We start from the raw sequence: 72,089 nt of genomic DNA, 5'->3' as shown, positions 1-72,089 counted from the left end.
ATGGATCATTGTCCCTTAAATTTGAATGGTTAAAAAAGTCATTAGTTCTAAGCAATTCCGTCTCTATATTTTAATTAAACTACACACGGAAAATTTCCATTCATCATTGTTTTATTGTTCTATTGGTATAATTCGACAATAACTCATAACTATGTCTGTAAAAATGTTATGTCATATGCTTGAAAAGAAGCGATAGATTGATAATTGTCTTTATAATACTTCAATAGTTCACCTTTTATCACATTGTCAACAAGACTTTTAGTAAGGAAGTCCTAGAAAGAGTTTCCTGCAAGTTAGACAGCTACCTGACAGAAATCTTATACAAACTATTGTACAGATTCACTCTTAGTTACTCCATAATAATATACGTTGGTAATTATCTGTAATTTTCTAATTATAATTTTTATACTGTACACTTCCGGTTTATGTTCTACCATATTAAAACAGTATATAAATAATTGGCAAAAATCACGTCTTGTTGGCAGTTTCAACTTGGTTATATCCAATAAAAACATATGTCGAAAAGTAGGAAGTAAAACTCCATTTCACTTCAATTCGATTCAATAAATAATTATCATCAACGCCTCACAGTTCTTTCAAAGCCAATCCTAGTTTCTAGTTTCCTTTGTGTTTCTGAGCACAATAAAGACCTTGTCGGTTGCATTTACTAATCAATAAAATATTTCACCTTACCACAGGTAATCGGTTGATATTCCTCCAGACAAAATGCCAGTTTCTACAACAGACTCTAAACTTTATCTCAAATTATCCACTTTTATCTAATTTTTGATTTGATTAAACAGTGATCTGTCTTACTTAATTCACCATTCTATGATTACAGGTAAAATAACAGGTACAGTCTGGAGATCTCTCAAGCGAGTAATTCTTCCTATATTTTATTATAAGTACTTAAATATACTATTTTAAAGTTCCGGTAGGTTTTTTAGTCAATAAAATGAACAAAGTACTATGTCCTGTCTTCAATTGTCTTTATAAAACAATTTGAATTGTCTACCAGTAACCAAACCACTAAAAAAAAATAACTTCGTATATCCTTTTTTATAAAACCATTATATTATAATTTGTCTAGTCCATGATGTCATCTTTAACCTACATTATATCTGTCGTATAACACATCATATTCATTATATTGTTAATTAAGTGAACAATTTAATTTAGAGAGATCAAAGAGACAACTGTATACATCTGTTGTTATTGTATGTTGAACTAGTTTTCAAACACCAGAGAGATTCACAAACACAATCACTTGCATGTACACACACTTTCACCTGAATTTTCACCCTGATTAAACGGCTTTGATGGAATTGGATGATAACAAACTTACAACAAAGAAACTAGCATCTCTTATAAACAGTGAAAAGTTCACATCTGTACATTTTATAGCATCCACAAACTTTTATACAAAACAAGAATTCCACGAAGTTAAAAGAAAATTATATATAAAATGATGACTATTTGAAATATGTTCAATGTAAAATAGTAAAAAGTTTCATCTCGCCTTATTACAAATCTTGACTTAAGAGTAAATTTATGTTCGAAACCAATAAAATCCATGCTATATGAAGAATAATATATGGCTATAGGTTAGAATCAATGTCTAAGATTTGAACCAATGAAGTGAAAACATCGTTGGAACATCTGATTGACTGATGTGTCAACTAGAGAAAGAATGTTTAATAAAATATGGTTGGAATGGTACTATAAGTTTATTAGATCTTGTAAATCTATTGTGAATGACAAATACTGACATGTGGAATGGTTGTTTAAGACAATATCTAGCTGTCATGTCGACAGCTTCCTTAGTCCGAATCATTCTTTTCAACTACAATCGTCTTTATTACTTTATTAGTATTATGCATCTTGTTTTACCATTCAAGCGACCATATATCAAATGATAAATGCAAACCTATAGTCGATTGAATTTTATGATATCAATGTATATGGATGTGAAACACGAGCTTAAAAGCGCCAAGTGGGGGCCATAGCCGATAGCACCATCTGCTGCCGGCTGTTCAGAACTAACTACTATCCTTGCGAAGGTTGCCATCAACACAATGAGATGCAATTAGCAGGACATTAAAATTCCTTTCCATTTTAGAACAATAATCTCGCAGAAGAACTGGTAACAGTGAATCAGAACGACTTGGATTAAGTTTATGATTGTCAGTTAAGTCGTGGTTATCAAGTAAATGGTGATTTATCATGTGAATGTCTTCATAAAGCCAGGAGTTATTAGTACTGGTTAATAGAGTAACAACATAAGATAACGGGATTATTCTTATCAGTCTTTACCCACACAATTTAATACCAATTATACCAAATATTGTCATTTCTTTTGTCAATAAACAAACAAGACACAATCCCTCTCAGTAGTTGCTACGATTCTTATACCGTGTAGTGAAAATATGGCAATTGTGCAGGTAGTTCTAGTACCATTTAGTGTGATTTATATCGTCCTGTTTAAACTTACTAAATTATTGTTACTCGACTTCTCTATTAGAAGTGGGAAAATATGAAAAGCTAATGATGCATTTTTACAAAACGCTCTTATTTCGACAAGTCCCTATGTACATGATTGCGACTTTCCTGCCACAATATTGAGCGATCAAACATATTTTAGATGTTCAATGGAAGGTAGCCTTCTTCCAGAATATATTTACCGGCTCTACACTAAAGTACATTATATTTTCATGACAGGTTACCTACTAATCTACCTTGTCACCAACCACCTACAGAATTGAGTGGCACCATTTGTCGAAATGACAGTTACTATTTTAATGCTTCAGCCACAAAAGCACCACCAGGGAACGCACTATTTAACTAATCTTCTCCTTTAGAGCTTCCATCCTCCAAAGAGTGGGACGACACACGTGTGTAAGAGCACTAGAATATTTGTAGAACCTCCAAGTGATACAATTTTAATCTAACAGTTATTCATATTTCAAAATACAGCTAATATATTGTTTAATGAGTTATCGGTTGTTCTTAAACAATCGATCTAGAAAAATATACGGTCAAGATATTGTGTTATTACTGTCCATAAAATAAAAGTCAATTTGTCCAGTAGAATTAGATCTATAAACGAATAACTTTACTGATAGGATTTGATTTAAAGAATAATAGAAGAAATAAGTCAGTCTAATCAAATCAAGAGAAAATAGGTCGAGTTATTGTGTATTAATTTGTTAGGCAACATAAATAGATTGTGAAAATTAACACTTTAAATAATTTCTGACGAGTTCCATTTCGTTCTTGTATGTCTAGTTATTTTATCAATGTACAAAACTGGCAAAGGTAAGTCTTTCGCATGCACATAAATGCAAGATGCAGTATTGAATTTCATGCACACCATTGTACACCAAACTGATAGTACATTTTGTTAAAACGATCCAAAATTACATTCCTTCATCTTTATGATCAGGACAAATTAAGTTTTCAATTATAAAAATATTTCGTTAGCAACTATGTTTCAATATTTCATACGGTATGTACCTACATCGGTTTCAGTAATCTAAAGTAAATGCAGCGATTAGAAATTGCCCTTAAATCGTGTCGAATCTGTACTTACCTGCCTCTTCCCATCATGGTTTAAGCCCCCGACCGATTAAATCTCATCATACAGGGGTTATCAAGCTCCTAAAACAACAATTTGCATTTTTTCACTATTGCCAGATGGTTGATACCATCATGACTTACGGCAAAACTGGTTAGAAGAAATGCAAGGCTGTCCTGAAAGTGACGAGTTACAATAGTTACTATTTAATACCAGGAGTATAATATAATGGGGCTTAGTTAATGGAGGTGGCAGGGAATTGTTGAATGATGCTTTTAGAACCAGTTTCTCAATACCTACTTGAATTCTTGAAACCTTTGTAAATAATGTTAAGTGATACTTGTGACTACACCAACCAAAGGTAGTATTTGCTATACCATTTTCATCGCACCTTATTATCTAATGAAATTCGGCTTTTGTTATTTGCTTTGCTGATGGTTTCTGTGGATTTTCTATAAAATTTCAATGTTAAAATCTTAATCTATTCTAGGGCTGACATGTTTTCATCAATTCCAAATCAATTTGAAGGCATTTACTTAGTGGACAATGCAACATACAAGAGGTAATAAAGACAAAGACAATGAGAACGATCGAGTTAGATGATAGATTTGTGTAATAATTTTATGATATCTCACTCCAATGAAATACAATTATAAGCTACATCAACCAGCTCGTTCCTTAACCGTGGCCTAATTTGATTGATTCCAAGAATAGTTTCTGGAATGGTGAGAGGGGAGATAACAACGAAATAAACCTAAATTCAAATTGGAACTTTTCGAATGAAAAGCAGAGATGGATATGTATGTTGTTTCTGTTCCTGAGAGATTGGTGATCTATTTCAGCTTGAGTGGTAGTTTCTGAATAATGGCACAAATATTTTCAGTATACGTAGAAATAGCAAATACAAAAACCGCAAATATTAAGTTTCTCCACATCGGGACATTTAAAAGGCGTATAAAAACTAAACATTGCATATCATTTACCACTCAAAATTCAGTTTTCAGCTCGTTATGATAAGGTTATAGCTAATAGTGCTTCGAAATAAATGATATTTTACCATAAGGCTGTGAAAATTGGCCGATTTCCTGTAGTCTAGACGACTCTTTCTCCACAATCAATATGATCCAAATCATTATTATTTCTCAATATTATTGGAATCACTGATTGGTAGTTATTGTCGAAATTTTGAATATCTGGTAAATTATAAAATTTTACAAATGTTATAAATTAGACTTCGCGCACTCGAAGTTTGAAGTAATGAGTGTCAGGTCTAATAATTTATTAAAGCTTAGCTAACCGTCTTCTAGTTCTTTCACCATATCATTTTTTACTAATGCCGTTCGATCTCGTACAGACATGATGACAGCAATAACTTCCAAAAATTGTCTTCTAACCAATAAAACTTCGTTTATCAACAATTCAAATTGACCAACGTTAACATAAATTCAAACCGAAAACAGAGCCATGTAGAATATTCACAGTTCTACAGGTAGCTATCTTAACTGACATTATTACCAATTTTAAATGAAACTAGTTCCTGGTTATATTTTAAGTATAAAAGTACATCAGTTTCAGTCATGTCGGTGTGTATCTTGGGACAAAAAAAAAACAATCTTTAACCTGGTGGACATTCATTTACAGAGTAGAAGGTAACTCGATTTACTTGAATTTAAATGTGCTGTAATGGAATATTGCGTTTCATGATCAGAAAGATAATATTTTTTTCGTTTTGCTTTAAGGTTGTGGACATTATTTCAGTCTTGATGAGTAATGATAAAAATTTGCCCTCTTCATAGATCAGGATATGAAACTAGTTGTTATTTATGTTTTACAGCGAAATATTTTGTAAGAAGTAAAGTCTATTAATTTATTAAATCATTCCACATCCTATTCCGTTCAGCGAACGCATCTCCTATACAATATTTTAAAGTTACATTATTAAAAGTAATGTACTCTCAATTTCACTACAATATTAATGGACTTTGAATGAGCATCAAAAGTACATGAAGCATGTAAGTGCAACATTTCTATGCATCAGGTATCCATAGTAGTCTATCTTGGTAATTACTCGGTGGTATGAATCTTAACTCTACAATAAAACTCTTTTCTGTATAATAACAATGGTTCCAATGCACATGAGGAATATCAAGACAAAATCAGAATACATTGATTGACGCCATTCCAGCTAACTACGGTAAATTTTACTGTGGACCGAATCCTGACAAAGAATATTAAATTAGTCCAGAAAATAAATTCTCTGATAATCTCCAGCAATCTGTTGATATGCAGTAAAAGACAAATCTCTATCATTAAGATTCAATTATTCTTTTGATAACGACTCTATATTGATCAGCTTATTCCCGCTTCTTTTGAAAGTAAAGAAATCAAAATGACATTGTTGATATTGTTGCCTTTTGAATGGTGATTTATTACACGTCGTCAAGTGCACCACAAACAATCAACGGAAATATCCAAATGATAGTGAATCGTGAGGATTGTATTCAACTGTTGGAATAATCCCAATAAGTCTGTACTTGAAATATAATCCGAAACAACTAGATGCGTCGTTCATCTCGTAATTACGTCTAAATTTTGTAATATGGGTGGTCATTCCGTCTACATTAGCCCACATGGTGCAAAAGGTAGGACGTATAACTCCATTCATTTCATTTCATTTTTTCCTGTATCCCGTGGATCTTACTGAACTTTGTGGTGTTTCTTGCGCTTGTACACAACTGTAAAACGCTTTAATCCGCTTTAGTGTTACGTGGAAGATATACAGCAAAATCATTAATGTCATTGCTTATCTGTTTTTTGATGTACTGGAATAATTCTGTTTGCAATAAATGGCTTTTTATTTATGACGTGAATATTCCAAGCTCAAATATTTCCAATTAAGCAATTTCTAACTTATAAAAGATATTATGAATGTTTCGAGTATAACTAAGGATACTTGACTCGATCTGTATGTTGTTTAAGTTGCCCAGTCATTGGAATATTAGATATGAATTATTGTCATTCGAAAAAATGCTATACCTATCAGCCATGACAACATCAATTGTTGTCGTTTAGAACTTAACATAGAAAATTCAATCAGTGGAAATGTAGTTTATGAATAAAAAACATTTTCCATCATCTAAACAAACAAAAAATGAAAAGGAAACGAGACTCGTCCATTAATCACGAGATGCGCCATTTAACTGGCATTAAATTGCCTCGTTCTGGTAAGATTATCAGCCAATAATTAAGGTTGTTACATTGAAAGTTATGATTGAATTAATAATGCGTTACTGAAGTTATTATATTAATAATAAATATTATACACGTCTTGATAGTTTCATTAAAAACAAGTTTACTTTTCAATGGTTAAAATAGTTCCTCGTTAGATTCAATGGGAACAGAGTTGAACATTATCATACATTTTAATACTACCATAGTCAAAACAAAGAAAACTAATGTAAACCCTAATAAGGGTATTGACCAAACCGAGTTACCCTCTGTTATGGGGGTGGTCTTGGGATCGCCACTAAACATTCCTTTAGCACATATCATAAACACTTTTCGGTAGTTTTTGAGAGGTAGTAGTAAAAATTGCTGTCCCTTTTTTAAAAAAAGTATGGTTTAAAAGTCGATCCACAGTCGTAGATGATGGTCATGTGAGCTGAATATAGCGTTTGTCTTACATTAATACCATCACACAGAGTCATTAAGTGGGCTCACATCAAGTCTCAAAAGTATATGGAAAGTGTTCTAGTATTTTCATGGTAAAAAGATTTCTGGACCCTCGAGACAGGATTAGTTTACTTAAAATAATGGTTATATTGATTGAGGTGATATAAAGATCAAGATGATAATAGTATCTACAAATAGAGACGTCTCAACTTACTAACTAGTACCACCTTCAATATTAAGTCATCACCAACAACCGATTTCAGCAGCAACATCATTTCCAAGTCGTGTAAAATGCAACGTTTACAGCCGTCAATATATTATGCTAAACGAGGAAATTCCTGGCTTTAATAGGCTCCACTTGTACTGACAGGGCGCATCTAGAGCTTTGATATTAGACATCACAGATGGAATGATAACAAAAATTACAAGAGGCATGAAGAGTTATGACAGATTTTGATATAAGTCAATTAACTTTTCTATGTTCTCATGATATACATGTATTTCAGATAAAGACTTCAAAATTTCTACACATCCGAAAATATTACATTTCTACCAGGTTTCAATAAAACAAATATTCACATGACGCCTGTGTCACAGCACACAAGGCTAATTTCCTGAAATATAAATAGCAGGACTATCCACTCTGAATAGAAAAGGGAGTTTAGCAAATCCAACGCCTCATGCAAAATTATATTGACTAAGTGAACCACGGACCGGACGGTGCTTTTGATAATATATAGGGATGCACCTGTACTTAAAGTCTAAAAACCTTGTATGCCGATGCTCCTTTTACTCGAAGTCTTCTATATCTCTGTTTTCGCATGGTACAATACTTCTTCCGGCAATGATTAAAGGTTCCCTCCCGACGGTGTTAGACGTTGTTCAATAATACGCCAGCTTGTTATATTTTCTTTTCATAAACCAAACAACATTTTATTTGCAAGCAACGAATTGCGGGACAGAATCACCCTTCTTTGGTTATATTACTGAATAATAAATAATCTTCTAGTTAAACCTCACAGCAATGTAATCTCTCTTCTACCTGTGCTAACAGTGAATTAACTTTGAAAGTCAAGAGCAGAAAACAGACGTATTCAAAGAATATATATGTTTCTGATTAAATTTAACTTAACTTATCTCTTAAACAACAAATCCTGATCTTCATAAAGGTAGAGGAACATGAAACACGAATATTAGCGGGATAGTAATAGTTTAGGTACGCAATTAAAATAATAATAATTAGTTCCACGTGTCATTTTTCGTAATAGTTCATCTCATGTAGTTAATAAGTATTGCTATGAACTTCACTTTTATCATCCAAGTTATCTTTGCCCTCTTTATAAGGTATGGCTTAGAATTCCATTGACTGGAGATTCTTTTTTTCGTGTCAGCCCCCGACTTCTCTAACAGTGTGATGCAAATTACAGATAACCTTTGAAATATTCGTCTTTCATATGTTGATATTTTATATTTTGATTCCGTGAAAATTACTTTGTGAATCAAGTTTCAGAATAAATATCTAAATCAGTCCTGAATTTGTTTGGTGTCTGAACATAACTGTATAAAAGATTTATTTGATTTGTTAAGAAATCTAACTAGTTTATCACCCACGAAATAAAGGTTAATTCTGCTTATCTTGAAGGCATAAAATCTAATTGCGATATCTAAGTAACGTTTAATTTTGTCACGCCCTTTCTTATCATTATATATGCACCAATGATAAAGTAGTCTTTTACTGAACAGGTTATTTTTTTTAAAAAAAAGTCTGCAGGAATGTTAATTTAAAATGTCATCCCATATAATATGTAAATTGCAAAGCTTATTCAAAACATATTCACCCGTAGTGGTCTGCACCATGTGGGCTAATGAAGACCACGCAGTTTCTAATGAGGGTAATTTCGCCAGGACACTTCATTTGCCTGCTCTTTTTCGACTTCCAACTGTCGAGGGTTCTTTAACGTATACAGCGAGGGTCCTCGGTTTACTGTCTAATTCGAACGACTAGACGCTTTTTCCATGTCAGCCCCTCTTACCTGCATCACTGAGGGGGAAACCGGTTGAAAAATCAGAGAGTACTATCGACCTATGTCGGGATTGAAAACTGGACCTCCAGACTAGCGAGTAAGCGTCGAACTCACCGCGGCTCCCATAAACACAGTTTGAGTTAACACAATAAATAGTACAAATTTAAGTACGATAATCTTTATTATGTAAAAGGAACAGAATGATTATGTTATAACGACCCTTCTCAGTCGGTTTTTACCAATAAAAGTTTCAGTATAGATGCTATAAAGATGATGTGTTAATTATGATTGTCTAGAATAACGGGTATGTGAAAGTTAGTAAAAATGTTGGCGAAATTGTTAGAACTATAGAATGTGAATAGAGCTTTAAAGAAAATAGGTCACTAAAAGTCAGACAGTATTTTCAAATCTTCTTTTAAATTCTTTACAAAAATAATTCACAATATTCTTTATTGCTTCCTTACCATTTGTGAATTTCAGAATTAATTCAGCTAGGATATGAATGGTTTTAGCAAGAGTTTGATAACTTTCTAAAGTCCTCTCTCACAGAGCTGTGTATTTCCCGACAGTAACAGTGATGACACCATCCTAACGATCTGATAAGGGAATTGACCGATAACTCACACGACTTTTTCTCTCAAATAAAATTGTCGGACAGGAATCGGCATTGACCTAAAGATCATGGATTCAGACAATTGGTAAATCTGACAAATTGTCTGTATTACATTTTACATTACATTACATTTTTGGGCTTTAGGGACAGAAGTGTTATATTCTTAGTGTAAATTCTATGCTGCTGATTTCAGACAGTCGGGGATACCAGCCAGGTTTAAGAGTTAGTTGACCACTTTAGTACGGACATAATTATATAAAGACATAATGGAGACAATAGTAAAATGGTCACGAACTTATGACATGTGAGTTTATCAAATTCCTTGAATGATTTATAGATGAATACACTATCAGAATAGTGATGTAGTAGAGCTAAAATGGTTTCCAAATATTCTTATAATGCCTATATATAGTATTTCATTCATAACTGCCCACCTGTTGTAAACCCTCAAGAGTGTTTCTTGATATCCAAGTTTGTTATTGAGTAAACTGTTTTAAAATATGTCAACGAGACGTCGTGATGCATCTGTCTTAATTTCTTGACATAAAGGGTGAAATTCAAACCGAAATTAGCACCAAACACCTACTGCACGTCCTTACAGACACATTAATCATTCTTTTACGGTATTTATTGATCCAATATAAACATCAAACAAGCTCAATCATGTGAATAGCAAATAAATATTCTCTAAAAAAAATTGCCCTAAACACAGACACATTTTGCGATTTCTGATCTATTAGGAGTGGAATAAATAATTATGAGGGATTTCTACCTTGAGGGGTATGTTGTCTCGCCTTCAACCGTAGTAAATATAGTAACAAGAAACTGTCGGGTTAATTAAAGTAGGTTAAAGATGGATATGCCGAAAAAGTGAAACATTTATCAGAACTTTTTTCTTAAGTTAATTACATAATGAAGACCATAAAAGCTACATTTTACAGCCTGCTGCTAGCTTCCTATTACGGAAACCATAACGGAAATAATTCCAATGATTTCTAGTCTTTAAGATAAAAAGCAAAAAGAATGTCTTTTTTCAAAACATCGAGTTCGTCTCAAGGAAATGAAATGGCCAAGACCTTTCATGAGTGAACTGAATTTTAGCTTGAAGTATTCTCTCATTTCCATGTAAACCATGTCCACCTATTATGGTAGGCTTTACGTACCTTCTTATCAGAAAGCTGGTAACAACAATTGTATAAATAACCTGATATCCTGTCCATATGACAACAAATGTAAATATGGATTACTTTTCTTAAAAACATGTAAAATTTCAAAACAATTCGTTATTTACTAGGACTTTTATCGCAAAACATTGTAGTTTTCCAGATGACCGGTATTACAGCCATTTGCACCATTTTACAACAATTAAATTCTTCTTCTATTAATCACCGATGTTCACCCTTGAGACTAAATCTTCTCTGGACTTGTAGCAGAATAATTTAGTAGGAAAATACTGACACTGGCAGGAAAGACTAATGCATAATGCAGAAAATGCAGCAAGCTTCATTACAAGCTCTGGTAATTCCCTTTGACATTTAATCAATTTAAGAGAAATTTTCCTACCATCAACTGAAGTTAAGTGTACTTTGAGAAAATAGAAATTGGCAGCATAAAGTCCTTGAAAAGTTTAAACAATGACAGCTATTATAGAAAAAACTGAAATTTCTATTTATTGAAAGAATATTCAGTCAAAGTACGTAATCAGAGAACAACTACTAGAGTTGAGAGGGTTCAAACAAAGTTAGTATGTTAGTTAGTATGTTAATGTAACAAAAAAGATGGTAGAACAACGATTAACCTCTCTTGATCATGCAAAATAGGGACCGTATGGTTAAGAGAAATAAGACAAATGAGAAAAAATAGGTTCTGCTTGATTCAAACAGAACTTTAAATCTATCAATATCAATCTATTAATATACCAAACAATTCTGCACATTTGCAAAATAAATTTAGTTGAAGATATAAAAGTTTTCGTTGACCTTTCTCTGTATTTTTTTTTCTTTAATTTCTCAACATTTCATACAACTAAATCAAATCAAGTCAAATAAAATTACACTTCTTCTGATATTCTCTCAACTTTATTTTGAAATTTCCAAAGAGTCTTTTCCCAATCCTCTTATCTGATCGATAAGTTATCATTTTGTTGAGGGTTGTGATTTAAGATATATAAATTATATTAGTTTATAGGCAGTCTAATGATAAGTAAGATCTGGTATAGTCTGGTACTGGTCCATAAATCATAGAGTCGACATGGTGCTAATATCAGTCCGGATAACAACATTGATAACCTTAACATCCAGTCAATTTCATGCTGGAATGTAGGCCACATAGGACGAACATTTACCACAGAGACCATGTACCGTTAACATAAAATAAACTATCCCCATTCCAGATTCAGTGTGCAAATAACACTATTTTTCTTGACATTTCGTTGTTTCTTTAAAGAGATTATAAATAGGTTTTCTAAAAAGATGTACGTGTATTCACCATTCTAATTTTCAATCTTGCAATTCCACTTAAACTATGCGTTTTTAGAAAACCTCTTTACAACCCCTTTAAGGCAATAAAACAAATTGTTGCAATGGGATTGGCAAGATTTACAATCATTAAAAGATTGATAATATTAATTCAGTTACATACGGGTCATTTTTTTCACCAAGTTTTATGACTGATCATTCGTGACTAGATACACGAACATCTTAGAACAACTAACAAGTTTCTAAAATGAAATGACTAGAACCAATTCTAGAAACTATTAGACACAGACTATTTCACCTTCGAGCAAACTTTGGCGATAGGAGACGTTCATGACAACTGTTCCGTTAAAAGTATCACGAGAACTATACACAATATCAGAAACTGTGATTTGAGTTTGTCTACACCTGTCAGCACTTAACAAAATAGTCATTTTATACTGCAGAATGCATACAATTATGAGTTTTCCGTCCGTTGAAGCACTGTATTTTTACTATATATTATGTAATAGATGATATGATAATTACATTCATCTTTATGTCTTTGAAACACCAGAAGTAAAACTTTAATTTCCAATCTGTTTTTAATGGCATCCAGGACAATGGCATTTTATCACAAGTATTGGAATTTTTAATTCATTGGAATCGATTGTATGCGTTATATTTCTTACTTACAATGAAGAACATAAACTAAAAGACTATCACAGAAGAGCTCATAAAACTAATACTAAAAATAGTGCCAATGTTTAGTTATTGACTTAATCAAAAGAGTAAAAAAATTAAAATCATGACAGAAAATCAAGTCAATACTATTTCTGTCGATAATAAACCTTTATAACAAATCATATAATAAAAGTAGATTGAAAAGTTTTCGTACAAAACATATCATATAAAACTAGATTGAAAAGAGACTAAAAACCAGATTGGAGTAAGAATGTATTCAAACAATTTTTCTAAACAAATCTGAAAACGAACATTTGTATTAATAGCAAAGAGATAATTTTAAGGGTTTTCAATTACGTTCATTTTAGGACCATGACCTAGCTCAAAACACTGAGAACGTTCTTAGAATACCAAATATCAATTTATGTCAGAGCTGATAAATACCAACATTAGATCTATCTGTGATGTAACTTTCAATTATAAGTACAATCTTGTGAGCAACATTCAAACGTAAGCTTAACTTCCTGGTTCCTGAAAGATTTGTAACACAAATAACATGCGAGCTTTGCTAATAGTACCGAGGCGTGGATGGTACCATACATTATTTTTGTTCTTTGGTGAAAGAGTTTTGAACCAGATGGAAACAGTCCAATTAAAGTTTCATGAAAAAGTTTTACGATCTGAAAATTCCATGAAACATTAATAGATAGAATTCTTTTCATAAATTAATAGTAAATGCAATCAATTCTATCAAAACTACCATTCGAATCTGTAGTAAAAAAGATGAATATCTCAGAAAATAAAAAAAGGCATTCGTATGCGATGATGCAATTAAAGTGAATGATGAGTTTTAAGTAAAAAATACAAAAAACTGAATGTGTTACATGAAAAAGGAAATGAAAGATCATGAATATAAAAAACACAAATGGAATACTTGATTTTTACCCTATTGACATCCCTATTTTGGGCTAAATTGAAAGTAAAAGGTAGGTTAATTTGAAAGTAAAATTAGAGTAAACATGATAAATTGAAAGTTAATTGCAAACTGAACTAAAATGTGATAAACTGATAAAAATGTTACTAAAGACACAATAATATCACTATTACTGATAACTAAAAAATTCCCGTTTGTGTAACTAACGTACGTTTGGTCAAACGAATGGCGGGTCTGGCCCTTTGAAGGAATATGATAAATTCCAAGTAGGAAATGATAAATGCTAAGTAAATGATAAATTCAAAGTAAAAATGATAAATTCAAAGTAGAACTTGAAAAATGTAAAGTAAAACATGTCGTTATGTAAGTTGAGTATAAATTGATAAAAAGTTATTACTATTTCTAAAAAGTAAAACAAATAATACAAAATGACGTAAAATTGGTGCATTGAAAATGATAAATTGAATGTACAATATGCTGAAAGTAGAAATATGATAAATTGATTGTATAAAATAAAAGTAAAGAGGTACTTACGGGGTGGAGACATCATCGAAGTCCTCCATCTCCGATAAGGAGATTCTGTTATATCCTCGTAGAGCCAGTTTGACTATTGATGTTAAACGTCAACACAAATATTCAATAATAAGCCCATACAATTAATCTTGGCCACAATTAACCATTATCTTTGCTTTTTCAGGAAGCCATGTCCGGTCTTTCTATGACAATATATAAAATACTTTACATCGTTAACTATTTAATACGGCAGTTTTATCACTGTCAAACACTAATAACAATTTAATGGCATATTGGTATATTGATTCCTATCTTCTGTTGGTCACTTTATCACTTTGGTACCAATCACAGTACTGTGGTCAAGACATTGTAACAGGTGCCAGGCCGGAACACCATAAAACTTTCCTTAACTCATCCAAGATTCCAGATACAATACATCCACCGACTGTCTTCACTTCTATTGTGGTACAAGCATAATTAAAAGAGTCATTATCAGAGTGGTGAAGATTGGTTGCAGGATATCATTGGACGATTCATAGACACTCATATGACTTTTCTCTTTCTTGATGGTCAATATCAGACAGCACTTTATTCACATAACAATAAAATGACGAGATTTTTCTTCTTTCTTATCTCTAAATCATTGGCCAAAACGAAATTCTACAGAATTACATAATCCAATCACTGTTTGAGAAATTCATAATGACATACCATAGGCACTTGGTGAAAAGGTAGCTCAATATTCAATCTTAACACTATTTTGTAGATATTTAAACACATCTGAACTATTTATTACCAGCAACCAACTTTAAACGGCATCATTCCTGAAAGACAGCATCTTGTTTCGAGTTTTCAACGATAGTCCAACAAAGATGAAGTGGATAGAGTATACTGTATCACGGATTCCACCAGGACTTGTTGTGATACTCAATATTGATGATACGATATACAGGCGCTGATTCAAATACCACCATACATAATATCTACCCAACACATATTAATATCTGTAAAAAGAAACAAGAAATTAGAGAAATTTTAGAAAATACTTATTTTTTTATAAATGTCATTAAAAGACAATCTTTCACTATACACCATTTACTTCATTCATTTCTTCTCATTTCCATTCACAAACTCTTGTATCCATTAGCATTGATAAATCACGCAGCCGGATATTTTACGGGAAAACACTTTGTATCATCAAGAAATTGGTGTAAAAAATACTCAAGACTTCATTAGCTCAATGTAAGTTATTTCCATGTTAAAGGGACTTCTATTAAGATTACACTACACCGATTCATAGGTAGCACCAAACATTTCTTGGTGAAAATGAAAATTAAAAGTGGTAATGCTTATTCGATGTTCTTATACCAAAGGTGTATCTAAAGTGTATTCTTCATTTCTGCACATTCAATGCACTATGTAATAATACCGAACATCTATAATTTTCTCAATCTAAACGAAATCATAGTCATCAAGGTAAATTATGATGATAAATGAAGACTATTTCATTAATTGCATAGCATATATTGAGCTTGAATAGTGAATTTAATTGACAGAAGGAGAACCAACGTACAATATTGATTTGAACATTAATTTCTAATTTACACAGAAATTTAACTTAATTGAAATGTCCACGAGTTTATTCATAGAATCTATTCGTATTTGCATGGACTGGATTAATTACATGTTCATCAAAGGTGTTTTGCAGCAAAGCTGTACATTGTTTAAGTTAAAATTCAAGCCGAAAACCCCTAATTTTATTGTCTGCGTGAATCAGTCAGATTTGATGTAGCATCGGTTAGACTATATTGGTGCTATGTTGGTGTTAGTGAATAAGTTTACAATTTATTCACATTATTGAGGATTGTCAATGTAATACGCCCATTCCCCTACACTTATTAAGAGTAAAAGCAAGGTTTGTGAATGAAAGAGGAATACATTGTATATGGTTAAAATTGTCATAATGGTACTGAATTATTAAATTGATCTACATGTCCTAGAATGACAAAAACTATGTGTATATTTAAAGCATTTTAATTGAAGTACATTCCTTAAGTAGATGTTTTTAAAAGCTTTACTGAGCCTCGGGCTAAGTCTTAAAACCATTGAAGAAAACTTGCTACATCCAGTTAATTCCTAGAATAAACATTTGCTTGATGGAAGATTGCATGACTGAGCTAAATTTGGACTGATTCCAAACAATACCTACAGCAGTTTTTTTTTTAAATTTGGTAATTATTTTAATTTTAGAAAATTAATCAATTAACTAACAGTAATCATACATAATGATTGCTGTATGGTAATAATAAATATTTTGTGAACTGATTATTGCCACAATTTATATTTAAACATCAGTGTTTGTTGTATGGCACATTCTGTTACCGAAATTAAATAAATATTTTTACTTTACTTTTATGACCACCATAAAATAACTGAAACTGCGATAATTTGAAGCTAGGTAATGAATAATACACCTTGTGACTTATTGTACATATTAATTGTACAGAATAAATTGTTCACGGGCAATCAATATATTTTCGCCCAGAGCATGTTTTGCTCACCAAAGCCTTATAGATGCATATTGAAGGCGTTGAGTATAATTCAGTACCAATCAATATATACTCAGTGAATAACTTCCGAATGCTATGTACTACCGGAAACAGAGCGTTTACAATTAAAGCCGTAAATGAACAGCTGCCCAGCTGGAAAGATAACATACGACCATGGCAGTATTTATCTAAGCATGTATCCAAGCAGTACACCATAGAACCTTGAAACTACCTGAGATAATTCTATCAAAATAAGATTGAACGCAACGCTCGTGCTAAAAGCTTATTTGAAGCATTTTGAATAAATTGACCAAACCAGTAAACAAATTTTCAGCGGAAAAATTTAACTTCCGTACATGACCTCATCTATCTCTATTGACATAACACAATCGTTAATTAAAATCCAAGTCTGTGATGCTAACGGGCTTAATTTTTATTCGTTTTGACTCGGTCAAGGGCAATAAGAAAGGTAACAATACATCACTCAACATACCCATACAAAGTTTCAAAGAAATACGATGAAAGCTATAGCTCGGGATGATAAGAAATGTTGCCGGGTTGACGAATCGACGGACTGAAATGGTAGCAATATGCAAAGCGAATTGCATCCCATGTGTTATTCTGCACATAAACTAAAATAAATCATCGTGGGTTGTCAAACACCACTAAAACACCATACCGGAAGTACTACTATACTGATAATGCAGTGTCTGTGTTCATATAGAATAATAATTGAGCTATTCCAGTCATTTCATTTAAACAATGTCAGTCATTTTAACACTTCCAACGCAGGGATCTTTGTGTATACTAAACCCAAGCATAGAATGGCTGAGTGAAAGCTTGAGAAGAATGTAATATGATATCATTACTTAATGTTACTTAATTTCTGTGTTGTTTTTTAATGAATAATTTCTAAAGTGTGTAACTTCCGCAAAGTTTCATAGAGTGAAAGTATGTTGATAGTTCTGATTGATTTCTAACATTAGGGTTTTATCCGCATCATATTATAAATATTTGGTACAATTCTTATTGGCGAAGTTGTTCTACTCCAAGTCAAAGCTCAAACTTTTTAAATCAAACTGGTGGACTATTCAAAACGCTGAAAAATATACGAACATAACACAGATATACAAAAATTTACTTCCGCCTTCTGCTGAACATTAAAAAACTGAACGAAATTGCTTAACACGAGAAATCTAAAATAGTTAAGATGAATAAGTATACAAAAAATATTCATTGAAAATATTATTCCGCCAAATGTGATATTCATTTCCGGTTAAGATTACGATTCCACGTTTTTGAGGAAGCCAGTGAAATAAAATGAAATTGGTGAAATGTTTGAAGTATAAATGGAATAATATTAGAGATGAATACAGACAGAGAATGTTTTTGATGTCATTATTGATTCTAAATAAACCGTGTAAGGGAATATTATTTTAATCATTATATTATGACCCGAGATCAGTCAAAAATTAGTTTCAGAGTTTCGTAAAAACAAATTTAGGACATCAACAATATTTATCTATTTATTTATATTTTGACCAAAAAAAAAAACCCATTAAAAATTTGAATTTATTTAGCCTAGCAGTAATCCAAATACAATCATAATAGTTCAGTGATAAAACAAAATATACAGCATTTTCTAGGTTGAGTACTTTTTCTACCGAAGAAAAGCTAAGAAATCATATGGAAATATCTATTAAGAAAAAAACGTTTGGTGTTAAGATTGCAATTTTATAACTTGGAGATGACTTTATAACAAGATAAAATACTGCTTTACAATAGCTTAATATCCAGTTAATAGAAAATAAACGTTGATGTGCAAAAGGAAAATAATCAGAGAGGTTTCATGGCTTGATAAACAGACTCTTTGTCTTGTAGTCAAATTGATTTGGTTTCCAACCAGATACACTAAGAGCTAGAAGCCCACTGATGTTTTGTCAGATCATTCTTTTGAAGGTTTTTATTAAATCTACGAAATTAAATCGAGAAAGACGTAACACTTCTGGCAACTGATGGTGTAAAGCGTAATCTTAATTCCGGTTTAAAATTGACAGATTTTCCTATTGTGGTGAATAAAGGACATGCTGAATAAGAAAGCTTTTTGTCAACTCTGTTTCCCTTTTGGAGGTGTATTTTATAATTATTTGGTGTTAAGTACTGGGTCGCCGGAATACTTGCTAAATACGCGAGAGAAAGTCCAATAAAATTACAAATTATATAACAGTCATACTCAAACTGTTACATTATGCTACCATGTGCGTTCTCTATTAAAATCTGTGGGCTTGATTTATTTTACTTTTATTGCGTTCATGGATGTTACGACGCTTGTCTATAAATATTCTCGTTACGTAAGGCGGTACCTCTGCAATGGTTATATATAGCGGATGATCGCCTAATTGTTGAGAAGATTCTACGGACCTTCGCTAAACATCGCTGAATATTTTCCGATACATCGGCAACAGTCGCCGACCAATCTCAGTCACGGTCAGCAGATGCATCGCAGAAAATCGGCGAACATTGCAGAATTGTCTCCTAATATTAAGCAGAATCATTTCTGTTGCAAATTTGAAGGGACTGCTCCACCTTTTCTAAACTTTGTCTCTATCCATCACAAGACATCGCAAAGCTTTTCAACATTTCCCCATCGCAGACCATCGCCGATTCATAAATTCCCAGTGGGACTGAGGCATTAACAAATTGATGTTACATCCATTGAAAAGTAATACCTTTATTTTGGAAACTCATTTAGACAGAAGTCTAATTTTAAATAGGTGCCACTAAACTACATTATATACAAGATTACATAAAGAATAAAATCATAGAAAATAACATAAAACATATATACATATACAATGCATATACATATACATCACGAATGTGGTGAAACATATATAAAATGTAAACACTGTGTTTCTTATATGATATATATGATAGTATAAGTTTTTTAAGTAAATTGAAATGGTGAGAAAAACAAAAGGAATGGTTATAAATGCTATGGAAATAATTAATCATTATTGTAAGTAAGAACAAACTTCTTCAGTTCTGGTTTAAATGTATATATAGAAGGATTATGTTTAATTCTACAGGCGCACTTGGCTTTCTAAATGTCATACCGGCTGGGTTAGTACCTCCTTCTTGATACAAATGTTGACTTCGTTATAAATATGAATAAATCAAATAATTAAAATCCTAACAATTTTAGGAATGACTGTGTAGTAACAAATGCCAATCATGGCGATATCGTGTGGTATTTCAACAGTAAAACAGCAGTTAGTGATATGTAAAATTTCAGAAGACTGACTCGTAACTTATTAGCGTCTCTAATAATCACCACTGCTGAAAAACAATCCGAACACTATAAAAAGTTGGGTTGAAATCTTGATTTAATTTAGGATAACTCTATCCGATCCAAACCTTTGAAGAGTTTTGGTGATATGAAATATATCTTTATTGCTAAAATATAACTATTAACGATTTTGGGTATTTAGTAATCTAGTTTTACGTGAATGAAAGTCTGAATGCCTGTTCGATAATAAACTTATATTGAATGTCATTTAGTTTAGAAACATTCGTAGTATCATTTTCGAACTACCAGAATACAGCTGGGTGCATTTTATTGTTAGAATCTTCAGATGTGGACTGACCTCGGAAACAGGACTGTATTTTCTCAAAGAAATGATTCCTGAAACCAATATCCGGTAAAGACTGATCTGGTATCATATCTGGTTAAACACTGATCGAAACTTCATTCAGGATATCTTGTAGCTATTAGGAATTTGACAGCCATAATTTGGTCGATGAATGTTTCAAGTTGTAATTATATGGGAATTAATCAGCGCCTGTTTTTCTCTCCACCAATAATAATTAACAGAATCAAATGATCAGAGTTTGATGAAAGACTGTTAAGGTATTGATAGGGGTTAAGGGTCGTATAATAATCACCGATTTCATTATAGTCTATCAGTGTCAGTGATAGCTTCTCCTTTGTTCACTCACCGATATTTTAATACAAGGACATTCGACAATCGGTAATAGTGCACTGGTTCAACTTGATATCGATAACTGACATAACTGTGTACACAGCATCTAAAACTATGCAATGTTTGCTAGTTAATGATCACCTGAGGGTATTGGCAAGGGGGTCGTTGAACATTCCAACAACATTAAAGCAATGTTCGATAGTTACTGATCACTTTACGATATTGTCAAGATAGCCGGTGTTCAGTCCAATAACCTTACCAAAACAAGCGAAATTTTTATACATCGGGCCAATTATTTTTAATTTTGGAGAAATAGTCACTGATGTCTATACTATCTTAATAGGATTATAGTACCATTTCCCACACTTTACTACATTGCCTAATTTCTTGTTTGATTAATTGTGTAAGTCTCTACAAAGAATGAATGAAAGAGGCAAGAGGTCCTTTTTAGCTGTTTATCCGATTTATATCATCGAATTTCTCTATTCATACTCTTAAAGCGCATTTTGTCTTCTGGTAACTAAATTGTATATGTTTTACTGCTGCTTTTGCTTTGGTACGTGAGTATTTCTGACTATCAAAATATCATTCGTAAATTGCAGTTTGTCGGGTAACAGTATTCATAATTCATAGAGGAGTATAAAATATACACTTATAGTAAAAAATTGGAGAGTTTATTGACATAAGGCCATAATTACATGCTATAATTGTTCATTGTGTATTTAGTAGCATAATTTATAGGAAAAACACTCAACATTTAACGTAATGTAAGCAATACCATATGGTTTTGTGTCCTTTCTTTCATTGATATGTTTCAAATGAGAAAGGGGAAGAAGGAAATTGGTTTTTGTTAAAGAAGAACAAGCAAACGATGTTTTGTAGTAATATAACTATCTTTACATGAGACTTATTTGTAATAGAAGGTTTTAAGGGATTTCCAGGACAAAAAAATGTATGTTTCTCTGGCGTTAAAGTCTTTATGATACGTGTTCCTGAATAAAAACGATGATTTACACAAATTAACCACTATTATAATAATCTGCATACTTAACGATTCCTTAGAATGGTTCAAGATTAAACCTAAGCCGATATCTATTAATATTCTTATCAGGAATCTGTAATTTACAACACGATATGGGATAGAACAACAAATCTGCAATTCGTGTAAAAAATCTGATAAATGAACCATTCTTTCTCGGGGTTACATTTGAAGGATGGTAAGGGTCTAAAACTGTCAAATATATCATTATTTCATTTTATAAAAACGTATTTTAAAAGTATCAAGTATATCAAGTATCACAGAGCTGTTAAAATGATTTAAAACATTATTGGGTGATAAAAGCATGGTGTAATTCAGTAGTTGTTTGGCTTATTCTACGACGTCAGACGCAAGACCACAATGCCGATAGAACGATTTTGAATTCTGTTAAGAATTAATTTTCTTTGAATTTGTTCCGTCTAATTTTCAAAATGCTTTACCAGTAGAAATATGTTAACTCTTCTCTCTGATTATGCTCTCTTAGAATTCGAATTCAAGGCTTCAAATTACATTCATGTTTTATATTATTATATATTATCAATGAATGTGCGAAAGGCATTTGAGTCTTTTTTCATAGAGCGGAAGTACTGTTCCCTGTTACCATGAAAACCTGACAACAACTAAGGGTTCCAGATAAAATCTTATCTATAAGATATTATAACTAAGCCGTGTTGGATATTTGCATTTTTATACGCCAACACTAAAAAATGGCCGTGTAGTGTTATATTTACCACAAACCAATCTAGTTGTTAGTTATTTCTAATAATTCGTATCAGTTTTTAGTGCTATTTCCTACATCACCCCATGTCGCTTGCAAGTGATATTTCCTACAACACATACCAATTGTTAGTGTTAAAGTGAAATGATGGTATATCATAAAAACACGAACATAGTGTTATTTCCTACAATTCATACCAGTTGTTAGTGATATTTCCTTAAAAAAACAAACAGTTGTTAGTTGAAAGTGGTTGTAAAAACAATATAATTGAAATTGCGAAAATGCAGGCAGAGGGGAAAACATCAATTACTGTTATATGTAGAAAAAAAGTGGCCAAAAAAGAATCATATTAGGTACTGAAAACAGAACTTAAAAGTAATTAGTGTATTTACTACAACTCATATCAATTGTAAGTGACATTTCCTACAACTTATACCAGTTGTTAATGATATTTCCCACAACTCATGTCACTTGTTAGTGATATTTCTTACAACTTATACCAGTTGTTAATGATATTTCCTACAACTCATATCGATTGTTAGTGATATTTCTTACAACTCATACCAGTTGTTAGTGATATTTCTTACAACTCATACCAGTTGTTAGTGATATTTCTTACAACCCATACCAGTTGTTATTGATATTTCCAACAACTCATATCACATGTTAGTGATATTTCTTACAACCCATACCAGTTGTTATTGATATTTCCTACAACTCATATAACTTGTTAGTGATATTCCCTACAGCTTATACCAGTTGTTAGTGATATTTCCTTCAACTCATATCAGTTGATAGTGATATTTCCGGAAAAACAGCCATTTCCTACAGTTCATAACAGTTGTTAGTGATATTCCCTGTAATCCAAACCGGTTGATATGTATTATTTCCTACAACTCATACCAGTTAATAATATATCCTACAATCAAAACTAGTGGTTAGTGTTATTTCCTACAACCTATATCATATCAGTTGTTAGTGTTATTTTCTACAACTCATACCAGTTGTTAGTGTTATTTTCTACAACTCATACCAGTTAATAATGACTTTTGCTACATTCCATACCAGTTGTTAGTGATATTTCTTACAATCCAAACCAGTTGTTAGTGTTAATTCCTACAACTCATACCAGTTAATAATGATATTTCCTACAAACAATACCAGTTGTTATTATTTCCTACAACCCATATCATATCAGTTGTTAGTATTATTTCCTACAAATCATACCAGTTAATAATGATATTTACTACAACCTAAACCAGTTGTTAGTGATATTTCCTACAATCCAAACCAGTTGTTAGTGTTATTTCCTACAAATCATACAAGTTAATAATGATATTTACTACAACCCAAACCAGTTGTTAGTTTTCGGGGAAGGGAGGGTTTGATTCTCCCAAATTCTACCAGTTGTTGGTGTTATTTCCTACAATCCAAACCAGTTGTTAGTGATATTTCCTATAAATCATACAAGTTAATAATGATATTTACTACAACCCATACCAGTTGTTAGTGATAATTCCTACAACTCATACCAGTTAATAATGATATTTACTACAACTCAAACCAGTTGTTAGTGATATTTCCTACAAATCATACCAGTTAATAATGATATTTACTACAACCTAAACCAGTTGTTAGTGTTATTTCCTACAAATCATACAAGTTAATAATGATATTTACTGCAACCCAAACCAGTTGTTAGTGTTATTTCCTACAATCCATACCAGTTGTTAGTGATATTTCCTACAATCCAAACCAGTTGTTAGTGTTATTTCCTACAAAATCATACAAGTTAATAATGATATTTACTACAACCCAAACCAGTTGTTAGTGATAATTCCTACAATCCAAACCAGTTGTTAGTGTTATTTCCTACAACTCATACCAGTTAATAATGATATTTCTACAACCCATACCAGTTGTTAGTGATAATTCCTACAATCCAAACCAGTTGTTAGTGTTATTTCCTACAATCCAAACCAGTTGTTAGTGTTATTTCCTACAACTCATACCAGTCATTAATGATATTTACCACAATCCATACCAGTTGTTAGTAATATTTCCTACAATCCAAACCAGTTGTTAGTGTTATTTCCTACAATCCAAACCAGTTGCTAGTGTTATTTCCTACAACTCATACCAGTTAATAATGATATTTCCTACAACCCATACTAGTTGTTAGTGATATTTCCTACAATCCATACCAGTTCAAAATGATATTTCCTACAACCCATACCAGTTGTTAGTGATATTTCCTACAACTCATACCAGTTAATAATGATATTTCCTACAACCCATACCAGTTGTTAGTGTTATTTCCTACAATCCAAACCAGTTGGTAGTGTTATTTTCTACAACTCATACCAGTTAATAATGATATTTACTACAACCCATACCAGTTGTTAGTGATATTTCCTACAATATGAAAGACGGGTTATATAGGCGAATGCCTGTTACCTAATCCGATTCATACTTTTTATGAATAAAATATTGTTTACAAAAAAAAAAGATATTTCCTACAATCCAAACCAGTTGTTAGTGTTATTTCCTACAATCCAAACCAGTTGTTAGTGTTATTTCCTACAACCCATATCATATCAGTTGTTAGTTTTATTTCCTACAAATCATACCAGTTAATAATGTTATTTACTACAACCCAAACCAGTTGTTAGTGATATTTCCTACAATCCAAACCAGTTGTTAGTGTTATTTGCTACAATCCAAACCAGTTGTTAGTGTTATTTACTACAATCCAAACCATTTGCTAGTTTTATTTCCTACAAATCATACAAGTTAATAATGATATTTACTACAACCCAAACCAGTTGTTAGTGATATTTCCTACAATCCAAACCAGTTGTTAGTGTTATTTCCTACAACTCATAACAGTTAATAATGATATTTACTACAACCCATACCAGTTGTTAGTGATATTTCCTACAATCCAAACCAGTTGTTAGTGTTATTTCTTACAATCCAAACCAGTTGTTAGTGTTATTTCCTACAACTCATACCAGTTAATAATGATATTTCCTACAACCCATACCAGTTGTTAGTGATATTTCCTACAATCAAAACCAGTTGTTAGTGTTATTTCCTACAACCAATACCAGTTGTTAGTGTTATTTTCTACAACTCATACCAGTTGTTAGTGTTATTTTCTACAACTCATACCAGTTGTTAGTGATATTTCCTACAATCCAAACCAGTTGTTAGTATTATTTCCTACAATCAAAACCAGTTGTTAGTGTTATTTACTACAAACCATATCATATCAGTTGTTAGTATTATTTCCTACAAACCATATCATATCAGTTGTTAGTATTATTTCCTACAAATCATACCAGTTGTTGGTGATATTGTCTACAACCTGTACAAAAGCAGTCGTTTGCACACTTAATAAGTATCTCAACCTGCATAATAAAAAAGACTTTGATAATCCACCTACCAAATCACTACTTCCTGGAATTATTGGAAACGACTTCTTATGAAGAGTCCATCTTTTATTAGACAGAAGTCTCGCAGATAAAAAAAAATCATTCAACGTTTTATTTGGATTCGCACGAAATGTCAATGGACGAAAAAAAACAATGATCGTAGAACATTGACTACATCACACGTTCCTTAATCTCGCTTATCCTTTAATCCTTGGATAACCATAACATAGATTCAATTGCATTGTCAGGTCATGTCCAAAAGAAAAATAATTTCTTAGTTCAAAGTTTATTTTCATCTAAATACTTGGTCACATAAAACATTTGCGATTTGTAAAACAAAAAATTGGAATAAAATGAAATAACAATTTGATTAATTCAAAATGACGGTGACCAAGGATACATATTCTTGACGTAAATTAATGCCATGCACTGCAAAACATGTATTTGAATACATTACAATATTACAATTGAATTATTATATTCGACAATTCTGATCGACTGTCTTACGCAATATCGCTGACTGTCCGCTGAACATGAAACTCAAATATTTCATATAATAATTGTTTTGGTCATCTGATTACTTTAGTCAATATGCACTGAAACTAATTAAGACGGGGTGATAATTGCAGATGGTATTCAAGATAAAAATCATTAAAAAGATGACGATTCTTTCAATTGCATTCTTAATTGTCTCACTATTCACAGTGTCACGCAAGAGATAGTTTTAGTACGATCGGTATCACCAGATCAGTACAAAGTAAAAGATGATTAGGTACAATCTTATTTACTATTTTACTATTACAGTACATTAGTGATTGATAGATGGATTCTGTCTGGTTTATCATCTGGCAAGAAAAGGGTGTGGTTTGGTTTTAGGGGGTACATGTTCTCTCAACTGCTGGAAATTCTTCCTTATGAAGAATCGTTCGACGGATTCTTGATTTACTAGCACACCACAAGATAGTTTCTCTTATAACACTTTATACCATTAGGGTCAGTACATACTGATCTGACATGCCAGCAGATTTCAGCCATAGTTAAAATATGATTGATACAAGTTGTAAACTAGACCAAAGTAAATAAAATATATGATAGATGACTACATGATATTTTATAAAGATTCTATTCTGACTATGATATAGCTATAAGAAATGGAGTGTAAATAAATCTTTGACAATAATATAATATCATGATAACATCAAACAAAGAAAAAAGGTCATTAATGTTAACAATGTATGATTGATTGGTTTTAAGATATTTAATTCGGAAGTTTATCTTAATAGTTCATATAGTTTGCCTTTCCTCTTGGGAAAATGTATGTAATGAACAGGTTCATGTTACTATATGGGGTACTTTTGGTACGAGTATCAAAATGCATTCAACTACAGGTATATTCCGTAAATAAATCTAAAGAATTAAAGGAAAGGTAGATTCAAACAACAAAGTCTTTCCAATCTTCAACTGTACCTCATTCAACGATTTACAGTACCGGTAGCTACAGACAATGTTTTATATACGCTAATATTAGAATCAGTAGCTGTACAAAAAGATAGGAAGTACTAAAACCATTGGTGCTTATTAAGGTAATTATCATTTCAGAGAGGTCTTGCATTATACTTAAAAATCCATTAAAAATAAATCACAACAATAGTTTAATATAACATAGCTTATTATTGCAGCGAGAGTCGAATTCAAATCAGTATCGGCAACTCATTCAAACCATTCCGAATTACATTGCTCAAGTAATAAGAGTGATATGATTGCATTCAAATTGACGTTTAATGAAAAACTCAAGATACTTAGAAACCATTCAAGTAGATTATGCAGTTATCGTTGATGACCAGAAATAACGTGCATTAATATATTTTTAGTAACATTTATCGGGTCATTAATATTACATAGAATCAAAAACCGGCAACGATCATTATCTCCTTGCATGTCATCGACGTTATTTACTGTAGAAACCGGAAGTTATATCAGTTTAGTGAACAAAGCTCGTCTGATATCTCAATTTGTACCATGAACTAGCAGTACTGTGATATGGCATAACAAATTTCAGAAATAGAAAAGTCCGTTAAAAGAAATGGCTAGGCTTAATCTACAGAAAATTTGTGTAGATTCTCGGAGAGGGTTAATTGAGCTTAGACGAAAAGATTCGAAACAGACAGCTTTGTCAACCAGTAGCGCAGTTGACGTTAAAGAATGTCAACTAAACCTGTGGTGTCGTTCACATAACTTTCTTTGTAATTGGAAAATCATATGATGGATCGAACATCTTATCGATCTCAAAACTTATTATTATTTATTATCCCTTCTCCTAATACAAAGCTTGTGCACATTATTATAATAGATCCTGTTGTAATATAGTCGTTTTAGATTAATCTACTCGTCGTTACAGCCAAACAATTTATATGCTAAATAGAAGAACAACAAGGTGGTCTTTTAAATTAGGAATTTTGCATCAGACAATATGGTCTGGAAAACATCCCACAGTAGTCAGAGGTTGATTGATTAAAACGTGCAATACTTCTCAGTTGATATCTCCTCTTGGACCGTACAAGACATTGACTCGCCTACTTCTATTAAAGAGGAGAGGCTTAAAGCCAAGATTATTTTTATGTATCAACTAGTGTTGGCTTTACTGCGTCTTTAACATTACTGAGAAATCGGTCCTTCTTGTGGAATTTTCATCCTGGGAAGGGAAAATGACAACAGGATGATTTTTTAACAATTGAGGTAATTACAGTTGGGCAAATTGTCGTTTACAATATAATCTCAATAATAAGACGAATGTAAAATTTGAAAGAACGTTTGAATTTCGCGACTACATTGGAAAGTCAACGGTTTCAATTTATTTCTTAGTAACTGTGTAATTACAGCGGGTTGATAATGGTTAATTAAAGTATAATTTGAAAAAGCTTTATTCAAAATTCGTTTGAAACAAGCTTATACCAATAAATACCGTAAAATACTTTTGTCATCAGTCTACCAAGTTATTCGATACAGTTGTGGCCAGAAAATACTGTCAATGAACGTTCTCATTGACAGAATGTTCTAGAAGTGATTTACTTTGGAACTATTTATTCTGACAGTTTTCTTTGGAGTGTGAAATCTTCAATTAAACATTCTTTGAGCCGGCATTCTTTTCCTCACATATATTTACCACTAATCTTGAGTTGATCAAAATTCTGCTCAAGTAGACTTCGAAAGCAAGAGAACTGGTATACCCGTAATGAAATGAAATGAAATGAATGGAGTTTTACGTCCTACTTTTATACCCGTAATGAAGGTATATAATATAAGTAATAGAGTGAAGAATATATTCAATCCAACCATGATATAATGTGAAATTAATGAGATATAAAATAATGATTATTACATTATTATTGTATTGAATAGTGAAGGGCCATGTGGTGGCAACAACACCATACTAATCAATAACTAATCATAAATTATCTCCCTTTATCTTAGATTTCATCGCCAAGCAACGTCTTGTTGATCTAATCACCAACGGTATAGGTTTTACTTGGCATAAAGTTTTTTCACTAAACTCAAAGGATTGCGTTTAATTTAGAAAACTGACGCATTTTTTGGCGGAACTGAAACCTAGTCGCTCCATTTGCATATTCCATTTTATTCATAAAAAACACTTCTTGACAGTCATTAATGATAAGAAGCCAATACTGAAGGTTGTGCACAGGGAGTATATAGTTTATTTTTCAGGTACACCAAATTTTGGTTAAGGTACCACAGATATGACAAAAGTAAACAATAAAGGTTTTGTAACTATTTATTAGCTTGTATCGTCGTGAATCTAGTTCGAGGATCCATTTCAAACCATACGAGACCAAATGTTTCCGATAAGATTTTACTAATGACATTTATTGTTCAGTCTATTAACTCAATGATCGAGCCTATCGTAAAATTACTGGGTAACGGATAATCGCAACTAACTCTGTGATAGCTTTATGGTCATTGTGATGTCTAGTGATTTGAAATTCTGATAGCCTTAAATAATAGATAAATGTCTTGCACAATTTAATTACAGACGAATTCGGCCTTTGGTATTTAGACAGCGTTTTTCATATGACCAAAACAATAAAATAAATCACCTCTCAATTTGAGGAAAGAAGAACCGAGGCAAGTTTCTGTACAAAACTTCTATTCATAAGTTACAAGGAGATATCAAGCTAATTTTCCGATCCAAGTATAACTTCTTCAAACTGTCCTCGTACTTTTATTGGTAAATCGGATTTCAATTGTTTTTTATTATATAAATTGGAATATAAGTATCAATAGCAGTCCATATAGCAGTTGACAATTTTAGCTTGTAAACACTCTAGAAGGCACAATTCTTGACGGATTTTGACGAAACTTTGTTTGAGTGTTTGTCATCACCTAAGAATAAACCCTATCGAAAATCCGAAAAATTGAAAAATATTTAGTATGAGTTATTGCCCTTGTTCTTGAAAACGCGTTCAATTTTTAGCCCATAAACACTCCAGATGGCACAAATCTTGACGGATCTTGACGAAATTTGGTATGTGTGTTACTGTTAGTAATCACCAAAGGATGAACCCTACTGAAAATCAGAAAAATATTATTCAGTATCGCCCTGAAGAGTTCAAAAGAAGTGTATGACAGAAGGTTGAATATTTCATACTGGTGATTTTATACTGTACTGCTAAATATTTTTATTCAAAATCAAAGCTGCCAGTGGGTGTATATTACCTTGCCTGGCAAGCTATCTTTAAGTATAATATTGGTCAACTCACGTGTTTCTAACTTGCATGATTCCTTTACGGGTTTTATTTCATTATTGTGTGCGCTAACATGGAAAGCGTCTAGTCGTTCGGATAGGACAATAAACAGAGGCCCTGTGTGCTACAGGTTTTGCACTTTAAAGATCACTGATCAGTTGGAAATCGAAAAAGAGCAGTCTAATGCCACTGTCCTGGCGAAATTCCTCGCATTGTACTCTGCATGGCGCTGTCCGTCTTCATTGGCCCACATGGTGCAGAAATGTAGGACGTAAAACTCCGTTCATTTCATTTCATTTTTATTCATAGAAACGAGAATTTGACTAAATCCTTCTCGTAGTGTTTTCAAATATAAGGCTACTGTTATATTGTGATGTCAAATTGGTTTTGACCATTAGCCTAATGTCAGTATAAAATGTAATGTTTTAGGAGCTTCCCTTGGTTATATCTTTTCAAGGCCAGTCCGTTTTGTATACCAGTGTTTGCTATTTCAAAACAAAATCTGTAAATTCTGTCACTATTAAGTGTTCAAAGGAGCATACCTAAGCCCATACCTCAAACTTCAAACAATATGCACTATCGTTTAATATGCTATTATCATTAATGACATAGTCAATAAATGATGTCAATATTAATTATATATCGTAATTAACAGATGTTAATTAATACCTAATCTGTCAATATCTTTAATGGCTGTATGATTTATAATGATTGATATTGCAGAATATTAGATCTTTTCAATACACACGGAAAAGACCTTGAAATTCTATTTTATTGGCATAGTGGATTATCAATGCATACTTGAAATCAACCACGAACCGCAATATTCGATCAAGTCGCTCCTTTTGTCTTGAAATTTTAAACTTACAATCCTTTGTGGTCGCTGACCTGTTTTCAATCAGACGTACATATCAATGATAAAACCTATCGATATATGCATTGGAATTAAATTCGTTTTGTTCATCTAGTTTAAGCAGCATAAAACTGGGAAGTTTTGTTAGTGAGCCAACTGAATAAATTTCACAAAGATTGCTGCAAACAAGGATGTTAAAGCTAAGGAAAGCCTGAGTTTACAGTGTTCTTGTCGGTTGTTTTATGCTTCTAGATCATTATGTCGGCCGTTTTATGATATCTTTATGGTTATAGATGTGGGTGACTGTGCATTATTTATCAGGTTTATGAGAAATCTAGCCTGAATCATTCCACCTCTATCATATTGAGTTTAATACTTGTTAATAATCTGTCTACACAATTAGTATATTTCACACACGCAATTAACATGACTTTAAAGCCCCGGTTCCCAACCTGTTTTTCTTTACCATCGTGGGTGTGGGACTGAATGTTGCGAAGTGACCAACTGTTGTAGGAGAAGAATTTATCTTTTGGTGTTTATATGGTGTCAGGACTTCTGGTGCGTGTTTTTCAATCGGTGACGTGTAACAACCACTACTACCAGCAAGGAGCCAACCTGGAAACTTTGGGAGCATTATCTGAATGAATTGAATTTGTAAGTGAAAACTATGAACGTTATAGATTCCGATCATATCATTGCCATTTTGATTCCGAAATCTTCTATTTTGAATGGGTGATCACGACCACACTACACCTCTGACACTACATTGAGCCCAATAAATGCTACATCTGACCACAAAATAACATATGGCTCAATTCACGGTTTATGTATTTCAATTTTGATCATAAAATTAATGGATAGACACGGTAAGTATTAGGTACTAGTACTGAATGATACATTAAATTATCCGCTGGATATTATAGGAGTGGATACAACACTTTGTTAGGTACTAGATAGGTAAACTGGTAGATATCCAATCAAGTTAATTAGTACCATGATTTCTGGACTACTGTTCAGATTACTCACTAATTCCTACTTTACATTCAGTCGTGGTTAGTTCGCTTAATAACTTTTGAGAGAATAAAAAAGCTTACCAGGCAAGGTAAACATACGCTCATCCAGCTATATGTAATTTGTTTTTAAACAATTAGAAGAATAACTAATCATGATATTTTTGATTGCAATAACTCATGAATAATGTTCACCGGAAAGAAGACGACTTTTAATTCAATGTCGGAATATTTTCAGTATAATACATCGTTTACTAAGCAAATTTAGTTCTTCAAAAAATCCATGTCAGCACGGGTTGGTAGGAATTGTTTGGTTCTTGGAACGCCTGGAGAATTTGGTCCTGAACCTTTACGCCAATCCCACCCAACCCTCGTTTCTATTTAAGTAAATAACCACTCTAGTTTAAAAACAAGAAACAGTAAGAATTGTGTTTCTGGGGTGTAACTGGTAATGGTAATCACTATACTGATTAAAGAAAAGAACCAGGCTTGTGTTTTTATAATCAACGTTTTCCTTTACCAATAACAAATCACTGTCTGTTCAGTTAGGACCCACGAGACAGGACAACAATATCACATGTTTAGTCTTTACCATTCCAGGACCTTTTCTTATCTATTCACTATAACATACCGTCTGGTTAATAGGATCTTAAAATCTTAAATCAAAACATTATCAATAATTGGAGCGATTGACTCCCTCTCAGGAACCAGGTCAGTTTCATTCTTCTCAAGTTTTAGAAAATAAACTTAGCTGACCGATGAAACTGGTCAGTATGTCGATCACGAAGACACCATTAGGCTGTTTGTGTCGGTGGTCTATTAAACATCAATCTGTATTGTACTCGTTTTAAGTATTTCCCTAAGCAATTATAGTAATGAACCCATCCCAATAGACAATGAATACATCACCATCAATTCAAGAAGATACTCACTGCATGAGCTATACGTGTATCATGAGCAGTGCTTATGACGTGTAGAGTTAAAATCTAGGAAATAAAGAAAGGCAATTCAAGTTCATTTTTAATGGTAGTCATCATCAAATACAACCTAAAGTTTCGTTTGATAAAACGTTCAGTGCGTGAATTATTTCATGTGGAATAGACACACTATACCAAGACGCTCATCCAACTTTAGATATAATTTAGAGAAATGAAAAGGCTTTCATAAGTCTCAAATGCTTTCAGAAGATTAGTCGACCAGGTGATCCCACTGGAAACAGAATGACTGAAAAGAGATAAATACTGCACACAGGTTGCCTTCGTGGAAGAGACTAGAACATTGAACCTAATTCCATGAGTGCCCTATTATATAATTATATCAGAAATAATATCAGGACTTTATTGTTATGTATTTCCTCCAGTTAATCGATGATGTGGACATTTGTATGTCAGATTCATCAATTTATGGGGAGTTTGCTGTTTTCTTTTAGTACCAACGGAAATGGAGTTATCTGAAGTCAGTATACTTCGTCTCCAGCTTATCTACTATCAAGTAAAGTTTTCTAATGTATTTTGGGTTTTATTTCAGTCTCATAATCCTATGGAACTAAAGTAGAGTTGGAATGTAAATAGTGGAATAAATGTGTCCACAGTCCATGATCTCATTCATTTGCAGACAGCTTAACTCGATACAATTCACGCATTTAATTAGGATTCTTTCACTCGGGTTACCCCCCTTTGTGCTCTTCAGACATTGATTTCTGCCAGGTTATACAATAAATCTTACAGCAAGCAAGAGATTATTTGAATTCATTTCAGACATATTCTTTTATCTTTTGTCTGAACTTCTACTTTTATTAGTACTTTCCTCCTCATTTTTTTTTCAGTTGGGCTCCATTTTCGCTCAAGTTGAAGGGTTTTTGCAACTTGTAGTAGACTACTTGACGAAAAATTATGCCTAAACTTCTTGTTCAATATGATACATTATGAATCTATAATTTAACTTTTAACAGTCCTTTCACTAAATATGTGGTTTGGTTCGATGCTTTAAGTGTAACCATCGGGATAAATAATCAAATGTGTTCAAAACAAAGGAAGGTGGTGTAGTGCATCACTGTGATTCATAAAATTGAACCACAATATAAGCAATAAAGGTCAAAGCTGTACTATATAGACTTATTGAAGCACTGAATACATTAGAAACTTATTCCTTTGCATCACTTTAAAGCAAAAGATTTGGTCGGTTATATGCGAGGTGTTCCACTGTAGGGTGAAATGTCATTAATTGTAATGTTTTAGGAGCAAAGTACACACTGGCATTCTTGAATATGAGGATGCGTAAAAACTTGGTAAAAATCTTGTCGTTTTTGAAAGGCAATCGAGTGTACACATGTTGAATGAATATTTATATGGCTGGTGGCTAGTGGTGTGATGTTATCTGCGTCCGACCAAGACGATAGCGGTGTTTATTTCCATGACTATATTTTCGTATCTGTACAGGATAATATAAGAAAAGTAATACACAAGCCCTAACCATTTAAGAAAACGCATGTCACTGGCAAAAAAACAGAAATACAAACGTAGAACAAAGGGCACATCAGGCTGTTGTTGAGTGTATATTTCCTTCTGACAAGGATGATATTTTCGTGTCTGACTTAACCTGACTGGTTTTGGGCATTGCCTTTGATTGTTTGACGAAATAATGATAATTATGAACACATATGTTATACATATAGCCAACCATTCAATTGCACTATTCAATAAAACATTATCCAACTAAATACTAGCAATAAAAATACGATGAATTGTCGAATTTGTTAAACTTTTTGATGACGTATTATCATACATTATAACAAAGATTATATCGAATATGACTGTGGGTGTATATATATATTTTTTTTTTTTGCTTCATATAAATTTTTGTATAAACAATATTTATTCAGGTTACATCCTTTAAGTTTCATTAATGTTATATTTCCAATTTTTATACAGTTAAATACATTGTATTTCTTGAATTATATGGAGATAATTCAGTGAAAATTTTAATGATAAAATCATATTATGACCATTTAAATAGTATCTGTTAAAAGCACGTTTCAAGAAAAATTAAATTAAATCTTACCTTGCATCACTGTCTTCAGATTTTAATGAAATTATCCACTTTTATGAATTCCACTGAATAAACAGAGTTAATCTAAAAGTTTGATAAGAAACTAGTTACAGCCTGACATTAGACTTTCAACTGCACCACAATCTTTTAATGGAAAGTCCTTGGAGAAAATTGTGTGAATTTAGGTAGATTTTCTAGTTTGAAAGATTGTGGAGGCTTAAACTTAACTTTATTCACTAGAATCTGTTGAGACTACTTCAAAAGGAGCCATTATTTCCGTCAATATTGAACGGTGAGATTTACCACATAGATCTTTCCGATTACTTTCAAATTGCTTAATATTCAAAATGAATACGCCAAATGATGATTTTAAAATGAATGCCCAGACATATCAAAGAAAATATTTTTTAAAGTTAAACTTGATGTCTAAATTACAGAGTGATCTTCTGCATATTTTTGTTGTTGATATTCTATTGAAAATAATAAAGATTGTAAATGAGTTTGTGGCAAACGTCTGTTATTTAGCTCCTTCGCGTTCAAACTCTTATATTGACAGGAAAGCCATCTTTAATGCAGTTATTTTAGAAAAAAAACACAACACTGTAACTTTAAAGATTTCTTAATTGATATTTTCATTTCTTGATGAAATCATGCTGGTGCTGGCATAAAAAAAAACAACCATGTTTGCCATCATATAAAATGCCATTTATAATGTACATTAACTTCTCTAAAAGAAATATTCGTCATGTTTAATAAATTTATGATTTTTAATTATCTGAAACATGACAGCAGAATATTTATGGATTTTTATTTTTTGTAGGGATTTTTATGATTTGACAGCAACAGCATGTATATAAGGTTTCCACTTCGAAAACTTGGAGACAATACAGACAAATAGATAGAAGACTTATACTTTTAGAATTAACTTTGAAGGAAAAGATTAGCAATATACTTAAACATTATTTTTATCTGGAAAAAAATCTACACCGCTGAGCAAAAAAGAACATTTGTCATGGCTAACTGGTCTGTCAAATTTTGCATTCACAGTATATACACCTCGATATATGATCCATGATACACTTCTTAGCATAGGAATAGTTGGTTAACCGTTGTTGATTTGTTAGGAACCATGAGTATTCTCTTGATGTTGACTAGATTTTTAGAAATCTACAATGCAAAGAAATGTGGTTGAAGTTAGCTCCACATAGCAAGCAATGGTGTAATAAGCCATATAACATTCCTGCTTCTGGTCCTTTAACCTTGGAATTCATCTTTTAACACCTTCTATAGAAGTCCCTGATTTACTTCGATTACATCCAATTACTCAACTCTTCTCAAAACCATTAAAATGAGAAACTAGTCTTTATTTCTAGGTTAACTGAATCAATAAAGACAATCACAGATATTCAGATGTCTTAATTACTGCCGGGTGGATAGGTCAATGTTACAAACTGTTAGATATAGATCGTTTGTTCTGTCACCTTTAACTAAATTCTGTTGAAACAAGCGACAGCAGCTGAATACATAGAGCTAGCTTACACAGTTATAACCGTTAAAAACACTCAATTTTTTACAAAGACTATTTTAAAGTGAACATTCTGATGGTGTTGATTAAATTGAAATGGAAACTTTCATGTTGAATACGTTTGTAATAGTCTTGTCTCCCAATCGGAGATGCTATCTTGTGCACTTGGAAGAAAGTGCTTACTCTATTTCGATAATAGTATTTCCAGCACGGCTCACTTCATATCTATACATCTTTTGGTCGGGTTGAGGGCTGTGATTTTATAGGTACATCATTTAGTTAACATATTCAGAAAAGAAACATTTTCAACTTGGCAGGTAGATATAATATACTAGTAGACAGTGGGAGCCGAAGACCTGCTATTTTAGGTAAAATGTGGTTATTTTCGGATTTGTTTTTAGTCAAACCCTCTTTTTAACAGGGCCAAACACTACATTTTGATGAATTTTGACATTGTTTTCTTAAATCTGCCGTATACATTTTTTTCTCCAAAATGTGGCAGAATACACAAAATTAATTCATTTTTTCTAAAATTGTCTTGCAAGAACCTTCTAGGCTGCTCTATGATACGACTATGATACCACCACAGAGTAGCCAAAATTTGAATTCAGCCTCAGCAGCTGTCCCCCATTGAGTCAGTCTGCCCCCTATTTGTACACCGAGTCTCGAAAGGCTGGCGCCGCCAACATCCCCTACTACCAATCCTACAACTTCCCCCACTATACAAGATCTTAAACATCCTCTATAATAATAAACAGTACAACAACATCCTCTACTACAAGTCGAACATTATCTCTTACTAGAGTCCAACAACATTTCGTACTATTTCTTGGTTTTAGGATGTTGTCGTAGCTTACATTAGGTAGAATTTTTTGTAGGAGAACTGGCTAGACTTGAAGTATAGGATTCCGAGGGACTGGTAGTAGGGGACTCGTGGTAAGAGACGTTTGTTGTTAAGGGTATTGAAAGTAAGACTGCTTATTATAAGTTGATGTTTAAGGTCTTGTAGTGGGGGAAGTTGTTGAATTTAGTAGTAGGATTGGTAATAGATGTTGTCGGACTGGCAGTTGTCACTGGTAGTAACAGATGTTGAGCTAGCCTCTATCCTATATATAGGCTAACAAGTGGTTGCCTAGCAAGATACGCTCACTTTCCTGATACATTTTCAGTATACATGTATATAGGTCGGTCACTAACCTATGTTAAATCATATCAAAAATCTAATTTGTGCAAGATATTGTTGATTTAATCAAACAAACAAAATTTAATAAAATCCTGACAGAGGCCTAAACTTTCACCTCTATCACCTCTAACAAACTAGCGTTTTTACTAAGTCAAGGGCAATAACTCAAATTCCGTTGATTGAAAAATCGTCAAATTCAGTCTTGACTAAGATCTCATCATTATAAATGATCACATAACATTTCATTTAAATCGGATGAAAACTGTAGTCTCTATTGCGTTCACAAACAAATCTTGACGCTTTTTATACGCCCACATGAATATGTGGTCGTATATTGTCGTCGCCCCTGTCCGTCGGTCCGTCCGTCAACATTTCTTGTGAGCACTATAGAGACTACAGTTTTTATCTGATTTTGATAAAACTTGGTGTGATGCTTTAGATTGATAAGAACTCGGTCAAGTTCGAATTTGACATATTTTCGATGAACGGTTTTTGAGTTATTGCCCTTGACTTAGAACGCCTTGAAATTGTTAAAAATTGTTCGTGAGCAGGATTGAAGCTACAGTTTTCATCCGATTCTGATGAAACTTGGTGTGATCATTGGAATTCATAAGATCTCGGACAAGTCCTAACTTGACGCATTTTCGATGAACGGTTTTTGAGTTATTGCCCTTGACTTTGTTAAAATGCGTCGTAATGTGTTAAAAATAGTTCGTGAGCAGGATTGAAGCTACAGTTTTCATCCGATTCTGATGAAACTTGGTGTGATCAATGGAATTGATAAGATCTCGGAAAAGTTCTAATTTGACGCATTTTCGATGAACGGTTTTTGAGTTATTGCCCTTGACTTTGTTAAAACGCGTCGAAATTTGTTAAAAATAGTTCGTGAGCAGGATTGAAGCTACAGTTTTCAACCGATTCTGATGAAACTTGTTGTGATCATTGGAATTGATAAGATCTTGGACAAGTTCTAACTTGACGCATTTTCAATGAACGGTTTTTGAGTTATTGCCCTTGACTTTGTTAAAACGGGTTGAAATTTGTTAAAAATAGTTCGTGAGCAGGATTGAAGCTACAGTTTTCAACTGATTCTGATGAAACTTGTTGTGATCATTGGAATTGATAAGATCTCGGACAAGTCGAAATTCGAACTTTTCTGAGATCTCATAAATATAAATGATCACACCATATTTCATTAAAAATCAGATAAAACTGTTGTCTATTATGAGTTCACAAGCCAATTCTGGACGGACCGACGGACGTAGCGACGACAATATACGAGCACCTAATCTGGGCGTATAAAAACGGGTCAATGTCTTTTTTTAGATGACTATATACTTAAATCTAGGCCTATACTGATATTTCCCACGAAAAGCAGTGGCTAAGAATTACCTTGAACATTGACATTAGGTGATTTTTGACCTTAATGTACAGCTAAAATCCTTTTTTTCAATCATTTGTAAGATATTTAATGGGAAATAACCAAACTCAAGTTTCGAGTAATTAAATAGTGTCTTATAATTTCTGTGTGATCTCCCCTAAAGATTTCTCATTTTTATGAGGTAAAATATATATAGCCTACATATACATCTATGCCTACTTGTAATGAAAACATTGGTATGATGAAACTAGGGAAGGTCTGACAGACATGTTATTAATGATGTAAATTGTGTCGTGTTGGAAGAAATGGTTGATTCGTAATTTCCTATAAAGACACTTTGTCTTGTGTTTCAGCAATAAAATCCACTGTCTTCAAAATAGCTAGGCAGTCTTGACGAAAAGTGAAGAAGGAGACAGGTATGTCATGTCATTCATCATATTTGAGAGAAGCTCCACATTGAAATGTTTTATAGATGTATTAATAGGTCTTGGTCTGTAACAGGCATGGTTTAATAACTCAGTTGCATGTGATGTTGAGTTTGGTTGTGTTGTCATTGTCAAGGGTTTCTGTCATTTAAAATTATGCTTAAATCTCAGCTTTTTACTATTGAGCTCTAAATATTCAAAATAAAATTTTCAAGTGTATACCATTTGTCTTAAGAATGTTTTCGGGTCCATAGAAATATAAGGTTCAGTTATTTAACTTTGAAATAGTCACACTTTCCTCCCAGAAAATGACCTTCTTTTCGGTTAAATCATGTTTGCTAATAATACCGGTAACTACGGAAGGGCATTAGGGCCATTCATTTTTTTTTTTTTTGAATTTTCAAGTTAGTATGTTGAATTTTCAAGTTAGTTTGTTGAATTTTCAAGTTAGTAACTTGAATTTTCAAGTTAGTATGTTGAATTTTCAAGCTAGTATGTTGAATTTTCAAGTTAGCATGTTGAATTTTCAAGTTACCGTATATTTCCGAATATAATGCGCACCCCTTCCTTTTCCCATTAAAATCTGGAAAAAACAATTTACCCGTGTATAATGCGCACCCCTTGTTTACGAAAAATTTGAAGTCAGACGTCAGATGTTGTTTTAAAAGGCTAAACAAATCGATAAAATATAAAAACAAACTTTCATTGAAGGTATCGCATTATTAGTTAGTAACTTGAATTTTCAAATTGGTATGTTGAATTTCCAAGTTAGTATGTTGAATTTTCAAGTTAGTATGTTCAATTTAGTAACTTGAAAATTCAACATGCTAACTTGAAAATTCAAGTTACTAACTTGAAAATTCAAGTTATTAACTTGAAAATTCAAGTTATTAACTTAAATTCAAGTTATTAACTTGAAAATTCAAGATAATAACTTGAAAATTCAAGTTACTAACTTGAAAATTCAACATACTAACTTGAAAATTCAATATACTAAATTCAACATACTAGCTTGAAAATTGAAGATACTAGCTTGAAAATTGAAGATACTAGCTTGAAAATTCTACATACTTACTTGAAAATTCAACATACTTACTTGAAAATTCAACATACTAACTTGAAAATTAAAAAAAAAAAAATGAATGGCCCTAATACGCTTCCGTAAATAACTTTTCTAGTGGTTAACATTTTTATCAACCTAAAGACAATGTAAGACTCTCAGTAGCATGTTGTAGTTGATATTTCAATTCATTCTGAAATGATTTGCAAAATTCAATTCAGAAATCATTGTAGTAAATGTACTTAAAAGTATGTAGCAATAAGATTAGACATATTGTTATGTGATCCTTATAGTTATTGGCTCATGCACCAAGATTAAGTAATAATCCATAGGCTAAAAATTGATTGACATGTTCCAACAGGAATTTTAACTGAATGATGATTTGATTTATTAATATCTATTTCAGCCCATGAAGAAAATGACAACCTTCAACAAAAATCAACCTTTGGTAACTTTTGCTGCTTTATCAGATCTACAATATGGCAATTTTGATGATGGATACAATTTTCAAAAAACTAAAAAAAGATATTACAGAAATTCTTTGGAAATACAAAAGAAGGCTGTTAAACAATGGAAAGAAATGAGTCCAGAAGTAGAATTTATTGTTCATTTAGGTGATATAATTGATGGATTTAACAAACGTCATGGAATATCACAATCATCTTTGGACTGGGTGATAAAAACATTTGAGAAATTTAGAGTTTATCATTTGATTGGTAATCATGAACTCTATAACTTTACACGTACTGAACTTATCAACACTCCACTGTATTCAGCTGGTTTGAAAGAGTGTCAAGATTTTTCATCTCCTAATACCTCATTTTATTATACCTTTCTACCACATGCATGCTTTCGAATCATTGTTCTGGATTCCTATGATATATCAGTTATTGGCTGGCCAGAGTCCAGTGAAAAACATCAGCTAGGGTTGAGGTATCTAGATAATAATGTTAATGATGATAAAAATTCACCTGGTAATATGACTGGGTTAGATAGAAGATTTGTAAAGTTTAATGGTGGTGTAAGTGACGACCAGTTACAATGGTTAGAGAAGATTTTAAAACATAGTCAAGATAAGAGAGAAAACATACTGGTAATAGGTAAGTTTATTGTTAGGTCACATTACATTACAAACTATCAAAATATAGCTCACAAATTTATTTGACTGTGGATTGGTTTGGTTTTGAATTGAAGACATATTCTTAATATTTCTTGCATTAGAACTCTCTGCAATCATGTAAATTTGAATTGTTATATTGTATTTGAAACAGCCTGTAAAAACAAGTCATATTTCATTTCTTGCAGGTCATCTTCCTATCTTGTCAACACCAATAGATACTATGAATTTACTTTGGAACTATGATGAAGTTTTAAACATTCTTCACCAATATTCCTGTGTTATAGCTTACTTCTCAGGACATGATCATGATGGAGGATTTGGTATAGATGATCATAACATACCACATTTAACATTTCCTGCTATCTTAGAATGTCCACCAGATAGTGTTCCACCACTAGCTACACTTAAACTATATACAGATACATTACAGTTGACAGGACAAGGACAAATAAAAGATATGAATTTCAAATTAACTTTCCCTATAGAATCTTGATTTTAGTACATGTATGCATATAGTTATTGTGATTTATGACATTCCAACCTCATTTGAAAATGATTTTAATTGTCATCCTCTTTCTGTTTAATAAATGACACACTAATTGGGATTTTTTTTCTATGTATGTCATATATGCTTTATAGTTATCCATATATGATTTACTATAAAACTGCAATGCATGGAAAGGATGTTGTTCATAGACCTTCATCTTGAAATAGATTTTTAATTTTTATTACGAATGAATAGAAACTAGTCAATGTCATGTATTATCATCAAAACAAATGAAATTCAAATCTAGGTCATCTTCCATTGTAGAAAGACAATCTTTTACATTTAATTTACTCTCCTGTCTTATTCTATCTTGTTCCTGCTTTAATTCTTTTCTTTTCTGTTTTTTGACATCTTTATGTTGTTGTTTATCTGGTGCTGTGACCATTTCTTTCAAATTCTCATAAAATCTGGAAAAAAAGTTGAATATTTACTGGTATATTTAATTTTGAGATTTTAAGCATTTGTAATTATATTTTGTCCATTTAAATTTTCTAAACAATAAAATGATTTTCATATGGCTTTGCTTACCTTTGTATTCTGCAGAAGTTCTCATGCAATTTTTCATTAGCTAATTGTACCAGATGATATAAATACTAGAATAAGAATGGTAACTATTTGAGGTACAAATTAATGTCATGGTCATTATTTTATTTATAAAGTTTGTGATTATTATACTACAAATCTTACAGATGTTTCCTGAATACATCTTGCTTTTAAAATTCCTTACTTATAAAGAAACATCATGAGGTTATAACACGTAATCAACTACATCAAAACTAAAATAAGTGTGCTTAATATGATTCCACATTACAATATATTTATTTACTTTTTCTGAAACTAACACTTCTCCTTTAATTGATAATGGAACTTCCAAAGAATGTGTACTTCTTACTGCCTAAAATAACAGAAAATGAAGATAATATTAACTTTTTCCAAATGTCAAGAAACCTTGAAAAGGTTCAGCCAACTAAAAGTACCCTCAATTTTGCAAATGTGCTCTTATGATGACACAGATAGTTTCATATTGATAAAGATAGCTTGCCAGGCATGGTAATATATGCCCACTGGCAGCTTTGATTTTTGAATAAAAATATTTAGCAGTACAGTAACAATCACCAGTATGAAATATCCAACCTTCTGTCATACACTTCTTTTGAACTCTTTAGGGTGATACTGAATAATATTGATTATGAGTTATTGTCCTTGTTCTTGAAAACGTGTTCAATTTTTAGCTCGTGAAAACTCCAGAAGGCAAATATTCAATCTTCAGCACAGGACTGAATAATAAAACCAAGTTTTGTCAAAATCCAGCAAGAATCGTGCTTTTTAGTGTTCAAGAGCTTAAAATTGAACACGTTTTCAAGAGCAAGGGCAATAACTCATACTAAATATTTTTCTGATTTTCAATAGGGTTTATCCTTGGTTGATAACAAACACTCATGCCAAGTTTCGTCAAAATCCATCAAGAATTGTGCCTTCTAGAGTGTTTACGAATTAAAAATAGATCGCGTTTTCAAAAACAAGGGCAATAACTCATACTAAATGTTTTTCGATTCTTCTGATTTTCAGACCAAGTTTTGTCAAAATCCGTCAAGAATTGTGTCTTGTAGAGTTTTTACGAGCAATTGTGGACGGACGGACAGTCCGACGGGCAGACGGACGGACATAAGTGACAGCAATATACGCCCCCCATTTCATGTGGGCGTATAAAAAGAACATCTTTGAAAGAGCTCAATAGAAAACTGAGGGTTGACTCACATATAAGTTGCATTGAAAAGGCACCTATCAATTGTCTCAATAGAAGAACTGGATGTTTTTTCCAGGTAGCCTCTGCATCACTGACATGGGGTTGAAAAATACAAATGTATCATCTCAAATTCTCAACCAATCTTCCTCTTCTCTACACACCAAGCTTGCTTATTTCAGTAATATCATGAGATGTTATTGTATCATGCGACCACAAATTTACAGGGTGAAAATTACCGTAAATTCTATTTATGAATTTGTAGTTTGGCTATTACTTATTTGGTCAACTAAAAAAGACATCAATAAAACTATTGAATGTACTTACCATTATTATTTTACCTTTACTACCAATAGTTATTCCAGAATTTCTAAACCCTGATGCTATTGCTACTGTATGCTGAAACACAATCACAGACTTTGATTAAATGTAAGCAACGCTCAGTATCCTAATCAAGCATTTGAAAATAATGTTAGTAAGCTTACAATGACATATTTTATTTTTAACTACAAATGTATGCTTATTCATACATTTCCAAACCTAAGATTAGAATTTTGGATTTATCATGCCTCTAGAATCTAGTAAATTTGAGATTGTACATTAACTTACTAATTTTTGAGCATCCTCTATACATTTACACTGAACATGCAGAACAAATGGTTCAAATTTGAACACTGCATTGCCTGTTATATTCTTTAAACTTTCAACCTAAATAAATAATATATAGCACTGAAACAAAAGCCTTTTTTTGTCAGGAGCCAAATCTAGATATCTCAAATAGATCTCATTTTTTGTAGCCATAATATTTTCTTCAAAATCGTTCACAAGTAAGCTTAAAATATCTCTTTCCAGGACCATCCCTATCTCATCTCATATAACATATTCTAACCATAGGTTTGAGTTGAGCATCTTCATGAGTGGTATACAACCATTGACAGCCTTTCTTCTGTATTATACTGCTATCCTCCTGTAATAAGATAATACTGACAAATTTATATACTTGACAATTGCTCTGAAATTACAACCAAAATTAACAGAAACAAAAAAAGAATATTTTACAAGGATAACAACTTAGGTTCACAGTTAAGGATCCTTTCTACCAGCTGGTCCTTGGCCAAACCTCTTGGCATTGATCTTTCCTGGCTTATCTGCACCCATTTACAGCTAGGTTGACTGGAAAAAGACACCATTAAAGTGCCAACAAGTAAATCTATCCATACCGGTACCGTAATAACAATATGAACAAAAATACTAATCTGAGGCAAGATCTATGAAATACCGGTATCCATTTAATGGTTCCAGAATTGCTTAAAATTTATATTTAGACATTTAGCAAGTAAAATTACTATTGTGCTTACCTGTTGGAAGACCATTATTCTGCCTGAACATGAACTGGTGGTAAAATAGTGATTTAAACTGTTTATATATTGCACTAAATCTCCAATTGGTATATCAACTGAACCTTTTCTACTCCAATCTATACCAGAAAGACATTCACTCTTCTGTTTCTCAAACTTCAAATCACTCATTTTCACTATAACTCACAAAGGCTCCAAAAACTATGTACAGATTTTTTACAAATAAAACGAGTAAGGTGAGTAAAGTCTGTGACGTGGATAAAACACTAAAAATATTTATATAGGGATTCTCAAGATTCAAAACAAGGCTGATAATTTATATTTATGCCAATCCTATAATCCTCAGTCGACTCAACGACCTCCTACATCTGTGGATTGCTTTACTTTTTCATTAAAGACAATCTACTACTAAGAAGAGTTTATTCAGTAGAGAGTCGACTAGTGCCAGTTGTGGATAGTATTATTTTGGATTCTGAAGAAATAATGAACATATAAGACATTTTTTTTTACCAACCATGGGCGGGCATTTTACAAAATATAGGCCATTTCAGGTTTTCTTTATTGAAGATCATTTCACATGTTATTTCCCTTGAATTAAATGATTTTGTTGTTGATAATTTGGAAAGATATATGATTAAATTATTATACTCGAAATAGTTCACCCAGATAAAAAAAAATATATATATATTACACGTTTTAATGTAAGGCATAAAATTGATATTGGTATGTAAACCAACGAGTTATATAACTTATTGATGTAAACCATAATTAATATCTTTCAAGGGACGTAACTCTTTTGTAGACAACACAAAACTAGGTATAGGCTAACCCAGAGCCGTATATAGACGGCGTATATAGACGGCTCTGGGCTAACCTTGGCTTGATGAATCGAGAAAACAAAGAATGCAATCTGATAGCAACAACCTAGTAAACTGGACAGATATTTGGCAGATGAAATATGTAAATCTGTTCACTTTAGACACAGAAATCCTTATCAACAATTAGTGATGTTCTGAATGTCGGCGACAATCGATTATCGGTCGTTGAAAGTCCAACGATGTTAGCTTACTAATCAATTCCCAACTGAAAGGCCGCAAATAATAAAAAAAATTCTAAAAATAAATTTTAACTTATAATAAAGATTGGATGACTGAAACAATGAGATCCTGATAATTTGTCACACCTTTCATTAATTTTTCTCGGAGACTAGCCTAAGAATTGACACAGAAAATAAATACCGGTAGTAGGCCTATCATAGTCACAGATTGTGCTGAATAAGGTATTAAACTGAAGTGGATAGCAGACGACATTTCGGTGAGGCAGAGAACCAATGTATCTTTATTCTTTCAAAATCTGGCTAATGTTATGGACAAACACCAATTCAAAGCTTGCAATATTTGGAATGTTGACGAGAACGGAGTGATAACAGTAGTGAAGCCGAATAAAATAGTGGCTGGTAAAGGCATGAAACAAGTAGGATCGCAGACGTCAGCAGAAAGAGGGCAGTCAGTGACCTTATGTGCAGGAGTATCAGCAAGTGTTCAATGTATTCAATCATTTCTGATCTATCCGCGCGTGAATTTTAAGGACTATTTCTTGCAAGGAGCGCCACTTGGAACGAAAGGAACAACCCACCAATCAGGTTGGATGAATGGTGACAATTTTTAATTGTTTCTAAAACATTTTTATGATCATGTCAAACCGTAAAACGAAACGAAAAGCCAGTGTTGGTCTTACTCGACATTCACGACTCTCACTTAACGATTGAATGCCTCGATTATGCCAAGCAAAATGGCATCACCATGTTTTCGTTTCCACCTCACTGCTCTCATCGATTGCAACCCTTGGATATTTCCGTGTTCGGAAAGTTATCTGGCTACGAAGCAATCCAGGGAAGCCGATTACCATATATGAGATAGCAAGTATTTTTTGCGAACCATGTAAAGAGGCACTGACCATGATCAACATATGCAATGGCTTCAAGAAAACTGGCATATTTCCATTCAACAGCGAAATCTTCGGCGATGACGAATTTGCACCAGTCGAAGTGACCGACCGTCCGAATAAGGCGACGGAAATTTCGGAAGGAAATGTAGAAAGAATCTCAATGTTCACATCTGATGATACCGATCCTGTGAAGATCCGCTTCCTACAGAACAATAATATTGGAATTTTACCTGTAAGAGGTGATGCCATTGCCTGATGTACGCCGTCAGTTCCTCTCTACATGCAGCAGGGGCTGGGACGTTCACTAGTGATGACTTCGGATCGTTGTTAATCAACGAAGTCCGTGATCATGAAGAGTTCTATCAAGATTTGTGTGTGACGGATGACATAGACGTATCAGAGGCCGTACATGGATTCTTAGCTGAAAAACAATACAGACAGCAACAACGCTTGTGACATATTTGTGAGTGCATTCTGCAATGCTATGAATATGAAGGCCGTTGTAGTGAGAAAATCGGACGGAATTGTTAGAAGCTCTTCCAAGCTGACCTGGAGTTGAAATTTCAGAGCACTGCATACCTTACTTTACACGGAACACGGAGAGCATTGTCTGCGGGCCACATCATCCAATAGTTTCCGATCATACCATAGCATCTCAATCTATTGTACCAAACATATGTCAACAATCAAGTTCTTCGATCCAACTCAAGTGAAACATTCTCACCAGAAACAATAAAACCACACCCAAAAGCTCCGAAACGCAACTCTACTAAAAGCAGAAAACGCAGAAAGAAGCCTTAAGATCCGAGCACAAACAACGAAGGGTGAAACAAAATGATTCTATACGAAAACGTGTGAAAAATCGCACAGTTAAAAAGTCTCTTTTTCCGTAGAAGAAGTCAATTCGCAAAGAACCTGTAGACTCTGAGAGTGTTTGATTTGCATGGAATCCTGGTATAAAAGTAAATCAAGAGAAAAGTGGATCCAATTTTCTCAATGCAAAATGTGGTCAAATGTGTGGATACCCACGGCATGGTCCATTACATCTGCCATAACTGTGACTCTGACGACTAAAATGGATGATATTAGGTCATGGTGCAACTGGTGTATTATTATTGTTTGAATACATAAAATTAGGATGGTACAAAGCCTCTTTTTCATTTGACTGTCGAACTTGCCCCCAGATGAACGAACTTGCCCCGGGCACGTTCGGTCACTTTGACCTTACGACTTTTATGATAACTAATTCTTGGACCGCTAATATTAGGCAAAAATGGTTGATTACGTATTGATTGCGACTTCAATTTTTTTCATTCTGGTTAATTTCAGGGAGATTTATTCATTTTTTTTTATATACAACGTATTTTCCAAAAATGGCCGAACAAGCCCCCGGTGTGTCAAAGGGACGCGCATCGCATTGATATAAGAGTACATTATTTTGAGGTTAAAGACAGGCTACTGTTGTTGCATTTTTGTTTGGTACCAGTATTAAAATTACAATTCAAGAATCAAAGTTATTTTTATAACACTACTGTATAACTTTTATTAAAAATACTTAATTAAGAGCAAGACTTCTACATCATTAAAAAGTGCCACAGAATTTTCAACTGCTATGTAATTTATACAGCAAAAAAAATGGTATGCAAATGAAAAAGTAATTTGTTTTCTCAGAGTGTTGAGTGTAATTACCTGCATCAAACCTATCATAATTAACAAAAGAACTATAAATTAATTCATAAAGCCTTAAAACAGGTACATGTTCATTAAATAGGACGTGTTTCTATTATTAATCGATTACATAAGCGATTATGCCTCTCTGATCGATTATTATTTTCGTCCGATTGCCCATCACTATCAACAATGATAATTTTTTCAAAGATCTGGTGGAACACACCCAAATCAAACAAGAAAATGAAAAAAAAAAATAAAATAAAATAAATCTTATAGAGTGACATTCCAGAACGATCTTTTTAGACCAACATGAAGTGGAAAAGTTATGAAATACAAACAGAATGATAAGGATAGGCCTACTGTAAAAAAAAAATTCACATTAATTTTATACAATTAATTCTACCTCACCCGTCACTCCGTCATTTTATATACAGCAGCTTGAAGAACATCGAAACCAACTTTAGACCCTGCTTTAGGCATTTTTATATAAAAATATAATGAACTCTTACTCACTAATTTTATTGACCAAATCTCAAAAGACAATTTATTACATGTTGCATGCGCACTAACACAAGAACAAAGTTATTTTACAACTTCAATTTGGAAGTCTTTTTAGAAATTCAATAAGGTGGTCAAAAAGCCAGAGAACAGGTAACAAAATATTAGCCTATGCCCTCTGAGTGTTACGCCATGATATTTCGCACGAATAAATGTGTCCGAGCATGGATTAACTTTGGGTTGCTGAAAATAACAATCGTTAAAAAAATCGACCATTTGAAATATGATTAGGCCTATACAGAATTTTTTCTCTCGATTCTTTGATTAACAAGAGACATGGAAAAACTCAATCAAATGAGCACTGTAGGCTTAATCTAATTAAAATGAAACCTATAATGGCCTAATGAAGACGGGCAACGGCATGCAGTGTTAGATATATTATTATGTGGTATATTTTGCCAAGACAGCGACATTAGCCTTCGGCCTACTCTTTTTCAATTTCCAACCGCCCAGTGATCTGAAGAATACGGGGCCTCATTTTGTTGTCCCATCCTAACGATTGGTTGTTTTTTTTCCATGCCAGCCCCTCCGACCTGCATCACTGCATAGCAAGAAGAAAACGTGTTGAAAAATCCAGGGTTTTTTAACCTTGTAAAAGCGATCTAAAACGCCTAACTCACTGAGCCATAGCCTTCGGATTTTTTCTTACCGTACAATAGCTGACATCAGGTAGATGTTAGATTTTGAGTTCAGGTGAAGTCTTCTGTGACTAATTTATTTAATAAAGTTAATAGAGTTAATAAAGAAGTTGTGAACTATTGTCGGTCAATCTAAATAGAAATATTAGACTAATTGATAGATGTACTCAAATATCTGACTTTGGTTGTTGATTTATCTTTACACTTTTGTTCTATCATTGATCTATAGTCACAGTCATTGTTAATAGCGATTTACTGGCTTACCCAAGGTTTAGCTACCTCGACTTGTAAGGCTCCAGCGAGACAGTTTAAAATTCATGTTGAATCATGTTGGAATGCAAAGTTTTTAAAACTATTTAAGAACCACTCTAAATTTGAAGATGAAGTTAAACCAAAGTAAACGAAGTTATCTAAAATTTAAGTAAACCTGTATATAAGATAATATAAGAATGTAATATCTTGATACGGGGTATTGTGGACCTGTCATTGTTTCAATGATAAATTCTAATATTGTCTGTACCTTGCTGATAACTCACGCCTATATCACTCTACTGTATTTACCATTCAAGACCTACTCCACCCACAATGGCAACTGTAACCATAAATATTTTTTTCTACTAAATCTGCATGTCTGAAAACAAATTTAGTGGATCAGATTGAAGCTTACTTAATGGGGTCTATTCACTGAAATTCCTGATTTTGGTCAGGCGTATTACAGGTCTCAATCAAATGAACAGGCTTTTCAATAAAGTGGCTTGATTTGAAGAACAACCTTCTTTAGAAGTATAAAGAGCATTTTTTTTAAAAAACAAAGTCTGACAAGAATTACATCATGTTTTTAAATGTTGTTTGTGTTTTATAGATAGTAACTTATCCTTATCACATTTATAACAGAATGTGTCAAAATGTCAACCATTTATAATTCACTAAATAATTATTCTATACATTTAAATCATAATTTATTATCTCCAAATTTATGTGACTGTTGTAATAGTTTAAGTTTATTATTTATTGTAAAAATAAATAGAACGCATATCGGAAACTGAGGCAACCATTACACATTGTGTATCTGAAGAATTATCCATCGTCAAAAAAAGACAGCGTATAGATCGGTAACTGAGAGAACCGCTACCCATTGTGTATATGAAAACTATATCGACAACTAAGGAGTCACTATTCATTGTCAAAAAAAGAAAAAAAATATATAACTGAATAAGCCTACACGTTATGCAAAAAAAAAAACCCCCAACGACATGTATTATCGGTAACTGAAGTTGCATCTACACTAAAAAGCATTTCTGAGGAATCACCTAAACATTATTCCATTACGAATTTAAAGTGTCTTTACGGGTTCAAACGGCAAATATGTACCCGAAAAAGACATTTCGTATGAAAATGTCTTCAGAAAGATTTCCGTTTCGTATATATGATCAATAAACAATTATCATTTAGCATATGTTAGCTACTGGATTCCTCTCTCTTTCATGCTGAATCGATTCTCCAGTATGGCATCGGAATAATAATTTGCTTTCACACACTAGAAACGCTTAAGTTAGAACTGAAGGATTAAATGATTTGCAACACCCCTAAAACCCCCACCCCCAACTCCCAAAAAGATATTTTTATGAAACAAACAATTATTTAATTTAGATCCATATTATTACTCTTACTTTACAATTATCAAGTATTGCTGGCAGTTTTAATTTGGCAAGTTCATAGCGCTGCATATTAAAAACAAATCTCAAAGCCGTCGATGAACAAATGATTCTACTGGCGAGTTGACATCACTGGAAAAGTCTGCATTAAATTCACTATCAGCTGCCATAGTCCAGGTTTCCAGCAAATCACTAAAATCGGGAGGTTTGGGGGAATTTTGAACATGAGTATTTGGAATATACAACGGATAACGTTTTGTAACGTTCGAAGGTGGTCTCCAAAATGAATCTGGAAAACGTCTTTGATGCATTGGAACACTTTCATATTTTGATGCCCTACCCGTTCTTGTTTTTCTTTCAGAGTTTGTTCCATGTAATCCTCTATCAAATAACTCTTTCAATGGTCCTAATCCCAAACGTTCATCCAATCTTCCAGAAAATGTGTGACGATTATCTACGATCTTTTGGTTATATTCAGAATTATCTTTGCCATTTTTACTAAGATCATTGTCTCCTTCTGCGATACGTAATAAATCTCTATAATAACGTTCACGACCAGATTTTATTGTCTTCCATTTATCAGCATAGATATCGCACGTGTCATCCGAACCTTTCTTTGGCCCAAAAAACTTTTTAATATCGTTGTTTACCAGATCAGCAAAGTTTAAAAGTTGCTTAGTCATGTTCGTACCAGACGGGCAGTTCAACAACTGAAACCGGAAGTCGTCTTCCAAATCCTCGGAATAATGAGAGTCATGGTCACTAAAATCGTCATCATCGACGAATTTGTCCATAATTTGGTGATCAAATCTCAAGTCACTGTCGTACACAACTGGTTGAAATGTTTTTCTGAGAAGAGATGGTGGAACTCCATTATAGACGGGATTTCTTGGCAGGTTCTGGAATGTCGTCATGGTGCTTTGAGGCTAATAGTTTTTTAGTGCCTTAATTCCATACGACCATCATACCTGAAATATTGGAAAAAGTGAGTTACATATTATGGACAGTATAGACGTTAAAATGTTGCGCTTCGGTATTTGTTCACCTTGTATAGTTGAATTTGGAATAATTTTAGACTTTTTAGACTCTACTGGGTGCGTGGATGTTACTATATTATGCAACTTATAGATGGCTGCGTTAAAAATCATATGATTTTCATGGATTAAAAAATCACAGAAAATTTCCAGAGACTGTATAATTGGAAATATCTTTTAATTTTAAATGTGTTTGAGAAATATGTTAATCATTATATGTCTGTTTATTTACGAAATAGCTAAACACACAAATTCCACTCGTCATTATTGACCATAATTCATCATTTGAAGTATTTCAAAACACCCACTCTCAACTTGACCTGTGTACAAAGTGATTTAAAGGTTAATTCGTCTGCTTTACATAAAACTTTGCAAATTGTGTTCCATTTAGTGTCACCACTAATAAAAAAGGTGGCTAAAAGGCAGAGCCCCATGCTTATTTACCATCCAGCAGTACATTTGTAATTTTCCAATAACTACTCAAATGGTACTTAACCTATGACCATCAGTTACCATCAAGTCTCAAATTAAAAAATTGCTTATTGCTGGTCGATTATGTTATCTTCAAACTTTACCTTACCTTTGATACGGTCATACTATTCCTCGAAATAAAGATATCATTTTCAAATCCGATTTAATATTTTCCAATTTTGACATTTTAACATTTGCGTTCATTTATCATTCTTATCTTAGTGTAGAATTTAATATTATAAACGTAAACTTAATGTCAACACCCAGATTTACCTTGTCCGTTTATCGACCAATCAACGTTCAGTTTACTAATCCTGGTATGATTTATCGACATTTGATTGGTTTCAATATTAAGTATTGAGCCTCTGTCATCCAGTTTGAGTGATTTAAATGTCCTAGTTGGAACCAGGCAACTTCAAGTTGGTCTGGATGTCAATGACTAAATAATGGCAAGTGTAGGAAAACACGTTTGACGCACTTTTATTAACTTTGCAAGTGCTTAGCAAATAGTTCAAGTAAAGAACATATCAATCAATTCAACATTTGTTTCTTCAATAAACCAAGAACATGTATACATAACATATTGCAAAACTCAATGGAACTTGAATTCTTGCACCAGACATCGATGGTTTCCCGTCGTCAGTGTTGCAGGGAAGAGGGGCTGACATGTGTGCTACATGTGTGCTACAGGCTGTACGTTCAAGATCTCTCGACAGTTGGAAATCGAAAAAGAGCAGGCTGTCCGGGCAAAATTTCCCTGATAGCTCCTTGCGTGGCGTTGCCCGTCTTCATTAGACAACATGGTGCAGAAAAGTGGGACGTAAAACTACATTCATTTCATTTTCATTTCCCAGACATCGATACAATACATTATTGGCCCAACTGCAACAAAACAATTGATACCAACTCTCTATCTTTACATAATGTACATTGTGATTTGTTCAACGTAAATCATTGGTGTCATAGGTGTCGTTAGGAAACTGATGACCTGCATCGCAATGATTTCAATCATATTTATCAGAATGGATCCAATCCAATCTGTTATCATTTAAATTCGACTTCAATACTACAAATAATGTTTGAAGTTACAAAAAGCCCTGTCTTGGAACCATTTTATTATTATGCCTTTGTCTGACTACAGAAGTTTCAGAACAGAGCTCATCGTAACGATCTGAACAAATCTGTTCAAATCTAAAGAAACGCATAGGAAACCATACGTACATTATATACTGACGATTTACTATTCAAGTTACAGATTGTCAACCAAGGCTGTCACAAATTTCGATGAAAGCAAATTAAACCTTATCGCAAGTTAGATAGAAATCCATTAATGAAGTAAAGATTATTAAAAGGTTTTGTGACTGTTATCAGTTACATTATAGAAGTAAATGGAAATTGTATAAGATTTAAATTGATATTACAGATAATACTGTTGTATTTACCTGGTCTGGTCAATACATAGATTGACATGTATCAATACACACAGGTGGACAATTATAAAAGATCTTCAACAGAATTTTTATTGATAACAAATTAAATTTGAAATTTCTTTGATGCTTAATGTACAGTCAAGTAACCTAATTTCGTGGAAACCTATTTTTCGTGCATTTGATTATGATTAATAATTTACATGTGCGACCTCGCGTGACCTCCGCATTTGCTTGTTTTGATAAATATGGGTTTTCTGTACAATATCAGCTAGTAGAATGAATCCAATAGTTTCAAGCAAGGTAAAATGTATTAACGTATACTTTGACAAATACAAAATGGCAGATTTCACTTATTACCAAACGTCACCGAATTTCCTTATAATCCCAAGCGGTAATCAGAATTCCAAGTGTCGTCTGCTAGAATGTAGTCCAACGAATGAAGTCACGTGATCAACTAGCGGATTCCGTGTCAGCAGAAAATTTCTACGGAACACAAAGTGGACCATATTCTTATGTTGTTTCAGTGACTTTTAGCAATAAATCACGCTACGTATCTGATTTTGTCAGACACTATATTTTTTTTTAAATCGTGGTTCTTTGAAGGAATTGTCACTAGTTATAATGAAATTTTGATATTAAAGATAAATACTAAGAGAAGTTAATTCTACCACCCGGTATCCATACAACGTGTTTTTCTAGACTTATTTATAGATCAAACATTGTACACGAAAAAAGGTGACGCATTCTGCCGCCGTTGCCGAGTTGGTTGCTCATGAAATATGGGTCAAAGTGAAGGATTCATAAAGAAAATCGAAATAAACCAATTTTAATTATTTTGTAGAATATCTGAGGAAACATCAAAGACATAAAAAAAATTCGTTTTTTTAACTTTGATGAAATTCGATGTTGAATCCTTATATCCACGAAAATAGTTTACTCTACTATATCATTAAAAGTTTGTCGATAGAGTTGAGACAATGAGTATTTTTTGGGAACATGTTATTACACGAGTAGTGAGTTGCCAATTTTTAACTTTCCGTTCTGATAACTTATAGTAAAAATTGCCCTTCACTTGTCACTAAACCTTCATATTATCTTAAAAATATGACCATTAATACAGTTTCCCAATATTATTAGGTAGCTTATCTGATAAAATGATAAGGAAATCCTCGATGTAAATAGTCAACTCATTAGGGGACGTATCTGACAGATATCAAACCTGCCTTACGAAAGTCTCTTATCAGACCCCGAGACTTTCTGGTGACATCACTATAAAGCTGTCACGTAAAAAGGATCTGTTCTGTCCCCAGTTGTTACTCTTACCGACAGGATTTCCGCAGACAATCCCATGCAACCTCATGGCTGTAATATAGTCCGGTTGAAGTGATCTCGAGCCGTCGAAATTTCGCTCATGTCATGTTTTTTTCTCCAGTAGTTTAGTAATGTGTTTAGAAGTCGGTGTCAATTCCTAGGTTACCTTCCAACTATTACAACGGTCTGACAACTCAAAAGCTTTTCAAATAATTTGTTTTCAGAAAAAAAACTCATCTTAAATGCTTTTGAAGTTAAAACTTAAATTCCTTTGTTTTAAGTTTATAATGATAATATGTTAGCAAGGAGGTGCTCATTCCCCACTGTCTATCAATGTTGAAACAAATCAATTTTTAACATACATTCCTACAACACCACACATTATAATCTCCATAAAAGCTTTTCTCACACATCAAAAGAAAACAGTTGTTGAAATTATTGATATCTTGTGTTTTATTTTAAAGTGTCTGTCATTCATGTATTCTGTTATCAGAACTGAATACTGGCGTCGTAACCAATATGGTGTTTACTGATCAGTTGTATTAAAACATATTAATAGAAAAGAAACGTCATACTTTGAATTAATTGAGATTGTAGGCATTGCTGTTTAATAGCATTTGGTATTTCTGCCACATCTTTCAATTTCAAAGCAGAGATTTACTTATATGGAGCATAAGAAAGTTTGTTAGGTCGATCTCGATACTGGAATTAATGCTCTTTAAGCCCAGGTTCTATTATCTAATCTATATCCTGTTTACTACTGGGCAACAAACACACTATAAGGCAATGATGTGTGGACGTTATAAGTGGTCTTTACGAATAATAATCAACAATATTAATCTCTGTATGGTCTGACAAGAAAAATTTTGACAAGACAATGGTGGTGATACAAGATTTTACTAGTTGTCAAATAGACAAAATTCAGTTGATACTATGTATAAATATTCCATATCACGATGATTTGCAGAGAGAAGAGTTTTATTTATGTTTATAACAACACATTTTACAAAGACACAAACTAATTAATGATATAACATTAAAAATATTCTACGTAAATGTATTTGATTTGATTTGATATAATATAAGGCCTGTTTGGTCTTCTTGGCCCAAGAATAAAGGCTCTCCTAAAATAGGTTACCATTTAAAGCATTACTATCACAGTGGATATATAGAACAATAAATATAAACAAAATATGTAAAAAGATATCACAAATTATTGAGGACGCAATGGAATAGACAAATAATTGAGATTATACTGTGTTTTTAAGCCAAAACTTGGTGATTTTATTCTATTCAGGGAGTTTGGAAACTAAATATTGCCTTAAAATAAAAAACTACACTACTAAGAAGTTGATATGACATGAACCTTTTAAATTGTGATAAAGCTTGATAGATAATATTTTAGATCTAATGTTGTGGAATGTTTTTCCGAATGATAAAAGATTTTCTCTATTTGGGCGCAATAATAGTACACATAAACTATAATTTAACTATTATAATAATTATATCACAGAACATGTATACACAACAATAACAAAACAACAACAACGGTAACTTTCTTGGGCTTAAGTCAAATTCGATGAACATTTCAAACAAACAATATATTTTTTACATTTGATCAGTGTAGCGACAATAGTTGAATATGTTATGCTATAACAAAAATATCTCTAGTAATCAGCACATTTTCAATGTAAAGGTAGTGTATTGTTTTAAATTCTCATAAGATTTTGTGTTTTTCATAGCGATCTAAGACCTTAAAACAATATTGATTAATGATAATACTAAAAATAATACAAGTTTATGATTATTAAATGGTGTAAAATAAATTTTGCTCTAATAAACAGCAGTGTAGGGGATGTAAGGCACTAGGAATGTAAGGTGTTTTTAAAGTAAATTCGTAGGTGCTAGAGTTACCAAAACAATGTTTGTACAACCAATTAACACTGAAACTTCAAGATATATACATGAAATATTAATGCAAATCACCTAAAGTGTGTTCTCTGTGCTGTGCCACATGCTAATGTACTTGAAGTGCAAAAATGTGTTAACATTGAACGAGATTTTAGTTTTCAAAATTTAATTTCAAATTACAGGGAATTTACTTTTCTGTGGCAAGTTGTATGTAACATACATCAAATGACATTGAACAATCATAAGATACTGGTTGCACCAACAACAATTGTAGACTAGATTATCACAGATGAATTTTTTAAAACAAAATTAAATATACATTAGACAAACTCTTTCTCTTGCACCAGAGATAAATAACTTAAAATTCAACATTAAGCCTGTCACATGACTTCATTAATTTCAAATTTAATGATACTGTTACCATGTGACCTCCTCAGGATTAGGAGTATTAGCCTTACTCCTTGAATTCCCTCCATTGTTGTCATCACTCTTAGACTTGTCATATTTCGATGGTTGAGGCGGGTTTTCATTACTCCTTTGTTGAGGTTTAGGTGTATTGCCTGTGATATAGGAGGGATTAGGGGTGTTAGCATTGCTTCTTAATGGTTTAGGGGTGTTTATCTTACTGTGTGGTGGAGATTGGCTAGGACCAGCTGGTGTATTTTGTGCCCTACTGGCACGTCTATTACTAGCTCTACTACCATGTGAAGTTTTAGAAGGATTGTTTTTAAGATCAGGAGTTTGTCTAATGGATGTGGATTCTGGTGATTGATCTGGATTTAAAGGACTGGTATTTATCATATCTACAAGTAGTGGACTTGGTGGTACCATATCACTATCTTTATTCTTTAATAATTTCATCCATTCATTCTTCCATTTCATCCATCTAAAATAATCCAAATCAAATACATGAGAAATACTTCAGAAAAATATTGGTACATATAAAAATTTAATTAAAACTGGATAAAATAGTAAAACGTAATATTGGTGTTAATTCACACACGAAGGTAAATATTTTTTTTTGTTTTCTTTAATGAATTAAACAATATCAAAATCCAATTTAGTCACAAATGAAACTGAAAGCAATATTTTAAAAGCAGCATTTTTTCCATTTTTTAAATCTCAGACAAATGATGATCATAGGTGATCATGTTGGATGGGAATTAGTTTTTTTTAAACAAAAGGACACTGATTATTGGAAAGTCCTTTTTCTGTTAGATATCATTTTGTAATTCATGAAGTATTATTATCAAGAAATTTCCATGTGAATTAGATCCCCTACACTTACAACCACAAGATCTCTAAACTTATACATTGCATGGTTTACTATGTAATTGGGGAGCCTATATTTTTTACACATTTGTGACAGTAGATTCTTTAATTGCCCTTGACGTGAATTCGTGGTATCTTCTGAACTGTATAAATAAAAAACCTCTATAAAACATATATAGCAGAATTGTGTTATAAAGCCTGTGAATCTTACTAACTAGTTGACTGTGCATTTCTAACATTTAGTAATAATGTACATAATATACATAATCTACTACACTCCATAAAACTCACCTAATTTCATTGGGTTTTGTTAACAGATTTTGACATTTATATCCTACCAGCTGTATAGTTATTTAAAAATATACTTATCAGGAATGTTTCAAATCAAACTGTACAGAATACCCACACAACTGTATGGAAGCCTTTCTACATCAAAACTGTTTGTGTTAATGTTTTGAAATTTCCTGAATATTTATCTTTAACTAACTATACCTCAAATATAGGTGGGTTATATTCCAATACAGTCAAATATTGATATACTGAATTATATTGAAATATGTTACCCACCTCTTAAAATAATTAAGCTACTAGTCTATATTACACACATATTAGGAACGAAAAAGACAACTAAATTAATCACAATAATATTAAGTTTTTACAGCAACACCAACATCAATCACATCAAATATTATAACTACACTACTGCTTATATTTCTCTTTTCAATTTCATCTATTTTTAGTTTTCTACTTCTTTACTATGCAATAAAAGGAGTGTCAAATTGACAAACCAAGTTGTATAATATAATAACGTGAGTGAAATGAATTTTAAGACCAAATTTGAGAAATAACATTTTACATATTCAAACTCTTTAAATTTACTTGAATTTCTGATGTTAAATTTGAAAAGAAAAATCTAATGATACACTGTCTTACTGAAAGAGAACTGTATTAGGTTAAACATTTACATGTATGGTTCTTTGGTTTTTGGCACTAAAATATTCTAGGATGCTTTTTTTTATGTTTTCTTTTGTTTTGCAACAAACTTCAACATACACATGTTCAAACTACATGATTGCATAACTGGTCTAATACTAGGCTGAAGTATCTGTCTCTATTCCAGTCTCTGGTAGCTTTTTGGACAGATGTTAGCTGGTGTGGAGATAGAAAAGATAGGCCATGTTATAATGGGGACTTTCTGATTTCTGTAGGTGCAGGGGTTCTTAACCTGTTTAGATGCCTTGGATCTGAAAAACCCAGATATATTTGGAAAGATAAATATTTTTGTAGTGAAGTCAAACCATCATTTTCTCCCTACACCATTGTCACGTCTCTGGTTCCATTAAAGTCTTTTCATGAAACTGATCTTGCATCGGTCATTTAAAACTGCATCACAGCCAAAAGTTCAAAGGTCTCAGCGTCAGGTGATAATTGACAGTCGTCTTGAAAGAAATGTAATAATAGTTAGAAAAAAGTATATTCGGGGGGGTGAAAAATGCCAATTAAGCAGGGTCTATTTTTTCTGACTGACAACAAAATATCCATAAGAGGTTGGAATAGAGGCAGATTCAGACTAAGATACAACATGTTTAAGTTTGACCATGATGCCATCATTTTATTGTAACCATACATGTAAAAACTTGACAAGTCTTTTATGTAACATTTCCACCAAAGATTAAATTTCTTTATGCTACTTTATTGGTAAACCACAGGGTGAGCTTTGGCTTGACACACAGTTTTCAAGACACAAACAAAATGTAATATTTGAGAGTTGAACACAGGTTAACATGGCTGCCAAGAATGCCTATAGTTGTTTAAAAGTGCTACCATAGTGCCAATCGAAGTCACCTATAGATAAAAGGTTTGAAATATAAGCATATGTAATGCTTCATTTGTTTTAAGGACTCAAGAGTATTTGAAGAGCTGAATTATTTATAAAATTGTTTTTTTATAATATGATGATTACATAAAAGAACTTGCCAATAAAAGGAAAGTTAAGCAACTAAGAGAAGAGAACTCTACCTGGTAATATTATACACTCCCCACTGATTAATAGATACAGAATGATCCGTATCATTGATAAAATTATTACCATTATTATCATTATCATTATTATTTCTATTGTCTGGTGTGTTCTTTCTTACTAATGGTTCAATTTGAACACGTAATTTAGCCATATCTTCTTGTAGACCTTTTAATTCATCAATTCTCTAGAATAATCAGAAAATATCTGTTTTACACCAGGGTTGTCTTTTGAGAGGTTTTAATTGTTCAACAATGTAAACATTAATATTACTGTTCTGATAATTAGTTTTAAAAAAAGTTAAACTTAAGGATGCCTCAGTTCAAACTCATTCAAATTGAAATTCAGTGGGCAGGATCATAAACAAGCATAGGTGAGATTATTTTGTGATTTCACATGTTAAACTATTGTTCCATTTATAGAATACAATAAAAGAAATTAATTGCACCCTTTTTACCCAAAATAAATCTTAAGTCCTTTTACTAGTGATCACTGGTCAGTGGAATTGAGTAACCAGCTTGTTTGACATGATATTAAGTTTGAAAAGCACAACAAAATTACTTACCAATTTTTGCTCTGACTGTATTTTCATAGTTAAAACTGTTTTTACAGTTTGTATTGACTCGCCTAGCTGTCTAACGCTACTATTCAACTACAACAGATAATACAGAAGTTGTAAGAGACAGGATTATAATGCAGGTGCCAATCATTATCAGTATATTATGACAATCATATCTTACTAATTAATAGACTAATGGAAATTCTACTTTTTGAAGGAAACAAGTCATTTCATTGGAAACATTAATCGAACACCATGTGACAGTTTCTCATTTCAAAATACATGTATACACAATATTAACATGGGGAGTGAATTGTGAAGGATGACATACAAATTTGTGATACAATTTATTGAACAATTATTTAAGTGAAAACATACACAATAATACATTGCGGTTTAAACATAACATTTCCTTTGTTTTTTACATAAAACATGAAATTGACTTATTCTTTCTTGTTGAAATTCAAAGTTTCATAATGATATTATGTTCCGTTATGGAGTTTGAGTACAATTGCATGTATGCATAATGTATGGTTTTAAGTCAACAAATCTTAACAGGTGTCTTGTAGTCTGTTACTTATCACATTGAAAGCATGTGCATTATTACAAACCTGTTTTTTGGTAGCCTAATCGCAAAGAGATAAATGAACAAAAATTAATTTTTGACATATTGACATTGATTGTAATATTTGGATCAACTTAAGGTAAATAATACAATTAAGTTAGTATGATAAAGACAAAATATTGAGAAAAATGTTGAAAGAGTGAAATAAACTTACAGCTTCCATTTCCTCTACTGTTGGTCCAGTGTTTTTAGCTGGTTTATTAGCTTGTTCTCTTAATTCTTTTATTTCCTTCTTTAAATTCTGAACTTCTCGTATTCTATAAAAGATAAATATAAAAATATATCCAGACAATGTTATGCTTCACTTCAGGAACTATATTCACCCAATGTAAATGTGTTTGCTTCATACTTCTTCTAAGGTTTATGATGTTGACAATGAAATTTTAGTTAACAAGTCAATAATAAATACCTGCAATCAGCTTCAGCAGAAACTCTGGAATCTAAATCTGATTTGAGTAATTTTTGTTTTTCTTCCACAGCATAGATCTACAATGAATTTGAATATTAAGCCTTAGTGATACAAAGATCTTTACTCACATTCAGAACCATTGAAATGAGAACAACATTGAGGTAAAAAAAAAAAACATAACTAACTGAATGTGAACGATTACTCCTGCTTGACTTGATTACCAGATATTTTATTATGGAAACTTAAGAAGAAAAATTGAAGACATCAAACAATAACAAGTATCCTTACATCATTTGGTACATGTTGTACTGTATCTTGTAACTCTTTTAATGAATTACCAGTAACATCCTGCCATAGATGTATAGACTCTACTTGTTCTCTTAATCCTTTAGTTAGCTCTATATTACCCTGAAAATATACAAAATCAAATACATTTTGGAGGCAACATATCAAATACGTCAATAATGATATTTGATGAGACTTTAGATGAGGTGAATTACTGAATTTGATACACAATCATCTATTTCTGTTTATATGGTAAATTCCATTCATAACTGATATTGAAAGTTATACCTGTTTCAACTCCTCTTCCTTAGGAAGCATTAAGAGAATCAAAAATATATACTTTATTTCAGTTTTCAAGATTATATACAAAAGAGACTATTTTAATGTGTTCTAGAGATTATCAGGTGAATCTACTATGCTACACAAGCTTTACAACAAAAGAGGGTATTACATTTTGTGTTTTTTTTATAAAAGAGGGAAACATTACACACTTCTGAAAGGGGATTTATAAACATAAATAGGATAAAAAAAATATACACAACCAATCATGCACGTTTATAAAACAAAGCAATGAAACAATAATAGTTCTTAATATTGAGCAATAGTCCTTTTTTCTATTTATTTAGAACCATTTTCACAAAGACAAATCCGAAAAACAATTTTAAAAGTAGTCAATAAGAAATTGAAAATCTTTAACCAAAAATTCATCAAGTTTTTCAAATTTTGATCAGTTTCTGTCAGTTACCGTACACAAACTTTGAAGACTAGTTTGCAATTTTTTACTATACATGCAATTTAGTAATATGAAAAACTGACTAAAGGAATAATAACACATCTATAAAATATATCATAATAAAATATAAAGATATTCCAGGGTCACATCTATATAAATTCATTTCATCATCTGAAGGTGCTAGTATAAAAGTTAGTTATTTTGAAAACCTAAAATCAATCAGGTGCTATGTTAGAATTAATACCTCTGGGTTAGGAATATTAGCATCTTGTAACTGTGATATCAAAAATATTATTACAAAAATATCCAAAAAGTAGGTTATAAGAACTAAAATTCCATAAACATAAATTGGAAATGAAGGCTAACACTAGTAATCAATAAACACGTTGTTAACAATGCAGAAAATATCAGATTGAAAAATTAATTTTTTTTTAGAAATGTGTTAGATAACAATAAATTACAAAAAAATGCATTTTTTTCCCTACATCAAACAATTTAGTAAAATATTTCTTTCTTAATTAATAACTATCTCTACAATATTATATTTTTTACCTCTTTGATCTTTTTCTCTATTTGTTCACCAAGTTCTGATATTTTCTTATTGAGTGCAGTTATTCTGGTGTCCATATCAGTCATAGTTCTAGTATTAGCTTCTTCATTATCAGTCATCATCTTTCTTACTTCATCTTTCATCTAGTGATTAACAGTAAAACAAATTCTTGTAGAGAAAACAATCATTGATTCAATATATACAAATTAAGGGAGCACATTCTAATTTTGTTTTATTTCTAGACATTAACAACATTAGTGGAATAGGGTATGTCCATTTAAATCAATAGGGCTTTTTAGATTCACAAAATTTAAGGAAAAAAGTCAACAGGACTGGAATAAGAAGGTGAAACCTAGTTATCTACTGTTTTATTGTGAAATTCAGAATGAAGTGATTAATGCCAGGATAGAGAATTGGAACAATAATCTGAAATGTATCAATATTCAATATTGCTAATTATTCTTCACCTATTCAGGTAGATAATAGCTACAATATGTTATGTTTATGATTATTTAGAAAATTTACAGGCTCTGTACGATGAGAAACGATACAAACTCAATTTGTAAAATATGTGACACTTAAACTTTTTAAATTGTCAATAAAAATACCAAGATATAGCCTTTTTATTACCAAAACATAATACCTGTTCATTGTTGTTAGATATCTGTCCATTAACACCACCAATAGCTTCTTGTAAGGCTGAGGTTGCCAGCTGAAGTTTCTGTTGTACTCCATTAATCTTCTCACTAGTAGTTGACTCATGAACTTTTCTATTAATATCAAATTTAAATGGGGAATAATTAGCTTCTGCTTAAATTTTTGGGAGTTTTTTTGAGATTTCTGTAAGGTATTATTAAGAGGTTTTCTTTTTCTCTAATGTGTATTGGGGACACTGGTAAAAAGAAATTGAATCATTACATTTTTCAGTCAGCCATGCAGAATAATCTTCTCAAAGAGGTCAATGGTGAATCTTTCAGACTCTCATTTCTAGTGGTTTAGTGCAACCTCAATTAATTAGAAATGAAGAGGTAAATATAAAAGGAAATTTTCATTAAAAAAGAGAAAGTTGTTATAGTAATGACAATATAATCAATATTGTCTTTAACTATTGATCTCTATTGTATTCAATGTAAGTAAAAAAACAGGAACAAAGGAAGTTTTTTTAATGTCCTTAGCTACCTATAATTACTTTTCTTTATTTACCTAAAACTTTCGAATACACATTTTCTCTACTATCAAGTTAGTACCAAACCAGACAAAAGTAGCCGATTTTGTACTGACTTCTAGCAATGATTCCTGCATCAATTCTAATGATATCAATTTTTTTCTATATACAATACCTAACCTCTCCTTTCAGAAGATCATTGCAACACTGTTTTATAGCTGGATCTTAAAACAGGTTTATGGCAGTTGTTCCTGAAAAAATTATGTTTTTGTAAATATACTGTACCTTGATTTGATTTCTGCAGCTAAAACTTTATCAACTTGTTTTCTATTTTGAGCCAGTTGTTTCTCTAATAAAGTGATACCTTCATCAAGTTTCTGTAGGGTTTCTTTATTCTTTCCTCTATCACCCTACAATACAAGGATCAAGTGTTACTTTGGCAGAAACTATACACATTTTAGGTTTTTGATTTTAGAATGCATGATGTTTTTACATACAGCATTCAAATCATATTGTAGATATATCTTATTACAATATCAATATACAATAATGGAATTCTACATTAGACAACACAGTCTGTGTAATTCAATTTGATTATGTGAAATAGAGTGATAACCCCCACATCATGTTAAAGGATTGTTCAAATTCTAACCGTAGCAACTTGAACACAGGGAACTATAAACTTAACATTTTACATTTTTGTCACATGATTTCATACTCAATGTTAATATGTGTATAATAGCGACATTTAGGGGTAGAGATCACATTAAATAACGGAACACAATTTTATGGTATACTACTCCTTAGTTGAAACAATCTACATTGTCATCTTCAGGTGAAGTGACTTCACCTGAAGATGACAATGTAGATTGTTGAAACGTAGTGTGTAATAAAACTAAGGAGTAGTATACCATAAAATTGTGTTCCGTTATTTAATATGTGTAGATTGAATAAGATTCATCCCATCATGATAACTATATTAAGGTATTCATGTTTTACAAAACAGTTTGTGTGCAGGTACCTACAAAAGGCAATAAGTATTAGAGTAGTACAGCAGTTGGTGCAGAAAAATGACAAGGAGTATAGTGTAAAATGAACCAATTGAAAAAATTATTTATTGGTACTTTTTTTATAACTATAGAACAAACAAGAGTTGAGTCCAATTAATGTTAATATCTCAATCTTAAATCAATTTCCAGATCATTTATTGTAATATTCAGACAATGGTAAACATAATTCTCCAGAATATATTGACTTTCCTTTTCTCTTGCTATAATGTGAAAATAACCTTGAGAAGATCTATTCTTTCTAACAAAAAAGCAGATCTATATGATTCCAATTCAATTTTACAACATTCTTGAGTAACAATAACATCATACATTGTAGAAGTGTTATGTACAAAGCCACAGTAAATTGTGTTAGGTAGCACTAATGTAATCTCTATTATCCAAATACATTTGTATGCCTGTTTATCAAACTGAGCTTATCTAACTAAATGCATTACTAAAGTTCCTAAAGCTACTTTTAAGTTAAGTAATTTCCACATGGATGTATAATCTATTTCTAAATGTGGCATAAAATACCACAAATCCACAATTAAAGCTAGTCCTACTTTTATAATATTGATTTTACCACAGGCTTTTTATTGCCATCCTGATTTTATAGCGTTGATAAACAAATAAATCATAATAATGAAGAAGAGAGTTTAAACAAACACATAATATAACATAATATAAAAGCCAAATGAGGTTAGAAAGGAAATGAGATACAAATGACTTATTTCAAAATTTAACTATGGTATGAAATTGCTGTACATCATGTTGAAATACTATTTGTCTTATCCAAACCATCCAACAAAAAAAAAGTACTAAAATTTCAAAGGATATGAATTTTGACAATATATTGGGATTGAAACTAAACAAACAACAATTATTCTACATCTTCTACAATATTTACCTCATCCTAGTTAATTAGTTTCATAAACAAACATTCCAAATTATTGATTGCTAAAAATACTTGTCTGGGCTCACAGTTGAGAAAAAAATGGAGCCATATAAAGTGTCACTTTCAATGTTAAGTAAAGTATCGTTATTTCTCGTGGTAATGATAATAAAATCCATTATTTCAATATGTTTAGAAGCTTGTGGAAATAGAAATACTAGTGATTTAAGTAATAAAATGTTTCTAAAGTTAAAAAGATTAGAATTATTTTAAACACAGCAACAAAATAGTAAACTCAGATGATGAAAATATAAATCTACCTTAATAATCTCGCGTAAATGATTGAGTTCATCGTCAATTTGTTTTTTCAAACCATTCCAGCGTTGATCAGTCTCATCTCTAGCATCCTTCTCATAATCTCTTCTACTCTTCTGTTCTTGTTGTATTAACTATAATATATTTATCATTATAACTATTGTGAACTCTTCTTTTTCTTGAGAAAAAAAAAATCATTTTTACATGTATATTGCCCTTATTTCCTTACTTTTAATCTTTTTATTTGATATTGTTATAAACTATTTATCAATCCTCATTCTGTTCATGTTATTCAGCTAATCTATCTCATGAACAACTTCTCCATTGAAAAACCTGTCAAATCAAATCCTGACTATTTTTAAACTTGCTCACCTTTTCAAGTTGAAGAAATTTATCCTGCATTTCTTCTCTAAGTTTGATTTCTTTGGTTAATAATCGTTTATTAACATCCTCTACACCCTCTGTTAAACGACTCTGTAATTTTAGTTTCTCTGTTTCTATTTCATGCTCTTTCTCTCTCTGTATCATATCTAAAGCATGAATAGCTTCCTCACGTTTACGAGATTGTTCAGCTAGACCTTGCTGTAATTCATTCATTCTGAAGACAAAAACACAGTCATTATTACCATATTATAAAGAAATATCTATGTAAAAAAAAAAAAGCTCAAGTCTTTCAGGGTGGCTAAGGAATGAAGAGTTCATGACACTTCAAGCAATTTGATGCAATAATTTTGTAATCCGTAAATTTAAATAATTATGAATTTTTATTATTTTCCTATCTGATAGACATACTTGAGTTGTAGCTGCTGTTCCAATGTTCTCCTCTCAGAACTTTCCTGATCTTGTTTGGTTCTCAAGTCAACAATTACATCTCTTAATTCAGCTAACCTGAATTAGATATATAAAACAAATATTATCATTTTATATTGATACACCTTATCTACATCCATCATTAATATAAAACTTTTTTTGACATTGTCATGTCTTCACTGTGTGACAAATTTGCCCTAGCCCACATTTTAGAATAATAAGGTCAAAGATTGTATATAAATGTTTCAAAAGAAACAATCAAGACCCTCTGAAATAATCCTCAAGCGACATTCAATTTTTTAATTTTAAAATTTAAAAAAACTACAATATAAAAACTTATCAGTTACCTGGATTCAACTTGACCTCTAAGATGTACTGTAGCATGTTCTGATTGACTATACTGATCACCATGTTTTCTCAGTACTTCAACCTGATATATTGTTTAATGGATTAATACAGGGATAAATAGGGTATTCCTCATAACTTAATTCTATGGTAAATAAAAATTTTGAAGAATCTGATAAATTTCTGTGAGTATCAAAACAACATGTATCTGTTGACCATTTCCAAAGTCTAAAGATTGTAAACAGTATAAGATATAGCCTTCATGATATCTTAGTATGCATTTATAAGGAAACTGGCATAAAACTTGATAAGACTGGGTATTACCTGCACTCTGGTATCATCTTCTAAACGCTTTGTTTTAGATTTTAATTCTGAGGTAGCTGCAGCTAGTTCAGATCCTTGTATCTCTACTCTTGTTTTCAATGCCCTTATTTCATCTAACATAGTTTGTGTTTGTTTCTCTAGTTTCTCTTTTGCTAATTTAGTATCTAATAAACTATTTTCTAGATCGCCCAGTCTGAAGTAAAGCAGAGAATTTTGCATTACATATCGACTCATTATGGGTCTCATTCTTAGAATAACATTTCCAAATTAAGTTTATGTTTTAGGATAAATAATAAGCTTACACAACATACATACAGTAATATTTGACTGATAAATTTAAAATAAATATCAATGATTGTACGATATCAGTATACAGAATTTTTCCTGGCATTTCATATAGTTTAGGGCTATCAAACCTGTGTTCTGTAGTATCATCATAATTTATGGTCAGGTATACAAACCATACCTTGATTGCTGTGTGTCTTTCTTTGATTTTAATTCTTGTTGACTGCTCATAACGGTTTGTTCTACACTCTTAGTATGATGAACTAATGATGTCATAGCATTTTTCTCTTGGGCTAACTGTTCTTCGGTACTTTTGATTCTAGTAGACAACTGAAGAATGAGATCATTAGAGGTTTTTATTGCTGCTTCCATCTGTTGACGAGACATCTTCTCTTCTTTTAATGAGTCTTCATTCCTCCTTACAGTCACCTTCAACTCATTCTGTAGACGTAACACCTCATCCAGCAGAGCTCGATTTGACTTCTCTGTTACATTCAACCTCATTTCCATGGCCTTGACCTTCTCCTCAGCATCCAGAAGATCATTTGGCGATGGAAATCGTCCAAGTGGTTTACGATTGAACTGTGATTGGTTGCCATTACTAGTAAAAGAGACTATTTGATTATCAGGGCCTGGTTGTGGTGAACCATTAGCTGGAATTGCTGGTAGTTGAGTATAACTATTCCTTTGAAAACCAGCTGGTGGTCTGAAATATATAAGAATTGAGTGTTGACAATAATTCAGTTTTAGGTTTAACAAATCCAAAAGGATATAATCATAGGATAAAATAAGTAGTTTTATACATTTTTTTCCTGTTTTGAGAAACATCAAAATTTATAAGAACAATATCTTGTAAAACAAGAATAAATAGAGAAGTGTTTAAGAATCAGAGCCTATAGTCTGAACTTATAGTGCTAATAATGGGATTGAAGACAGGAAACCATTCAACTCTACTTAACCTTTAACAATTTTATACAATAAGCTTACTTTTAATCATTCAAGACATTTAATTTGTCAAAACAATTGTTTTTTGACACTTATATTTGGTAGTCTGATAAGACTAAAATTAGTAAGATCCTATTTTTCTTATAAGTTCATCACAAAATTGGCATTTTTTAATACTTTTTCAATTCATTGTTTTAAATTTTCTGTACTAATCATTAAAATCATTGTTTGTTTATCTACTTAAATTCATCTTGACTATCATTTTAAATTTCGTTAACATATCTTGGGTAGGTGAATTCAAGAATTAGCTGGTCGACTAAATCCATCCAAAAGAGGCTTCAGTAATTTACTCAAATTTCAAAAGATTCTTCAATTCATACAAGGTCTATATTATCATGTTGTTCCTATTTGTAGAAATTTACCACTATTGACCATTGTTTTTTTTCTAAACTAACTATTGATTATTTTACTTTGACCATATTTATTTATTGATTATTTCTTGACATATTCTATCGCCAACTAAATAGACCACTAATCAGTCAATAACCTTTAATGCTTAAAATCTCAAAGGGTTTAAGATGCTAATTGAAAAACGTTTAAAGGGGCATTCAATTTTACTTGTAGGTCGAAAAAATTTTCTTGATTAATCAGGTCCACAATTTTCCTGACCTAC

At 32.1% G+C, this 72,089-nt stretch overlaps 3 protein-coding genes across 3 annotated transcripts; 1 reads left to right on the top strand and 2 right to left on the bottom strand.

Annotated features, from left to right (window-relative positions):
* The first annotated feature begins 40,331 nt into the window (after nucleotides 1-40,331).
* LOTGIDRAFT_149678 (hypothetical protein) lies at nucleotides 40,332-43,622 on the top strand. Its single transcript, XM_009049809.1, has 3 exons — nucleotides 40,332-40,369; nucleotides 41,845-42,538; nucleotides 42,744-43,622. Exons 2-3 carry the CDS (start codon nucleotides 41,857-41,859, stop codon nucleotides 43,049-43,051), a joined length of 990 nt encoding a protein of 329 aa, XP_009048057.1. The 5' UTR covers nucleotides 40,332-40,369; nucleotides 41,845-41,856; the 3' UTR covers nucleotides 43,052-43,622.
* A 7-nt stretch (nucleotides 43,623-43,629) lies between these two features.
* On the bottom strand, nucleotides 43,630-46,378 carry LOTGIDRAFT_157605 (hypothetical protein; the record flags this gene model as incomplete). Its single annotated transcript, XM_009049808.1, has 6 exons — nucleotides 43,630-43,698; nucleotides 43,932-44,000; nucleotides 45,177-45,248; nucleotides 45,459-45,557; nucleotides 45,739-45,816; nucleotides 46,208-46,378. 6 exons carry the CDS (start codon nucleotides 46,376-46,378, stop codon nucleotides 43,630-43,632), a joined length of 558 nt encoding a protein of 185 aa, XP_009048056.1.
* Nucleotides 46,379-52,762: 6,384 nt separating this feature from the next.
* Nucleotides 52,763-53,590, bottom strand: LOTGIDRAFT_157604 (hypothetical protein; the record flags this gene model as incomplete). The annotated part of the gene is made up of 1 exon (XM_009049807.1): nucleotides 52,763-53,590. The coding sequence occupies one exon, from the start codon at nucleotides 53,588-53,590 to the stop codon at nucleotides 52,763-52,765; it is 828 nt and encodes a 275-aa protein (XP_009048055.1).
* Between the last annotated feature and the right edge of the window lie 18,499 nt (nucleotides 53,591-72,089).

This window comes from Lottia gigantea (genome assembly GCF_000327385.1).
Source record: "Lottia gigantea unplaced genomic scaffold LOTGIsca_14, whole genome shotgun sequence".
In the NCBI taxonomy this organism is placed as follows: Eukaryota; Metazoa; Mollusca; class Gastropoda; family Lottiidae; genus Lottia; species Lottia gigantea.
The sequence above is the reverse complement of the archived record's forward strand: the minus strand, read 5'-3'. Positions and strand labels throughout refer to the sequence as shown.

Coding starts and splice junctions, on each gene's coding strand:
- LOTGIDRAFT_149678 (XM_009049809.1), top strand. CDS start 41,857: ATGACAACCTTCAACAAAAATCAACCTTTGGTAACTTTTGCTGCTTTA. Junction 42,539..42,743: donor AGAAAACATACTGGTAATAG/GTAAGTTTATTG, acceptor CATTTCTTGCAG/GTCATCTTCCTATCTTGTCA.